Source organism: Microtus pennsylvanicus, chromosome 1, assembly GCF_037038515.1.
Source record: "Microtus pennsylvanicus isolate mMicPen1 chromosome 1, mMicPen1.hap1, whole genome shotgun sequence".
Classification (NCBI taxonomy): Eukaryota; Metazoa; Chordata; class Mammalia; order Rodentia; family Cricetidae; genus Microtus; species Microtus pennsylvanicus.
In genome coordinates, this window is record NC_134579.1 from 102,660,924 (window position 1) to 102,718,666 (window position 57,743).

Consider the following 57,743-nt stretch of genomic DNA (forward strand, 5'->3'; position numbering starts at 1 on the left):
CCTTGTGGGTTCCAGGATTGAACTCAGGTCCTTGGGATTAACAGCAAGCCCCTTTACCCACTGAGCCATAGTACCAGCTCTGAGTTTCTTTTATCTTATGGAGCTACTAGGAGATTTAAAATCAGAGGAAGGCCGGGCGGTGGTGGTGCATGCCTTTAATCCCAGCACTCGGGAGGCAGAGGCAGGCAGATCTCTGTGAGTTCAAGGCCAGTCTGGTCTAGTTCCAGGACAGGAACCAAAATTCTACGGAGAAACCCTGTCTCGAAAATCAAAAAAAAATAATAATAATAACAAAATAAAATCAGAGGAAGAGGCTGGCCTTAATGGTACAAGCCTAGAGTCCCACACTCAGAAGGCTGGGAGAGCACTCAGACTCAAGGCCGGCACAGGCTACATAGTTTAAATGAGTGTAGGGGAGTGGAGAGGGTAGCTCAGTTGCTAGTATTTGCATGAAGCTCTGGATCCCATCCCTAATACCATAAAAAAAATTTAAGAATAAATATTCATTAGCAATTAAAATAAAACCAGAGGAGAATGGGTATCTGTGTGCAGTAAGAAGCTGGGGGAAGCATATTCTGCCCTTGGGTTTCCGTCTCTGCTCATACGTATTCCCTTCCCAAGCCTCTGTTCCGTGCATACGAAAATTCATGTTCTACTAATGTAACCTACTAACTCTGTTTCCTCTGGGATTAGCTTGAGGCAGGGCACTTGCTCACACTAAAGTATGAACGACTGCCAGCCAGTCTTTAGTTTCCCAAGGACAAAACAGAACAAGGGTGCTACCTGAATTCAGTTCTGCTCGGGCTAGCCCCCAATGTGTGTCTGTCCCTCACACGATCTTGACAATGCCCTCTGTGGACAAGGAAGGACACCCAAGCATTCCCCAGGGATTGGAGAGGTCTGTCTACACCAGCGGCCTCTACCTGCATTTTCTGGAAGTCTCACTGGTGCTCTTGGTTCAACACTCTGAAACCAGTGGGTCCTTCTGTCTGCCAGCCATGACAGCAAGCCACTGTTGAGATGAGAAAAGAAAATGGACCCCAAAGGACTATGTTCTATGGATCTCCAAAGTGGTTCAGGAAATAGGGTGGAAGGAGATATTATAGGACCCGGGAACTTACCAATTGTGTAGTACCCCAACCTAGGTAGCAGCTTGGGAGCTGGGGAGCCCAGGCCAGTCAGGGAAGGAGGCTACGAGAGTGGGTTAAGTCAGTCATACAGGGCCTGGGAGGCCAGACTCAGAAGCCTGGATACTGAACTGGAGATGGTAATGCATGCCTGTCGTCCTAGCCATTTAAGAGACTGGGGTGGGAGAATCACAAGTTCCGAGGCCAGCCTGTGCTACATAGTAAGCAAGTTCAGAGCTATCATGTGCCACTTAGCAAGACGCTAGCTTGAAACAGAAGCTAAAGAGGGCTAGGAGTGTAGGTCAGTGGTGAAGGGTCAGCCTAGAATCTGCCAATAAGTCAGGGGCTGGGGGTGTGGCTCAGTGGTAGAGCACCTGCCTAGAATCCCCCAGTGATGGGCTGGGGTGTCGCTCAGTGGTAGAGCACCTGCCTAGAATCCCCCAGTGAGGGGCTGGGCTCAGTGGTAGAGTGTTTACCTAACCAATGCAAAGCCCCAGATGTTATCCCCAGGTCTGTAGAAGGAAGGAAGGAAGGAAGGAAGGAGGGAGGGAGGGAGGGAGGGAGGGAGGGAGGGAGGGAGGGAGGGAAGGAAAGAAGGAAGGAAGGAAGGAAGGAAGGAAGGAAGGAAGGAAGGAAGGAAGGAAGGAAGGAAGGAAGGAAGGAAGGAAGGAAGGGCTTACAGTTACCTGAATGGCTACTGAGGGTCTCTGCACAAATTGCTGGTGTTCTTAGAGCCAATGGAAGCTAGATTTTGGGTCCCTCCAGAACAGAGCCCTGGAGGAGCAGGAGCCCATCACAGACTTTGCCCAAATGACTCTCCTAGACACCCCTCAGCCCACGGCGAGCTGGGCACCCTGCAGGCATTGGAATTTGTCAATGATCTTGGTCAAGGGCACCCAGCCACGCTCTGAGAGTCAGAGCCATTTGGTAAATGAGCTCATTGCATCTGTCGGCTATCCAGGGAGGTGGCACTGAGCATTTGAGGACTGCTGGATTGCTGGAATGTTCCAACAACTGGCTAATGAATGGATATGTCAGTCCATGACTGGCATTCTTAGCCTTTGCCTGGTCACTGCCACATTAGCTTGCATGGATGAGGCATGCAGAGGATCCGCCCCACCCCTCGTTGCAGGTACATGGAGCCTTTTGCAGCAATATATGAAGCCAGCTGGAGCACTGAGTTCAAGAGATCAAAAACTGGGGCACAAAGCAGGGCCCTGGCCCGACAGCTCGAAGCCTATCCTAGCAAGTCCTCCCTCTGTACCTCTCCTGGATCCCCACAGAAAGCCTCTCCTGCTGGCTCCAACCCCTCTCCCAGTCCTGGAATTAATAAAACTCCAAGCAGACTGTGGTTTGCAAGTCTGCAAGCCAGTTCCTGCCCGCGTCAGTACTCCAAGAGGAGTGGGGCCCAGCTCCCCACCAGCCCCGCTGCTCTCCTCATGCAGGGCTTGGAGCCTCAGGCCCTGCCCATGGTGTAGTCCCTTTTCCCAGCAAAGGATGGACTGGGGACTTCGGGCTCTTGAATCTTCTGTACACTCAGGAACGCCCCCCCCCCCGAACACACACACTACAAAAGAGCTACACACATGCTGTGCAGTTTCTAGACGATTCCCATGTTCTCACTCACTTGAATTTCTCTCTCTCTCTCTCTCTCTCTCTCTCTCTCTCTCTCTCTCTCTCTCTCTCTCTCTATCTCATATTTTGGTTTGATTTTTAGGGTTTTTTTTTGTTTGTTTGTTTTTAAGAGTCTCATGTACCCCAGGCTGGCCTCAAATTCACTAACAAGGATGACTTTGGACTCCTGGTCTTCCTGCCTCTACCTCCCAAGTGCTGAGATTCCAGGAACGTACCAACTATACCTATCCAGCCCAGGCTAACCTAGAGCTTGCTATATAGCCCAGGCTGGTAATAAACACTCTATCCTCATGTTGCAGCCTCCAAGGTGCCATGCCCAGCTTTGAGAGGACTCTCCCATCACGTCCCCCCACTTTCCAAAATGCTGGTGATTCCGTAGCATAGCTGGTAGACCACGGAAAAGGGAAAGACTGCCCAGGATCTCAAGACTCAATCAAGCCATACAGCTACCCCACAAACAGGGACAGAGCTTGCAGGATTAGCTTCAGCCACGGCGCTGTCGGCACCGAATGGATACAGCACACGTCTAGGCACAGGACAGAGACATGCACCCACACTTTCTTCGCCTTCACCATCGTCTCCAAGTTAAGGGTAACTGACATCAGCTAACACACGAGGCAAGTGAACTCTAGGGAGTTGTCCCCTAGAAAGTGCTAGAACTAGCTGTGTTCAGTGGTGAACACCAGTCATCCCAATGCTCAGGAGGCTGAGGCAGGAGGATCAAGGCCAGCCTGGGTTATATAGTGAGACAATGACCATGTTGGAGGAAGGGATGAAGAGAAGGAAGGGGAGGAGGAGGGGGAAGGAAGAGAGGGGGAGGGAGGAAAGAGAGAAGAAGAAATTATGGAGGAAGGAATGGAAGGAAGGAAGGAAGGAAGGAAGGAAAGAAGGAAGGAAAGAAGGAAGGAAAGAAGGAAGGAAAGAAGGAAGGAAGGAGAGAGGGAGACAAAAGAAAAGGGGAAAAGGAAAGAAAAACAGAGACCCAAAAATGAGCCCAGATCCACCTAAGCCACCTGTCTTTGGTCGCTTCCCTCCTGGCCATTACTATCAGAGCGGCAGACTCCTCTATGCTCTGTGCTAGACAGATATCTTTAACTTAGCCCTCTGAGCCACTTATTGCACGAGAAAGACCCCAGGACAAACGGTGGACTTTTTCCTCCGACCAAATATGACCTAGAGCAGGTAATGATCATGGTCTCCTATCCTGTAGCACCCACATTTCCTTCATACATGCAGGGGTCTTGGAGTGACATAACTTCCCCTTGACCCACCCCTTCACCTCCCCAAAACCTCCCAGGGTCCCCATTTGCTCAAGGATCGGGTGGCCAGGGCACTATACTTTCCTGACGGGACAGTTCTGTTGGTTCAGTAAAGGCTGCCCCCTTCTGGTCAACAGAGGAATAGCATCCTCAAGCCTTCCCAGAGGCGCCAAAAGAATAGTTTCAGATCCAGGCTAGAGCTAGTGGTGCTCAGCTTAGGACAGGTGGTGACCAAGCAATGAGAATGCTGAGCTGATCATCATCTGCACGGAGCTCCCGCCTCCATGTTCCCCACCAGGCACTGGCACTTAGGATCCAGTTTGACCTCTGTTGGACACTGATTTGCTCAGGGATGGTGCAAAACTATGTTCGTGGCCCATACAAAACCAACCAACACCTTATGCAAGGAGCATCTTGGAGTCCTTGGGAGACACTAAATATATGACTTTCACTCCCAAGCCGTTCACCTGACCTCAGCCCCTTGGTTTCTGCAACCATAGATCCTAGACTTATCCAACACCCTTTCCTTGGCTTCAAACAGATGACTTAAGACCTTGTCTCACCACAATGTCAGCATCCCCATTCTGTCCCCAAAATGCCCCACGGTGCCATACCCTCTGGTTTTCTCTCCCAGGCAATTCCGCCTACAGATTCTTTAGACCCATCAACCTTCCCAGCCCAGTTTTGGGTAAGGTCTGTCTTTAGCTAGACTTGGGGGTGTCAGGGTGTCTGCGGGGCCAGGGTGGGAGCTGAGGCGCGGGACAGCTGGCCTGTGTCCCCACACTGGGCCTGGGGCCCAGTCAGAGGGGCGGGGGCCTGGCTACTCCAGCCTTGGCTAGGGCTGGGATTTTTTGGCTGGGCTGCCTGGGCCCTCCCTCCTGCTTCCTCTCCAGAGGACTGTCCTGGCAAAGGCCCCCTCGCACTTTCTGGCGGGAACAGGGCCAGGAGCAAGCAAACAGCTACAGAGGGAAAAGCCGCGCACGCGTGTGTGTGTGTGTGTGTGTGTGTGTGTGTGTGTGTGTGTGCAGGAAAATCGACCCATGGTCCAGGCAGATTCAGCCTAGGAGGCTTGCGAGCGTGGCCTTTCGTAATTGCCCCCTCCCCCGCGACCCCCTCTCCCAGCTCCCCCTCCTCCCGCCCTCCTCCCACCCGCCCTCTATCCCTCCCTCCCTCCCTCACAGCAGCCTACCAGGCAGCAATTACGCTTTGGGGATAAAACGAGGCGCAGAGAGCAGGCTGGGGCAGTCCTCCCCGAGATGGCGAGTCTGACAGCGGCAGTCCCGCAGCCTGGCGTTTTGCTGATCTTCTTGCTCAACCTCCTCCATCCCGCGCAGCCTGGAGGTAAGGGGCCCCTCGCCGGTCCCATACTGCCCCTCGCTGGTCCCATGCTGCCCCTCGCCGGTCCCATCCTGCCTACATCTGCGGGACCCAGCCGGCCAGGAGACAAGACTGATGGGGGATCCCGGAGATGGATGAGCCCTTCGCCTCCAGATCCTCCCCCCCCCCCCCCCCCCGTCCCTCTTCCAGGCAGGGTCCTGGGAACTGTCTCCTCTAGAGAGCTAGCTCCGTGGAGGGGGATCCTGTCAAACATGCATTCCACAAATCAGGATGGTCCCTAGCCTCTGTCCAAGCTCGAGAGGGGGGCGGTCCTCGGAGCCACCTGGGTGCTTGTCCAGTGGAGGCAGTTTGCACACCTGTACACATACCAGCCTGGGGAGAGACTATCCTGGTTGCTTAGGGGATACTGGGAGTGTGTGTGTGTGTGTGGTGTTTCACACTGTGTTGCACAGGTGTCAATGTGAGGATCTGGCCGATCATGTCCCTGAAGAAGTATCTGGGAAAGGTATGATCTGTTGAGGAGTCCATCCCTAGACAGGTGGAGGTGGAGGGAGGCAGCCATGAAGTTGTCTGGTGGGACCTGCCAAAGTCCAACACACAATTGGGCGCGGTGAGCCACACCTGTGTTCCCAGCATGTAAGTTCAAAGCCAACTAGACACCATCTCAAAAAAAAAAAAAACATGAATGAGGGTTAAGGATGTCTCTGTTGGTAGAGCGCTTGCTAAATACTTAGCACAAAGCCCTGGGTAAACCAGATTGGCATGGTGATGCACACCTGTGTGGTGGCCCCACGATCAGGAATTCAGTGTGTAGTTGGCTACGTAGTGAGTTCAAGGCCATATGGGCTACGTGACACCTGACACCGTCTCGAAAAACCAACATCCTGAAGAAGTCTGGTGCCCAGGTGTAGGTTGTCACTGTGTGTGCGAGTCCTTGCCGTAGGAGGGTTTCCTGGGGTGGAGTACAGGCCAGGGGGTGAGCTGGGAAAGGTGCCCATCTCCCGACAGACAGGGCACAGCTGGTGTCAGAGGCTACACTGAGCTGCCAGTTATCATTCTGGTCCTCTGCTACGTGTCCGGACCAGGCACATTGGGTTATGGGGGAGGAAGGAGACGGCTTACAGAGGGAAGGTGCATCCGGCCATGGGGAAAGAGGTGCAAGCCCATGGGCCATCTGCTGAGGTCATCTAGGTGGAATCTGGTTTCCGTAAGAGCCCTCCTTGTCGTGGGAACCTGAACTTGAACTGGGGACAGGGGGCTTCAGGGCAGGGTGGGGCAGGGCAGGGCAGGGCTGGGCTATGGTCAGAGGCTGGGTGGGAGCCGCAGCAGTTCCGTGAGACTGATCTGCTCAGGGTGGGAGCCCACTGGAGGACAAGAGTTCCTAGACTGGGACAAGACTGAGGGTTATAGGTACCAACAGGAGAACCCTGCAGCTTCAGCCAGCCAGTGGTTAAGAGCCGTGACTCTGGATCACCTGCCCCTCCTGCTCCAGATGTGGTCACCTAACATCTGCCCACCCTCCTCCCTCGATGGTTGTATAAGTAGTTGTAAACTAGTATTAGTTCATCATAAAGAAACTATTATCTGAACACACCTGAGGCAGGAGGCTATCTAGTTGGAGGGCAACCTGAACTAGACAGTGAGATCGTCTCTCAAAAGAATCTAAAAGAAGGCACGAGATGGAACTCAGCTAATAGAGCACTTGCCTCGCATGCTAGAAGGCCTGGGTTTTACCCCCAGCACCTCACAAACCAGGTGTGGTGGTGGCTCCCACCTGTGGTCCCAATTCTCAGGTGGTGGAGGCGGAGGCAGAAGGATCAGGAGTTCAAGGTCACACTTAGCTATAGAGGGAGTTCAAGGCTAGCCTGGGCTACACAAGACCCTTTCTTGAAAGGTACAGAAATAGAGCCTGAGGCAGGCTAAGGCCACCGCTGGAAGTTAATATCAGCCAGCTTTCTGCCCTGAGTCAAAAAAAGAAAAAGAAAAAGGAAGGGGGTGGGGGAAGTGCCAGGGAATACTGGGGAGAGACAGCCCTGGGGCGGAGTCTTCCTATAAGGGCAGAACAAACCCTCCCCCTTGTAGTCTGGGTGACATCACTCAGTACTCCGCTGGCATCATTCCCCTGTGAAGATAAATCTCAACTCTGTCCCAGGTGGCCGGAGTCACTAGGTTCAAGCAAGAGGCATGTGGATTGATGAGGCCTTTCAAGATTTGTTCTGAGTCCACTGAACTCCTAAGAGGTCAGAGATCTGCGCGGGGATGGACATTGGTCACATCTACCTAGTCTCCCACCTGTCTGGTCCCGGGAGGGGGAGCCTGGTCTCCCCAAGAGAAAGATGTCATGGGCACCAGTTCCTCGTCGCTGATGGGGGTGATAGTAACATTTCCTCTGACTAATGGCTTGCGTCAGCCCCTGTGTTAGAGGGGATATATAAACCAGGTGTGGCTCAGGAGCTCCCGAGAATAGGACAGCGGGATCACCGTGGATGTGAGTACTGTGCCACAGAGGGAATTCCAAGCCAGCCTGTGCTAGATGGTGAGACTCTATCCCCCCAAAACAAAATTAAAATAAAAGGTCACCAAAAGGAGAAAAAAAAATCAAGCATGGTAGCACCCTTGCCTATAGCCTTGCACTTTGGAAAGATGGAGACAGGAGGATCAGGGGTTCGATATCATCATCTATAGAGTGAGTTCTAGGCTAGCCTGGGCTACAAGAAACTCTTCCTTCAAAAAAGTACATGTTATAGTATTGGACATAAAACGAAGTTCAGTGATCTTCCTGACCCCAGAAATGTTTTCCATACCCCCCACACACACACACTTACACGCTGAAGGTTTATCTCAGGATAAACCTGATGGGCATGATGGTTGCCTGGACCTATGCCGTGACCTAAGAATTCTTCCTCTATTTGATCTGTGGAGGCTCTTGTTCAAGGGATTTGAGGGTTGACAGCTCCCCAGGTGCCTCTGATAAGCTGCCAAAGATTTAGTGCCTTGATCCCGCTCTGGGCGTCTGGTTGGAGCAAGGGATAGCTCACCCAAACGCAGGAGCATGGACAACTTTTGCAAAGGGTCTGGCAAATACACACAACAAGCATCTTGGCGAGGTTTTCTCTGCTCGATCCAGGCTGCCCCACTGGATTTGGGCTTGGCAGAGCTCCCTGCCAGGACCCGTTAGCCCCGCTAACCTCCTAGTGGCAAGGTCAAATGTACATAGATACCAGGCCAAGGTGCTGCGTCTGGTTGACTCTCAGTTTCCCTGGCTGCAGAAGGGGAAAAAATCCCTATTTTTAGCACCCAGCCCCTAAGCATCCCTGGGGTTTGGGTGCAAGGGTAACAGTAGCGACTTGACAGCTGCCAAAAATATATCCACTGGACGATCATGGGACAGCAAAGCTGTGGAGTGACTTTCTCTTACAATTTGCTCAGGATCTGGTGAGCCATGAAATTAGCTCCTATCCTTACTTTTCTAGGTTTTTTAAAATTATTTATTTGTTATTAACGTTTGTTATTTTGGGTTTTTGTTTGGTTTTTATTGTTCTGTTGTTGTTGTTGTTTGTTCTTTTTGTTTGTTTGCTTGTTTGTTTAGGGAGGGGTTGTGCTGGGGACTGAACCCAAAGCTTTGTGTAGGCTGGGCAAGTGTGCTACCTCTGAGCTAAAAGCCCAACCTCTAAGATGGGTTTTTTTGTTTTGTCTTGTTTTGTTTTTTGTTTGTGTGTTTGTTTTTGTTTTATTGAGACAAGGTCATATGTTGGCCAAGATGACCTTGAACTCCTGATCTTCCCACTTCCACTTCCCGAAAGCTGGAATTACTTCTGTGAGCCACTGAGCCTGGATCCAATTTCCTAAGGTTAAAGAATACTTTTGTTTCTCGAATATGTAACTCTGGCTGGCCTGGAACTTGGTAGGTAGGACATATTGTCCTCTCCAGTTTACAGCAATCCTCCTGCCTCTGCCTGCCAAGTACCAGGATTATCAGTGCCCATCACTGCCCCTGACCTACCCAGCCCAGTTTCTAAGGCTTAATTCTCCCTGGTGATTGGTATATAAACAGGTAACCAAAATGGAGAGGACTCAGGGAGGGTTCTCCAGAGAATCTGAGGGGACTCTTGAGAGAAAAATTTAACTGAATATGGGAACCCAGGCCTTTAATCCCCCAGGATTTAGGATGCTGAGACAGGATTGTAAACCCAAATCCAGCCTAAGCTATATACAGAGTTCAAGCTAGCCTGGGCTACAAAGAAGCCCTGTGTTAGAAAAGAGAAGAGAAGAGGAGACAGAAGAAAAGAGAAAAGGAGGGGAGGGAAAAGGAGGAGAGGAGAGGAGAATTAGGCAAAGGGAGGGGAGGGAGGAAGAGAGGAAGGCAAAACCAAAAACAATCTGAGGCGCTGAGGAGCAGGCTGCCGCCCAGGAGCAAGCCAAGTGCAGACCACACAGATGAAAGGGTTGAAAATCTCCCTTCTCGGAGAGTTTACAGGCAGAGGACTAAAGGGTGTTTTCGGGGCTTCTAGTCCAGGTCAGAGGACTGTTCGGATCCCTGGGAGTCTAGGGTCATGATTCACACATGTGAGAGATGAGATTCGCCCCAAGGCTAGCAGGAGGAATGAGCCAAACTCACATAAAACAAGACACAAGTGTGTTCCAAGCCAGCTGCTTGTGGCCGACCGAGCATTGAAGGCAGGAGAAACTGTGGCGGGCTAGGAGAAGGAGCGGTGAAGACTTCCAGCAGGGTTAGAGGAGAAGAGAACTTGGAGGGAGGTGAGGATGTTCTCGGTATGAAACCCTGCTGGCACAAAGGAGAGATGGTGGGAATGAAGACCATGGGGGGCAGGGAGACCTCCATAAGCAGTGTATGATTTTTGAGACAAGGGGTTTGCTATGTTGCACAGGCTAGCCTGAACCTCGCTGTGTAGCCCAGGAAAGCCTCCAGTTCTCTAGGAAGTGCAACGTGATCTCAGACTCACACTCCTCCTGTCTCCACCTCTGAGTACGGGAATTACAGGTGTGCACCCACATGTCCTATCTACAGAGTCCTTTATTCTTATTATATTTATTGTGTGTATATGCACATATCACTGTGGGGGGTGGTCAGAAAACAATGATGGGGAGTCAACTCTTCCCCTCCGCCATGCGGGTTCTGGGGATTGAACTCAAGCCATGAGGCTTGGCAGCCAAGATAAGAGAAGGCAGCTACTCAGCCTTCTCTGTTTTCTCAGTGAAAAACAGGAATCAAAAACTCTAGCCAGGCCTGGTGGCACACGCCTGCCCTCTCAGCGCTCTAGTGGCTGAGACTGGAGAATCTCATGTTTGAAACCAGCTTATGCTACACAATGAGATCCGGTCTCAAAACAACATTCCAACTATCTGGGGTGTCCCGGGTTGGGTGTGACACTGGACCAATGTGATTGGGCTATGAAACACGGTTGTGGAAAACAGAGAGGAGCTGGAGAGAGGGGAAGTAACAGCGCCCTCAAGAGGGAACCTGGTTATAGACAGTGTTGGAGAACAGAACGCTAAGAGAGAAGACATAGGGTTTAGTCAAGTCAGGGGCTCAGCAAGACCACCCCCAGGGACCTTATGGGGGAGTGAGGAAACAAATCAGACACAACCCAATCTCTCTGCCTCCCTCCCTCATCATTTATTGAGTACCTATTGTATACCTGGGCCTAGCCATGCACTAAGAGAAAACAGGGGACCCAAGATCACCAGCACCTTCTTTTATCAATTATTTCTGTGGGGGGGGGGTCTGACTAGGAACTGTCCTTTCATTTGAATGCTTGCAACCATACGAAGCAACAAACCTCACACCTACATTGTGAGGAAGAAAAAAAAGTGAGGCTTGGCTAAGGAGGTGGTTCCGTTGGCAGGGTGAGTGCCTAGCGAGCATGTTGCCCTGGGTTCTATTCCCAGGCCTGGAACAAACCAGGTGGGGTGGCATAGGTCTGTCACCCCAGCACTGGGGAGATGCAGTTACTTGCCTGAGGTCACACACCAAATGAGGAGCTAGGAGAGAAGCCAGAGGGCCTTACCCTGGGTCCCCTTGCGGTTCCCACCACATTGTTCCCTTGTTCCTGTTGTTCCCACAGGCAGCTCTGGGGCTGGAGACCAGAAAGAACAGGAAGAGAAGGAGAGAAAGTGCAGGAGAGAGGCAGAGACTGGAACTCCCCGCTTGGGGCTCAGAGCTGGAGGCCAGAGCCTGGGAGGGTATCAAAAGCTTGGGGGGGGGCATGTGTGTTTGGCAGCTCAGGACAATGCTAAAAGTCTGTTTCCTGCAGACTCAGATTCCTGGGGCCACCCTCCCTGAGCCCCTAGGCTCTGAGCAGATCACTAGAGACCATCCAGGCCTGTCTCTCAGTCTCTCAAGGGTTGCGAGGGGAGGGGCACAGACCCCAGGAGGTGGTGGCGCCAGGACTTTAGCACAGTCTGCCCGTGGTGGCCAGACATTCCTAACTCTGCTTAGGATGACAAGGTCCAGGGACCAGGCAGGCCCAGCTGTGTATTGTCACCGAGTGTCTGAGACCAGACACACAGACATCTGGCTGAGAGGTCTCCCTGAACCCACTGAAAAGCTACATGACTGGCTGGCACTCACCTTGCATCCCTCACCATATGACTCTCAGGGTCCCTTCAGCAAAGTAGAATTTGGGCCCTGGTGACAAGGTGACTTATCAAGATTAGAGGTCATGGCTCAGTATAGGAGTCTCCATTTGTTGCCATGACAACTCCAGGGCCAGCATCTCCAATGAAAGCTTTGGCTGGTCCCTGGGGACTAAATTCGTGACCTTGGCTTGGAATTAACTGTTCCTTAGGAAACTATTTGATTGGCTCATTCATGATGTTCCCACCCCCTCCAGTCCCTGGCGCCTCCCAAAACAGCCCTGGGTCGGTGGCCAGAACCCCACCCAAAGAGAGTTGCCTAGGGGCCAAGGACACTGACCTAGCACTATCCTACCAGAGTAGGAATGGCTGAAGCCAGACAGCAGCTAACTCCTAACTGATGTCACCACCCAGCCTGCCCTCTTACATTTGACTCCAGCCTTGCCGCCCAGCTCTGAGCAAAGTCATGGGTAAAGCAAGTAGGCAGAGTCCCTTGCCCAACGTCCAGTCACAACCACAGGCAGGTCCCTTCTCGTCAACAGTGTTAAGCCTCCTGCTCAGAGAAGTGGCCTGGGTTTGCTCCAGGCTTCATGTTTACCCAGCTGTGTGGCCCCAACCACTTCCCTTAACCTCTCTGGGCCTGATTTCAAGTCTACTGCAACTACAATTCAGAACTTCTGCCCCTCCGGCTTCATTGAGACATTTTGGGAAGAATGAGAAAATACAAAGTCAGATGTGGTAGTTCATGCTTATAATCTTGGCTTCTCAGGAGGCTGGGGATGGGGGAAGGAGGTGTAAGATCAAGACAAGTCTGAACCACGTAGTGAGGACCTGTCTCAATAAATAAAACAAGAACTGGGGTCAAGTCGGTGGTAGAGCTCCTTCCTAGAATCCCCCAGTTGGGCTGGGGTGTGGCTCAGTGGTAGAGTGCTTGCTAAGCACACATACACAAAAGGAACCAATATAATATAATATCATATATATATGTGTGTGTGTGTGTGTGTGTGTGTGTTTACCCTCAGACATTGATTTATAGACAAACAATACCATAATCACTATATCTTCATTAAAACACGGTTGGTGACAGGCAGTAGTGGTGGATGTCTTTAACCCCAGCCCTCAGGGGGCAGTGGCAGGCGGGTGTCTGTGAGTTTGAGGACAGCCTGGTTTACAGAACAAGCTCCAGGGCAGCCAGGGCTACACAACATAGTGAAACCCTGTCCCAAAAACAATCAAACAAAAAGCCTGAGTGCCTGGCTAATCAGAGTCTACCCTCTTCCTTCTAGGGGTTCCAGGAGCTGTGCCCGGTGGAGTTCCTGGCGGAGTCTATTATCCAGGTAACTACATGAAGTTTCCACACGCCTGTTTATGACAGATGGGGATGGATTGCTCATGAGAGATAGAATATTTTTAAATATTTTTATTACACTTATTTTTAGGGCTTGCACGTGGAGGTCAGAGAACAACTCTTTTTGTTTGGGTGTTTCTTTTGGTTTGTTTGTTTTGTTTTTTGAGACAGAGTCCCACTGTGTATCCCTGACTGGACTGGAACTCACAGAGATCCTCTGGGGGGGGGGGGCTGGGATTAAAAGCATGTGACACCATGCCCAGTTCCATAAGACAACGTTTGGGAATCGGATCTTTGCTACCACTGTGTGGGTCCCAGGGCTGAAACTCGATATGTTAGGCTTGGCAGCAAATGAGCTTTACCCACTGAGCTAGTTCATATGCCAGTGAATTTATCACATTTCCATTCCTGCCACTGAGGACAGGCCAATCAGGCCCATTTTCTGAAGAAGTTAACCAGGCTGGGGATGTGGCTCAGTTAGCAGAGTGTTTGCCTAGCATGTGCGAAACCCCGAGTACCACCCCCTGCACTGCTTAAACCAGGTATAGTGGCTGCATACCTGTAAATCCCAGTATGGAAGGACAGGCATTCAAGGACATCCCTTGGCTATAGAAGGAGCTCAGGCCAGCCTGGGCTGTGAGAGACCCTGCCTCAAAAAAAAAAGCAATCCAATCAGTAGAGCGAGATGTGAAGGCACCCATCTGTAACAGTAGCATCCCAGACATAGAGAGTCAAGAGTTCAAAGCCAGCTTGAGCTGCGTAGTCTCCACCCTAAGAAAAGCTGCTAATGGAACATCTATTAAGAGCATAAATATTGTACAAGATGGAGCATAATCCCTGCTGTCAGGAGGCTGGCGCCTTTACACATTCCTGTCATTGGAAGGGTTCGCAGTCCTCAAAGCTTTAATCCCACTCTTGGCAATCCCCCAGAGGCGAATAACAGAGAAGATAAATAGAGCGACTAAACTGGGGATGCAGCTTGATGGGTAGAGCATCTGCCTAGTGTGTGTGAAACCCCAGCATCTCAAAAACCATGGGTCATGGCGAATGCCTGTAATTGTGGAGCGAGCTAGCTATCCACACTGGTGAACTTGGGGTTTGATTGGCACACCCTGCACCAATGAATAAGGTACAAGAGTGATGGTGGATGACTCTAGGCATTAACTTTGGGCCTCCATAGGAATGCACACACACACACACACACACATGCATATACACACGCATACCAGACACACATACATGAAAAAATGGAAAGAAAATAACTGATATGAAGTCAAAAGTTCCTCTAGTTCCATCCTAGGACAAACTGACACAAGGCTATTGAGTCAGTAAGACAGAAAAAGAAACTTTGGGTGACTTGCCCAAAGTTCTACAGCTAGAATTTGATGGTGATGGGGTGTGGCTTGTCTGGATACTAACCTCTGATGTTTCTCTCTCTCAATGCACACAATAGGGGCTGGTATCGGAGGACTGGGAGGAGCAGGAGGTAAGCTCAGAAACTAGCCTTAGGCTCCTCAATGAAAGCATCTTGGTGTCATCATGACCCCCTCCCCCCAACACATATTAGACCTCAGGTCTTCAAGAGATCCCAGCAACTAATGTTGTACAGGTTGAGCATCCCCTGGGAAAGAGACCTACTTAAAAACAAAACCCTGATGGCCCTTTTAGGATCCTCATGGCCCCTACCTACTTTTATATTTTCTTTGATCTCCTCTCTCAACAATCCTGCCAGGTGGAGATTAACTCCTCTTGAGGGAAAAAAAAAACCTGAGAAATTGCTGGAAATGTTGGTGCATGCCTATAACCCCAGCACTGAGGAGGTAGAAACTATGGATCAGGAATTCAGAGTCATTCTTGTCTATATAGCAAGTTCAAGACCAGCCTGAATGACACGAGACATAATCTCAAAACAAGCCGGGAAGCAGTCACTCAACAAACTCCAGAGGGAAAGATGGGCTCCCAGGGACTCCATGACTAAGCAAGAGAACTTTCTAGGCATCACCTCTAGCACTTGAGGAAGAGACCCACATACAGCCTCACCCTCTACTGTGGGGCAGGCATAAGCAATGGATAAGTACTAAGAGATGGGAGGAGGTACATGCTTGTAATACCAGAACTTGGGAGTTAGGGGTAGGAGATTCAGGAGTTCAAAGTCATGCTTGGCTATATCATGGATTTGAGGCCAGCCTGGGCTCTCATGAGTCCCTGTCTCAGACAGACAGACAGACAGACAGAGACAGAGAGAGAAAGACAGACAGAGAAAGGGAAATGAGTCACTTCTTCCCTGCCATTCATCATCATCTTTTCCTCTGCAGCTCTGGGACCTGGAGGAAAACCACCTAAACCAGGTAAGATCTAAGCAAGGCCCCTGAAATGGGGAAGGTAGGACTCACAGAGCCATGCCTGGCAAGGGATCCAAAAGGAGGGAGCTGTAGGCAGCAACTATCAGGTATCAACAGGCTAGAGTCAGGCCACAAGTTGGCCGGACACAAGAGGTTGAGGGCAGTTCAGTGGCCTATGTCCAGCATGGGCCCAATGTGCCGGCTTCCTGGAGAATGTCCTCTGCTCCCAGTCCCAGAAAAAAAAAAACCCTGATGTCTCAGGCAAAGCAGCATCTGAGGTCCCCATGGTCTCCTGTAAGGCAGCACTTAGAATGGAAGACCCCAGACGTTATATCTAGACATTTGACTTCTGAGCCAGATGTGAGCTCAACTTTAAGCTAAACCTGACCCCTGGCCCCAGATAACCTCCCTGCCTCCTTCCAGCTGTGTCTAGATCATGGAATTTTCTAGTAAGGAAAAAAAATCATAGCTCTGCTTCATCAGCAGTGCTGGGATCTTCCAACAGTGGTCACTCTCAGCTTTGAGGTGGCAAAGTGGCGGGGTGTCTTTCAATGGAAAGCTGTGGAATAAGAAGCAGGTGGAGGCCATGGTCTGGTGGCACACACCTGTGATCTTAGCTCCTTAGAAGGTTGAGACAGGAGGGTTCTGAGTTAGAGAGGTCAGCCTCAGATAGATATCAAGACCTGTTTCAGAATAAAAGGTAGAAAGAATACTGAAGATATATAGGTCAATGGTAGAGCACCTGCCTAGAATCCCCCAGTGAGCAGCTGGGGTGTGGCTCAGTGGTAGAGCCCCTGCCTAGAATCCCCCAGTGAGGGGCTAGGAGTATCACACAGGGGTAAGCAAGTTGGAAACCCTGTGTTGCATCCCTCTTAATACATAACATACACACACACACACACACACACACACACACACACACACACACGGCATCCTAGTCATATTGATGCCCCTCCCCCGTGTGTGATGCTCTCTATGTGGCATAGGCATCCCCACCCAGTGCCTGCCATCCTGGCTCCAAAGTCACATGCTCCTGGACAGTTGGAGGTCCAACTGCTCTTACAAAACCCTGATGACAGATGACCCAACTACTAATGAATGTGCGAGAAGCTGATTCTCCTTCCCTAAACTCTATGGGAGTTGTGAAACTTCAGGACTGGGGCCAGCAAGGGAGGAAAAGAACGGGGCATCTGGACAAGCTAGGTTCTAGGGACTGAGAATTTGTAAAGCCAGGAGATTCCATGGCTCATTAATTCTCTTTGTGGTACCAAAGATGGAACTCAGAGTCTGTTATATGAAAGGCAAGCACTCGACCACTGAGCTACATCCCTGGACCTCTTTTTACATTTCTTCAAAAACTACATTCATTTATTGGTTTGTATATTTATTTATTATGGGTATAGTATGCATGTACCCCAGTGTGCCTGTAGAGGTCAGAAGGCAACTTTTGAGCATTGATTCTCTTCTTCCACCTTGTAGGTTCCAATAATAGAACTCATGTTGTCAAGCTTAGTGACAAGGGCCTTCACCCACTGAGCCTTATTTTTATTTTGATACAGGCTCTCCCTAAGTTGTCCAGGCTGACCTTGAACTATATAACCCAGACAGGCCTTGATATATAGATCCTGCTGCCTCAGCCTCCTGAGTAGCTGAAATGATAGGCATGTGCTACCAGGTCCAGTTCCTATGGTCATCTTTTAGCCTCAGGATACATAGACTGAAGTCTGTAACAGGCTTGGCCAGGCCACCATGAATAACCCAATGAAGGTCCCCACGTCCTGGCTAGAGGGATGTCCGGGCCTGCCCAGGCAGGATGGGATGGGGTGTAGGGATTGTGCAGATCGTGTTTGGGAACAATTAATCCCCTGGGAGCAGGGGTGGGTGACTTGGCAGCTGCTCCTCCATGTGGGTGCTGTAGGCTGGCCCCTCCCTGCCTGAGCTCTCAGTGGGGGACCAGGCAGCTGGGAGCCAGCCCTGCCCACACCCAGAGCACCAGCTGGAGGCCAGCAGGCTGGCCAGCCACTACAAACAAGGGGTACGGGCAACGATGAGAAGGAGCCAGGATGAGTATCCACAGGACACCCATGTAGGCTGCACATAGTAGGTGCTTCCTACTCACAAAGTCAGTGGCCCTAAGAAAGTAGGGATCATGGAAGCCACAAGTAGATGGGCATATGAGCCGAGCACAGGGGGAGAAGCCTGTCGTTCCGACATTCAAGAGGCAGAGGCCAGAGGACCTTGAGTTCAAGGCTACAGAGTGAGTTTAAGTGTTGTGGAAACTGAAGCAGGAAAATCACAAGTTCAAGGCCAGTCTGGGCTATATGCAAGTTCAAAATCAGCCTGAATTATACAGTGAGACCCTAAGTCAAGAAAGCAGAAGATGAGAGATAGATAAATAGATAGATAGGTAGGTAGGTAGGTAGGTAGGTAGGTAGGTAGGTAGGTAGGTAGGTAGATAGATAGATAGATGATAGATAGATAGATAGACAGCTAGATAGACAGATAGATAGACAGATAGATAAAAAAACAGACATAGTAACACACGACTTAAACCCTAGCACTTGAGAAGTAGAGACAGGCAGATATCTACAAATTTGAGGCCAGCCTGGTCTACATAGCAAGTTCCAAGCCAGCCAGCCAGGGCTACACAGTGAGACCCTTTCTTAAAAAAAAAAAAAAAGGCTGGGTTTGTGGTGGCTCTGTTGGTTGGTAGAACACTTGCCTAACATGCAGAAATCCTGGTTTCCATCCCTAACGCTGCATTATAGAACATGGAGGCATGTGCCTGTAATCTCAGCAACCAGGATATACAGACCAGGGGATCAGGAGTTCAAGGTCATATTGGCTGCCTATTGAGTTTAAAGTCAGCCAGAAGTATATGAAACCCTGTCTCGAAAAGGAAAGTAGGGAGCCGGGCGGTGGTGGCGCACACCTTTAATCCCAGCACCCGGGAGGCAGAGGCAGGTGGATCTCTGGGAGTTCGAGGCCAGCCTGGTCTATAAGAGCTAGTTCCGGGACAGGCACCAAAGCTACAGAGAAGCCCTGTCTCGAAAAACCAAAAAAAGAAAAAAAAAGAAAAGAAAGAAAAGAAAAGGAAAGGAAAGTAGGGGAGACTAGTGAGATGGCTTAGCAATTACGGGCACTTGATGATCTTGCAGAGGACCAGGGTTCAGTTCCCGGCATGCACATATAACATAGCTCACATGTAACTCTGGTTCCTGGGAATTAGACTCTCTTTACTGACCCCCACCCCCACCAGCACCAGACACACACATGTGATGCACACACATACAAGCAGCCTAAACACTCATACATATAATAGAAATAGACCGGCTGGAGAGATGGCTCAGTGTTTAAGAGCATTGCCTGCTCTTCCAAAGGTCCTGAGTTCAATTCCCGGCAACCACATGGTGGCTCACAACCATCTGTAATGAGGTCTGGTGCCCTCTTCTGGCCTGCAGACATACACACAGACAGACTATTGTATACATAATAAATAAATAAATATTAAAAAAAAGAAATAGACCTTTTAAAGATTATCATTTAAGGGACTAGAGAGGTGGCTCAGTGATCAAGAACATACGCTGCTCTTACAGAGGACCCAGGTTCATCTCCCAGCACTCACATCAGGCATCCCACAGGGGTCTGTTATCTCAGCTTTGGGGGATCGAATGGCTGTGACATCCATGAGCACCTGCACCCATTTGCACATACCCACACACATGACACATACAAATACACATCATTTAAAAAGATAAAATACATCTTTTTAAAAATTATCATTTTAAAAGTAATCATAAAGATGGGGAAACTGAGGCTCAAGAAATGGTCATCTACAAAGACCATGGGAAGGGGCCCAGGACCTGAGTCTAGAACTTTCTGACCCAGAAAAGAAGGGGACATGCCCAGAAGGCCCTGGGCTCCCAGCTGTGATCCGACTGTAACTTTTTCTCCGTCTCTCCAGGTGCCGGGCTTCTGGGGGCCTTTGGAGCAGGTGAGTCCGAAAGAGAGGGAGAACAGAGGGTTGCCGGTGATGAGGATAAACTGCGCAAGACTGCTGATAAAGAGGGGCAACCGCAGAGACCACAGGCCACCCCCAAACTTCACCCCAATCTTTCTTACTTCCCATCCAGTCTTGTCTTCTCAGCCCCCCCATCAGACAGGAAAGATCTGAGTGTGCCCCCCATCCTCTACAAGCGTAGGAAACAGGGCTAGCTTCAGGGGAGCTGTTGACAGAACTGAGAGAGACTGGGAGGTGAGACCAGGAAATGATTGAGCCGGGCAGCCCCAGTCCCTGCCCACCACCATACCATACTACATTACAGACCCACCTTACAGATGTCTGCAATATACACACACTTAGAGGACTTTTGCTACATGCTTGGCAATCACTCTACTAAGTTATATGCTCTTACAGTCAGAGGATAAGTGGGAAAAGCTGGTCATAGGAAAGATACTATCCAGTGAGAGCCAGGTAGACCCCTCCTTAGCAGCAGACCCTATGCGTTGGGGGGGGGATCCCTTAGAGGACTTTGCCCTACAACTCTAGACCCCACAACCAGAGCTGGTGCTGGCAAGAGAGATTTTTCCCATAATTGGAAACAAACCTGCCAAGGCAAACCTCCAAAACTCCAACCTAACTGGGCCCATCGGTCAAGGCCAAGGCCGTGGAATGTCTCCTGGAGGAGGAGAAGGAATGATCGGGCCCAGATGTGGAAAGGAGAGAGCCAGAGGAACCCATTTGGCTTCTCATGAATCTTAGCAAGGAGGATTCTGGATAGAAGGATGTCTAGATGCTGTACAGGAGGACCCCCAGGACAGGGGATGTGGTTCAGGTCACACAGCCCTAACCTAGCGTGCATAAAGCCCAGGACCACATAAACTGGACTTTCCTATTAACTGCCTAAAATCCCAGCATTTGGGAGGTAGAGCCAGGAGAATCAGAAGTTCAAGGTCACCCTTAAGATACGTAGCGAGTTTGAGTCAAGCCTGGGCTACATTAGACCGACTCAAAAGCAGGAAGTGGTGGAGACACATTTACAGATCCAGGGTGAGGGGAGGGGTCTATGTCAGGATGTACAATCAAGGAAGCAGAGAAGATGCCTGGCGTGACAGCTACTAATGGGAGCAAGGCTGGTCTTGGAGGGGTGAGGGTTTGCTTACAGACCACTTCCGCCTTCATAGAAAACCAGCTGGATCCTGCCAGCGGTCAGGCATCCTAGGAGACGCACGAGCTGGTCACACTTGTTAGAGATAATCAGTCACCTCCACACAGAGCATTTGATTACTATCTGATGGCTGCAGATTTATCAGGACCATTGCCCTCCACCACCACAGAACCAAAGACATAGGGACCAGCCTAGACACCCACCCCACTCACTCCGTGACGGCACTCGTCTTACAAGGAGCCCAGGTGTGAAACCCACATCCTTAACTTCTCTTCCTCTCTCTTCTTCACAGGCCCTGGAGGAATCGCCGGTGCTGGCCCTGGGGCAGGTTAGTGTGAACCCCTGAGCAAGATGCCAGTCTCTCTCCCCAGCCTGGGGCACCTGCCTGGGATAAACAGCAGTCAGGGCACAGAGTGGGAGGCAGGTGTTGATGAGATGAAGCATGACACTAGTCACCTGCTCCTAAGAAGCCACCCAGGGGGACAATTATAATAGAGAGATGAGACTAGAAGGAGGCATCTCCTTGCTGGCCCAGCAGATCTGCCCACCAGAAAAGGCATCGGAGCAAACTGGGGACCGGAGATGGTGTGGTGCAATGCTCAGAGTACCAGCGCTTGGGGGACAAAGGCATAACGACATGGGTTCAAGGCCAGCCTGGGCTACATAGCAAGTTCAAGGCCAGCCTAGCTATATCGACCTTGTCTCAAATATATATATATATATTGAGGCTGGGCATGGCAGCAGACACCTTTAATCTCAGCACTCAGAAGGCAGAGGCAGAAAGATCTCTGTGAGTTCAAGGCCCTCCTGGTCTGCATAGGGAATTCCAGTACAGCTAGAGTTCCATAGTGAGACCTTTTCTCAAATGCATATTTATATATGCATTTGTATATGTATACATGCACATGTATATGTATACATACATGTTAAGACTGGGCTTGCCTGCTCTGGCTTCCATCTCCAGCATTGCATAAACCAGAGGTAGTGAAGTGCCTGTGACCCCAGCACATGGGAGGTGGAGGATCAAGGAGTTCTCGGTTATCCTCGGCCACATAACGATGTCCAGGCCAGCCTGGACTACATACATAAGCCAGACTTTGACTCAAGGACTAAGCGATTCACACAGCTTTGTCTGGCCGAGCTGAGCAGCTAGACATAAGAATCCTCTAACACAGTGGTCCTCGACCTTCCTAATGCCAGGACCCTTTGATACAGCTCCTCATGTTGCAGTGACCCCCAGCCATATTATTTCTCATTGTTATTTCATAGCTGTATTGTTGCCGATTATGAATCATAAAGTAAAATCTGTGTTTTCCGACGGTCTTGTACCACTGCTGTGAAAGGGTTATTCCACCCCCAAATGGTCACAACCCACAGGCTGAGAACCGTTGCTCTAACACATGCTCCCATCCTGGTGAGCAGGGCCAACCATGTTGAAGGCCTTCAGAGGACACGGAACCTTGAATACTCTCCTGAGTGGAAGGGCCCAGGCTGGGCTGAGGTTTGGCCGCTCCCACTGAGCAGGGCACTTCCGGACCTCATTTATGCTCTCCTCCACAGGTCTCGGGGCCTTTCCAGGGGCAGGAGGTGTGGTGCCTGGTGCAGGAGCCGCAGGAGCTCTGTTGCCCGGAGCGGGGGCAGCTGCAGCTTACAAAGCTGCTGCCAAAGCTGGTGAGTGGAATATTTTTGGGATAGTTCTATCTGCCCCGTGACTTTCCCAGACACTGAAATTCTCAGAGAATGCTCCCTCACCCAGACCCAGGAGACAAGAGTTGTGGGGTGGGGAGATCCTACTTCCCTGGGGAGATGATGTGGGCCGCTAGTTGTACCCAGTCTTTGCTTTTTGGCGGGGGGGGGGGGGGGGGGGGGGGGGGGGGGGGGGGATCAAGGCAGGGTTTCTCTGTAGCTTTGGAGCCTGTCCTGGAACTCTCTCTGTAGACCAGTCTGGCCTCGAACTCACAGAGATCTTCCTGCCTCTGCCTCCCAAGTGCTGGGATTAAAGGTGTGCACCGCCACCACCAACCGGCTTGTACCTAATCTTAAAGTGGTTTGGTGACAGGAGAGACCTTAAGGCACGGTCCCTGTCTGATCCCTGAACTCTCCTGTTTCTGGCTATGCAGGGGTCGGGCTTGGTGGAGTCGGTGGCGTTCCTGGTGCTGGAGTTGGTGGAGTTGGTGGAGTTGGTGGAGTCCCTGGTGTCGGAATTGGCGGCGTCCCTGGTGGTGTTGCTGGTCTTGGTGGCATTGGTGGCTTAGGAGTATCAACAGGTATGGTGACCAGACTTGAGTGACTCAAGGTGGTGCCTGCAGACCTGGGTGGAGTCAGCTCTGCAATTCCCTCCATTCAGGTGCCGTGGTGCCACAAGTCGGAGCTGGAGCTGCTGGCGTCGGAGTGGGAGCAAAGCCTGGAAAAGTTCCAGGTCAGTGCAGAATCTATCGGGGGGGGGGGGGGTGGAGGTCAGAGGTCAGAGGTCTAGGAGTCCGCTGAGGTCAGAGCCCTCTCCTGCTCCAACAAGCTGGAAGATGAAGGGAGCAGTACAAACTGGATCCGGCAGCAGACCTGTTTGGGCAATGCGGCTGAGTGACTTGATCCTGGCTTCTAAAAATCTCTATGATCTTGGAGCAAATAGAGACCTCACAGACAGGCTCTGGATCACAGATGGGGAAACTGAGGTTTTAAATGTTGAGTCAGAACAGAAGGGCCTACAGCTGTTCCCGGTAGAGCTGGAGGGGAGCCCAGCATCCTGCGGCACCCCCATCTGGTGCTCATTTGGCCCCATGCTCTTTAGGAAGTGACTTCAGGTTAAATAAAAGGCGAACATCTGGAAGCCTTTAGACTTGAGGTGGGCTGGCGGGGCTGCGTCAACAGGCTGTGGGCTCCAGAAGACAGTTAAATCGGGCCTTGGAGGATGTGCAGGCTCTGACATGGAGCAGGGAGTGCTGTGGTCACGCTCTATCTGGCCCAAGCTATCCCAGTGCGCACACTGGCTTGCAAGGCCTGGACCGCTTGTTGCCGCTGTCTGAAGGGACACGGCAGAACCTCTACTAAGGTTTCTTGTTCTTTTGCCTCCAGGTGTTGGTCTTCCAGGTGTGTACCCAGGCGGAGTGCTCCCGGGCACAGGTGAGAACAAGAAGGATGGACTGGGGATGTAGCTCAGCTGATACAGCGCTTGCTTAGCATGGGTTCCATCCTCAGCATCCCATAAACTAGGTGTGGTGGTACATGCGTTTAACTCCAGCACTTTGAAGGATGAGGCATAAGGATCTTAAGTTTGAGGTCAGCCAGGGCTACATAATGTGACCTGATTTCAAAAAACAAAAAGTGGGGCTAAGGAGATGGCTCAGAGCTTAAGAGCACAGGCTGCTCTTCCAGAGGACCCTGGGTTCAATTACTAGCACACTTATGGTTGCTCACAATGGTCTGTTGACTCTTCTGTTCTCCAAGGGCATCAGGCATGCGTGCAGTGTACAGACATGCACCCAGGCTAAACACCATACACATAAAATAAAGGTAATTTTTAAAGAGAGTAGGTTGGGGATGATTCCGTGGGTAGAGTACTTGCCTAACATACACAAAGCCCTGGGTTCCACCCCCGGCACCTCCTAAACCAGATAGGGTGACACACTCTTGTACTGCCAGCACGTGGAAGGTGGAGACAGAGTTCAAGGTCATCCCTGAACAAGTGTTGGGCCAGCTTGAACTCTATCAGAAAGAAAGAGGAGGGGGGGAGGAAGGAAGGAAGGAAGGAAGGAAGGAAGGAAGGAAGGAAGGAAGGAAGGAAGGAAGAAGTTGGGATCTACCCTCTTGCTCTCCCTCCTAAAACTGAGACAAGCTGAGCCCAGTGGCTGTTTCCCTAAGTGTCCAAGTTCAACTTAATGAACATTGGGTCCTTGGCAACCGAGGTCAGCTTCCCCAGCCCCACCCAGTCCCTCACCCCTGGCCAACACCCTCATCACAGTCTTAAAACCGTCCTCAGAGGACAGATGGACTCCCTAGTGTAGCCAGCTTCTTCCCAAAAGTCCTGAGTCACCAGGCATTGGCACGCCCAGGAAATGTGCCCTCCAGGAGACCCCCTAAGAACTGTCCCTCACTTCTTTCCCTGCCAGGACGTACCTCCCCACCCAGCAAGGCCTCCTGAAATCCCCCAAAAGCCCAGATTCAGGGATTTGCTGACAGAGCACCCCTTCCTTCCTGGTTGAGGTAGCCAAGCCCCAGGGGAGGCAGGAGAGGAGGGAAAAATCGGGCAGATTCCAATCCATTGTGAGGTAGCCACCAGGAGACATGGCACACTGGCTGGGCCTCTCTGCGCTTTCTCCCATCCAAGTACTAAGTAGCTCCACCCTACTTAGTTTAGCTTCTGCAATCAGACACATTCAGGGTGGTGTGGCTATAGATCTCTCTGTCCCTTTCCTCTTGGTCACGATGGATCTCTAACTTACAGCTGAGGTCCACCGAGGCTGAAATCAGGCACAGATGAGTTGGGATTAAGAGTCGAATCTTCCAGCCAGGCCTAGTGGCACAGGCCTGCTACCCCAGCCATTTAGAAGGCTGAGATAGGTGAATCAGAAGTTCAAGTCTGGCCTGGACAGCTTAACCAGTCTGTTTCCAAAAGAAGAGCACTAGGGGTGGGTGCATGGCTTGGCATTAGAGTACCAACCTAGACTCTCCTAGTGTGGGGCTGGGGTGTGGCTCAGTGGTAAAGCTCCTGCCTAGAATACCCCAGTGAGGGGCTGGAGGTGTGGTTCAGTGGTAGAGCACCTGCCTAAAATCCCCCAGTGAGGGGCTAGGGTGTGGCTCAGTGGTAGAGCCTCTGCCTAGAATCCCCCAGTGAGGGGCTGGAGGTGTGGTTCAGTGGTAGAGCACCTGCCTAAAATCCCCCAGTGAGGGGCTGGGGTGTGGCTCAGTGGTAGAGCACCTGCCTAGAATCCCCCAGTGAGGAACTGGGGCATGACTTGGCGATAGAACAACTGCCTAGAATCCCCAGTGAGGGGTTAGTGCATGTTTGTGACCCTGGATTCAATTCACAGCAATATCAAAAAATAATTAATTAATTAATTAATTAATAAAAAATTCTCTGAGCTTGAGCCACACAGGGGAAGGAAGTCCCCACCAGCTGGTCCTTGCTTTACTTGCCCTGTGAGCCAGTCATGCCTGTAATTGGCCATCAGTACAGAAACAGATTAGTTAATAGACCTAAGGTGGGCAGGGTTGCCAAGCAGAGTTTCCCTTCTCTTACTGTCACCCATGTGTTTGCCCATCAGGAGCTCGGTTCCCAGGTGTGGGGGTACTCCCTGGAGTTCCCACTGGCACAGGAGTCAAGGCCAAAGGTCCAGGTATGGACAGCCAACTGTGCTGGGGGTCAGGGTAGGATCCTCTGTCAGCCGACAAGCCGTGCTGATCTGGGGTGTAAGGGATACCTTGGGATTCTAGGCTTATTTGGGGACTTCTGTGGGGACAGGGAGGCACTTCTTATGTCCCAGCCCTGCTTCTACTGGCTAGGAAGAGCAGAATGCTGTTCAGAAAGCCCGAAGAGTAACCCTGACTTAATCCCAAGAAGGCTGAGGCAAGAGGTTTGAAAGTTCAAGGCCAGACTGGGCAACCTAGTGGACTGGGCCACTGTTTCAAATTCAAAGTAAAAAGAGGGCTGAGGGGTAAGGCTCAGTAGTAGAGCACTTGCTTGAAAAGCCCTATTGAGTCAGGTAGTGATAGTGTACACCTTTAATCCCAGCACTTGGGAGGCAGAGGCAGGTGGATCTCCAATTAACAGGACAATCAGGGCTACTCAGAGAAACCCTGTCTAGAAAACAAAGAACAAAAAAAAAAAACTAGTGAATGAATGGGGCAGGATAAGCTTAGTTTAGTCATGGAGGTCTTGCCTAGAATCCCCCAGTGAGGGGCTTGGGCCGTTGCTCAATGATAGAGCTCCTATCTAGAATCCTCCAGTGAGGGGCTTGGGCCGTTGCTCAGTGGTAGAGCATCTGCCTAGAATCCCCCAGTGAGGGGCTTGGGCCGTTGCTCAGTGGTAGCTCTCTTGTCCAGCATAAACAAAGGAATGGAGCCAGGGCTCTGTGCCCTGCACCCTCAGCACTGGGTTGCAGTGATAGCTCTTTATCTTTGCAGGTGGAGGTGGTGCTTTTGCTGGAATCCCAGGTGAGTTGAAGCTGTTCTCCCTAGGTAAGCTAGACACCCAGAAACCTAGCCATGCCTGCCCCATCTCCCTCATGTCTCTCGCTGCAAGGCTTGATAAAGAGTTTAGCACACAGCCGGGCGGTGGTGGCGCACGCCTTTAATCCCAGCACTCGGGAGGCAGAGGCAGGCGGATCTCTGTGAGTTCAAGACCAGCCTGGTCTACAAGAGCTAGTTCCAGGACAGGCTCCAAAACCACAGAGAAACCCTGTCTCGAAAAACCAAAAAAAAAAAAAAAAAAAAAGAGTTTAGCACACAAGTATGTGGACCTAAACTCCATCCCAGAACCCACATTCTAAAAATTAATATATATATATATATATATGAGATATATAAATATATAAGGGATAGATAGATAGATAGATAGATAGATAGATAGATAGATAGATAGATAGATAGATAGATAGCCAGGATTCAACCCAAAGTGTCATCAGTCCCAGGCCACCATGATCCCATAACTCAGTGGTTCTCAAACCTGTGGGCCACAACTCCTTTGGGGGTTGAGCGACACTTCCACAGGGGTCATTTATCAAATATCCTGTATATCAGATATTTGTGTTATGGTTCACAACAGCAGCAACATGACATTTATGAAGCAGCAATGAAAATATTTCTATGGCTGGGGGTCACACAATGTGAGAAACTGAATTAAAGAGTCACAGCGTTAGGAAGGCTGAGAACCACTGCTCTAAGCCAAACTCCATCGATGTGGATCCAAAATGAACCGAGATACCCAGCAGTGCCCTAAGGCAGCACAGAGGAGTGCAGGAGTGTGACTCTGGGCTCCTGCCAGTCCGTGGTTTACCACTGGGTAGTGCTTATCTGACCCGTGACAAAGGGACAGTGAGGCCCTCTGTGCAGGATGGTTCCTGAGTGCCATGGGGAATAATTTCCCTCCATCTGAATATCGTAGACTGACTGACAAGGGGTTGAGAAAAGGGCTGTTACCCCAAGGCCTGGGACTCTAATTTACTTTCTCTATTCTTGCAGGGGTTGGGCCCTTTGGGGGACAGCAGCCTGGTGTCCCACTGGGTTACCCCATCAAAGCACCAAAGCTGCCAGGTAAGCCAGAGTTGGTTTCAAGATGCTTGACCAGGATGGAGGGAGATGGTCCAGGGGGCAAGCACTTGCTGCACAAGTGTGTGTGTGTATATATATGTGTGTGTGTGTGTATGTGTGTGTGTGTATATATATATATGTGTGTGTGTGTGTGTATGTGTGTGTGTATATGTGTGTGTATATATATGTGTGTGTGTGTATGTATGTATGTATACATATATATAAATTTGTACACACACACATATATATACAAATTTGTACACACACAAACACATCATCCATATCATCACTCCTTCTCTTCACCCATTCCTCTACACCCATTACTTCTTCTACCCTTTTATCTCCCATTATCCTGCCTTCCTCCTACCTATCCCGTTCCATTCATCTATCCATCACTTCTTCCTTATCCCAATTCATCTCTCCATCCATCCCTCCTCTCCTGCATCACACATCCATCTCTCCATCCACCCACATACCTTACCTACCCCTTCCTCCCACCCCTGTGCCTACCCTAACTATCCATCCGTGCACTGATCTTTTATCCCATCCATCCCTTGCTCTGCTCATAGGTGGCTACGGACTGCCTTATACCAATGGGAAGTCACCCTATGGTAAGTAGGCCCTCATGGATTTGTGGCGTTCTGACCCTTTCCTGCTCTGTGTGCCTGGCAAGGGTACTGAGGCCCCAGCCGTGGGCCAAAAATACACCCAGCTAGCCTGGAGTAGGAGCAAGGTGCTAGAATAAAAGTTCTCAAGAACTGGCTCTGGGGACATGGGCTAGCATTCAGTCCTGGCCTTATTGCTAATCACAACACCCTAAGCAAGCCATTATTTTCCTTCTCTAAGCTTCAGTGTCTTTGTAAAATGGGATGGCAGCCCCTACGCATGCTTGTATCTGTATACACTTTGGTTGTGTTGGGGGAAAACCCCAGATGAATGGAACAGGGGAGGGCAGAGTGTGACGTTTGTGTGAGTGACAACCAAGGATCTTCTTCACAGGAGTGGCTGGTGCAGGGGGCAAGGCTGGCTACCCGACAGGGACAGGTAAGGAAGTAAAAAAATCTCACTTGCTTACAGCCAAAGGAATACCAGTGCCCCCCCCCCAAGCTCCAGGGACTATCCCAAACACAAGCTTGCCCATCTTGCATGAAGACCTTGGGCCAAGCCGAGACTCTGATCTGGGTCGGGGCAGCTCTTTGGCCTTTACTAGCTATGAAGTCCCCAGCTACATCTTGGTGTCTGTGGGGTGGGAGCATGGGACTCTGGAGATACCTAGACATCAGCACCATGTTTAGTGTCCCCCTCATCTCCCCTCTTCCAGGGGTTGGATCACAGGCGGCGGCAGCAGCAGCTAAAGCAGCCAAGTATGGTGAGTACACTGGAGTCCTTGCCAGCTTCCAGGCCCCCACCTCCCCCATCCTGCGATGGTCAGAAGAATAACAAGCCAAATGGTTTTTGTGTCCCCTTCTTATCCCCCTTTCAACAAGATTCATACATATGGCTCTCCCTTCCCCCCATCCATCTCTCTACCTGTCCCTCCATATCTCCCTCCCTTCCCTTGTCCATTCATACCCTACTCACCCATCAACCCCTCTGTTCTTCAATCACTCTTCTCCACCCATTCATCCATCCTTCTCTCTATCCACACCTCCCTCTTTTCTTTATCCCACCCTCCATCCATCCATACATCCCTTCACTTCTCTCTTCCAGCATCTCTCCTTATCCATCCTGTATTGTTCCTCCTCTCCCTCCATCCTTCAACCTCCCTCCATCCCCTATTCTTCCTCACTCTATTCATCCATCCACCCATCTAACCTTCTCTTCCTTTTCCCTCCATCCATCCATTCATCCATCCATCTCCTATTCATCTAGCTATCCTACCCATCTTCCTCCCACACCTCTCCCTTTCCTAATCACACACACACACACACACACACACACACACACACACACATTATACCCAGCCCTCCATCCAGCCATCTCTCTTATCCATTCACCTACCCATCCTCTACCCACTCTATGCCTCCTGTTATCCCTCCTCGAGCCTTCCTCTCTCCATCCCCGCATCCTTCCTTTCCTTCATCCATCACCCCTTTCTCCACCCGCCTATCTCAGGGGCTATGGACAAAGCCCCACAAGCCATTATTTCTCTGCAGGGAAACTGAGAGAAGGTTATTGGAGAAAGTGACCTGTCATTTAAGGCCCTAGCAGACAGGGAGAGTTTGCCGTGTGAGTCAGACAGAAAGAACCGAGGGTGAGGACTCAGCATTTAGAAGGGGGCGATAGGGACATTGGAAGTTTGAGGCCTTCCTTTGCTACATAGCAAGTTTGAGGCTATCCTGAGCTACATGAGGCCCTTCTCAAAACAAAAACAAGAGATGAAGAAGGCCGCAGAGCATAAAAGACGAGTGTCTTGGTGATTGGAGAGAGAGATAGCGGCAGTATCTGTAGAAGAATGTTTTAATGTTATACATCCATTTCACATACAAAAATGTAACTCCCCCCCATCCACACAATCCCTGGGACAGCCTAGCTGTGAATATGGCATGGTGGGAGTGTGGTGTGGTGGTGCCATGTCCTTGCAGTAGACAAAGCGGGCATCTTCTCCCTCTTCAGATAGAGGCCAGTCCACTAGGAAAGCCTTCTCTCCTGTCCCCAGCCCAGAAGGCCTTCCTGTTTCCAGGTCAGGGGCAGGAAGGTAGGACAGAGTTAGAGGAAGAACTGACCCTGCCTTGTGGAGGCCCCCAGGCTTTTCTCCAGGCACAGCGGCCCCTTGGTGGATCAGGCTTGGTGGGAATAGCTGGGATATGGGAGCTGGAGAGCCTGGAGAGAGGGGCTGCCAGAGCCGGGCAGCCAGACACTTGGATTATGAATTTGGCTGAGTCTTCGGAACACAGGGAAAGGAAGCCTTCAGCATTCCTTTGGGGGCCCCTCTGGCCCAAGGAACGGAGCTTGTGGTTTCTCAGTATGTAGCAGTGATTAGAGAGGGGTTTGTCTGTGAACATCGGACTCCCTTAATAGGCGTGTGGAAATGGACACTTCAGGGGCAAACCCAAGAACCCTGGGGTAGGAACCTTCCCAAGCAAGCCCATGTGGACATGCTGAGGCTTGTTCCTGGGTGAGCGAATGGTGGGTAAAAAGCCAGCACCCCGCCTGGAAGCCGTGGCAACAGGACTGAGAGTTCAAGGCCAGCCTGGGCTACCTAGTTGAGATCCTGTCTCATAAAAGAGCAGGCAGTAGGGGGCCTAGGGAGATAACCCAATTGGTACAGTGCTTGCCACACAAGCATGAGGACCCGAGTGCCGTACGCCATAATCCACATTAGAAAGGCAGGCGAGGTGGCACATATCCGTGATCGTAGCGCTGGAGTCACCATGGTTAAAGCGTGTGCTTTGTAAGCATGAGGACTGGAGTCCAGGTCCCCCAGAAACCCACATAGGTGACCCATCTATAATTCCGGCCTTGGAAGGCGAGCCATATTGATTGGGAGAGCCCACCTCAATAAATAAAGTGACGGAACACCGAGGATGAGTCCCGGAAATCAGCCTTGGGCCTCCGCATGCATGCACGGACAGATGCGTGAACACCCATGTGTATGTGCTCCCACATGCATGGAAAAACATGCATATCCACATACATGGGCGTGCATGTGACAAAGAGAAAAAGGAAAAAGTTCCTGAGACAGTGTCCTCAAAATTAACCTCCGGCCCTGACACTCGTGTACATACACAAGTACACACACACACACACACACACACACACACACACACACACACACAATATACTGGCACCCCTGGAGCCTTCCTTTCTGGCCTCAGAAGTCTGGGAAGCCACATGGTGCTATCCCTGTCCCAACAGGTGCTGGAGGAGCTGGAGTCCTTCCTGGTGTTGGAGGGGCTGGCATTCCTGGTGGTGCTGGCGCAATTCCTGGGATTGGAGGCATTGCAGGTAATGCTTCTCCCAGCTGGAGGGTGGAGGTGTCCTTGAGGAGCCACCAGGGCAGAACCTCACCCTCTGTGCCTGTCTTTTCAGGTGCTGGGACTCCCGCAGCAGCTGCTGCTGCAAAGGCTGCTGCTAAGGCTGCTAAGTATGGTGAGTGTCCCCCGAGAAGCAGCAGGTTAGGGCTCTGCATGAACACTGGAACTCCATGAGGAGGGGTAGACTTTGCCTCTGATCACGTCGGGCCACTCTGACCACCCCAGAGGGAGGCTTTTGCCCACCCTGGTTGCTTTACCTGGAAGGCAGCTCCTTTTCTTCATGGACTTGGCAGGAGAAGAGATACTACCATACATAACCTGCCTAGAATTCCCCAGTGAGGGGCTGGGGTGTGGCTCAGTGGTGGAGCCCCTGCCTAGAGTCCCCCAGTGAGGGGCTGGGGTGTGACTCAGGGGTAGAGCCCCTGTCTAGAACCCCCAGTGAGGGGCTGGGGTGTGGCTCAGTGGTAGAGCAGCTGCCTAGAATCCCTCAATGAGGGGCTGGGGTGTAGCTCAGTGGTAGAGCCCCTGCCTAGAATCCCCCAGTAAGGGGCTGGGGTGTAGCACAATGGTAGAGCAGCTGCCTAGAATCTCCAGAGAGGGGCTGAAGACATTACTCAGTAGTAGAGTGGTATTATATGCAAAATCCTGGTTTCAATTCCCAGTACTGCAAAATAAAACATAATAACAAAACAACAAAAACAAAACAAACAAACAAACAAAAACTCACAGCATAGGTGCCTACAACAGACATTTGATTTTGCCTTGGAATTGATCATGTTCTTCCCAGCTACATATCCAAACTAGAGGTCTCTCTGGGCTCCATCTTAGTACACTTCCAGCTCTCCAATGAGTTGGATCCTTGTAGAGAATCACCAACCCATCTGCATGTGATCCTGTACTCAGGATAGACTGTGTGGTCCCAAAGCTGACCTATATATCTGCCCTGGGAGGCCTACAGAGGTTCTCACAAGGCTTAGTCTGAGACAATCCTCTTTCCATCTACAGGAGCTGCTGGAGGCTTAGTACCTGGTGGACCAGGAGTTAGGGTCCCAGGTGTTGGAATCCCAGGTGTTGGGATCCCAGGTGTTGGTGGTATTCCAGGTGTTGGTGGCATCCCAGGTGTTGGTGGCATCCCAGGTGTTGGTGGCATCCCAGGTGTTGGTGGCATCCCAGGTGTTGGGGGCCCAGGCATTGTGGGTGGACCAGGTAAGTTGGGCTCTATGTGTGTGTGTGTGTGTGTGTGTGTGTGTGTGTGTGTGTGTGTGTATGCAATGTAAAGTATTGCCAAGACTTTGGCTGATCCCTAAGTCTTCTTCTTCATTCATATATACATATTCTTGACCAAGTCCAATCTCCTCCTCTTTGGACTATAACAACTTTCTAACTAGCTTCCAGCAACAGCAGCATCTCCAGCTTCCCTTTTAATTGACAGCAAGCTGCCGAGGCAGGAACCATGCCTTTCGTTAACATGGCCCCACCCTTAGCTAAGTAGGTGCTCAGTAAATGGTGTATAGATGAGAAAGTGGATAGATTGGTAAATGGTCAAGTGTGTGGCCATAGAAGTGATCAAGTAGATGAGCAGCTAAACTAACCAATGTGAGCACAGCATGAATAGATGCGAGAATCAGTAAATACAGGGACTAATAGTTGGAAAGATGAATTAGTAGATTGAAAAAAAACAGATGGATATGCAGGTAGGAAGCTACATAAGTGCTTAGAAGAACGGGTGTGTGGATACATGGGTGCATGGGTAAGTGCGTGGCTGAGATCGATGAATAGACAGATTGGCAGATCGCTAGACAAGTTGATGGGTAGATGGATAGGTGGGCATGTAAGATATTGATAGATGGACAGTGGGATGGATCATCTGATGGACAGACAGGGTGGTGGGTAAGTAAGCCGATGGGTAGATGGGTGCATAATGGATAACTGAGTGATAGGTGTATGAGTTTCCATCCATTCATTTCCTCCATCCTTCCATCCAGCCACATATCCATGCATATATTCTCCCATCCATTTATCTGTCTTATCCACCAGTCTACAAACAGACAGAGAGCTAGTGGATGGGTGGATGGACAGCGATCTAAGGACAGAGAGCAAATGGAGAGACAGAGACAGGATAGAAGATGAATGGGTGAATGGACAAATAGCTCTACAGATAAAAAAAAAAAGATGGAGTAACAGACAGGTAGGCAGAGGGATATACAGCGACCATCTCTCCTCCATTCTCTCCTGAGAATTCTGTCCCCCTTGATCTCTCCCCAGGGGCTGTGTCACCAGCTGCTGCTGCTAAAGCTGCTGCCAAAGCTGCCAAATATGGTGAGTGTCCTGACCATCCCTGCTCTGGCTCCTGCTTGCCAGAGTGAAAGCCCTTCATCCTCTTGCTCAAAAGAGAGCAACTTGCTCAGGGAAAGCCCCAGACAGAGCTACTTGGAACCATTGGACCCCAGGATCAATTGTATCTCTCCAATTGTCTCCCACCATGAAGCCATACTGCTGAGTGATTGGCCCATTCCAGAATGACATTCCCAGTCTATACAGAGTCCCTAACTTCCCATGCTCTGGCCAAAGTCCTCTCAAAGGGCAGAAGTAAACCCACTCACTTCTCCATAACAAAGCAATGCTTTCCCATATATCCAGGAAAGAGAACCAGGGAAGACTCACACTTCATGAAGGAGACTGATCAGGGACCCCACGAATCCCAGTTTCTTGTCCTTAAGGACCAACTTAAAGGAAGCACGCATCGCATCCTTTTTCCCAGCCAATGAGCATTCTTCCAGAGTTTGCCCAGCCTCACAGGGGTCTCTTTTAATTGGATTCTTTCTCTTCTACAGGAGCCAGAGGTGGAGTTGGCATTCCAACATATGGAGTTGGTGCTGGGGGCTTTCCTGGCTATGGTGTTGGAGCCGGAGCCGGACTCGGAGGTATCCTTCCCCATGAGCTTATCTCTGAGTCTTGCAGAAAGTTGGGGAGTAGATGTGGGTTTTGGTGTGCTAGGGAAGAGAGAAGTAAGCATCATAGCTTTAGTGGATGGAAAAGCTGTGGTCCTTGCTCAGCAGCAATCCAGGCAAAGGACCACCCATCCATCCATTTCTCCATCCATCTATCAATTCATCCATTCATCTCTGTCTTGTCCAACTATCTAGCAACCCATTATCCATCCACTCATCTATTTATCCATCCATCTACCCATTAACCTATTGTATTTTCATCCATTAATCCATCTACCTAGTCATCTCATTTATCCACACATCTATGCATCATTCACCTCCTATTCATCCATATATATATCCAAGTGTATGCACATACATCTCTCCAGCCATCTATGTACCCATCCATTTATCTACCCATCTACTCATCTGTATATCCATCCACCAATATATACATCCATTCATCTATCCATTTACCTATCTGTCCATCAATCCATTCACACACCCATCCACTCCCCTGCCCCCCTGACCACCTGTCTTCCCACTGTCCTGTTCTTTTAACCCTTCTATCTATGTACCCACCTGTTCTTCTCTTTTCCTAGCAGGTGCAGGCCAAGCAGCTGCTGCTGCTGCCAAAGCTGCTAAATACGGTGAGTAAATTTGCCATGTCTGATGCCATTCTCTCTTGGAACCCAGGCTCTGAGCAAGGGCAGAGCAGCCTCACCCTTGGGCCTTTAGGGCAAAGATGCAAATCCACAGCCCCCATCTACCTTCTAAGCCATGCCCAACTCTTCTACCTTTTCCATTTGCCATTAAGATTATTGGTACCTTGTTTACCAGCTCACTCCAAAAGAGTGAGTTGGAGATGCTGGACAATCCTGCCTCCTACCTCCCGCTCCATTTATCCATGCACACAAACATATATATGTATATGTGTATATATATGCACATGTAATTGGGTGGATAGTGGTGGATAAATGGATGGATGGATGAATGGATATATGGATGGATATATGGATGGATATATGGATGGATGGATGGATGGATGGAGTGAACACAGGTGTTTATGCTTCTCTCCTCCAGGTGCTGGAGGAGCCGGAGGCCTGGGAGGCCTGGTGCCAGGTGTAGGAGCAGGTGGAGTACCAGGAGCAATACCAGGTGTACCAGGCACTGGTGGAGTGCCAGGTGAGCTGTGTTCCCCCATCCTGAGATGGGTTTGTATTGTTTTATGGAAGAGGTTTGGGGCTTGACATTTTACAGATAGGAAAACTGACCCCAAAGATGAGTGGGAGGAGGGGACAGTTTCCCCTAAAGCAGTTGAGTGAAGTGTAGGGACCCGGTTGCTCTCTGGAAAGCCTCTTCCTGCCTGGGGAGACTCAGCCAGCTCTGAAGATCCCCATGTAACCCAGAGTTGAGTGACCTGCCTTTTACTCTGAGGAATTTCTAGTTTCTTATCAACAGAGGACCCTTCATTCAGGTGACATTAGGTCCTTTCCCATCCACCAATCAGAGATAAGAGAAAGATGATTTTAAAAACTTGGCATTTAAAGACAGCCTTTTTAGTTGTTGTTTTCCCATTGGAAGATTTTGCTTCCGTATTCTTCCCGCCACACCCAGGAGAAAACTGTCCTTCTGTATTTTTTTACAGAAAGGAGCTAGGGCTGGGAGGTGCCTGAGTAATAGAGCACTTGCTGAACATGCAGAAGAACTTGGGTTCATTCCCAGTATTGCAAAGAAAGAAGGGGCACTCAGTGGGTAGAGGCGCTTGCAGCCAAGCCTGACAACCTGAGTTCAAATCCTAAAACCCCACATACTAAAATGAGAGAAATGACTCCCATAATTGCCTTCTAACTCCCAAATGTGTACTGGGGTGCACGCGAGCATGCACACATACAAATAAGTAAATGAACATGAAATTTTAAAAGGCACAAGAAAGGATGCTTGGGAGATGGTACAGGGATAGAAGCATCTGCATTGCAGTTAGTGTAGGGACCAGAGGTTGAATCCCCCAGAAACTACATAAAAGCCAGTGGACATGGCAGCCTGCCTGTAATCTTAGCATATGGGAGGGAGAGATGGGGACTCCCCAGAGCAAGATGGCTAGCTAGTAACAGCGTATTCGACCGGTATGCTTAAATAAACAGATCAGCTCAAAACAACAGATATAATTTAATAATTGAAAATGGGGAAACTCACAGGATCGGGGTCCAGTGAACACCTTGCACAGAGAAGAGAGCTAGCACACCCGGATTCCCAGGTTTTCTTCCCTGGCCCCAGGCTGCCACACCCTAGCCAAATGTGATTGGCTGAGCTTCCCCATCCAGCTAGAACAGCCGAAATAGTGAGCTCTGAGTTCAGTAGAAGATGTTGCCTCAAAGTACAATTTGGGATCAGAAAGAAGACAAGGGTAGCCAGGCAGGGTGGCACACACTTTCGACCCAGCACTCAGGAGGCAGAAGTAGGCAGATCTCTGAGTCTGAGGCTAGCCTAGTCTACAAAGCAAGTTCTAGGGTAGCTGGGCTGTTACACAGAGAAACCCTGTATTGAAAAACCACCAACAGAAGGAGGGAGAGAGGGAGGGAAGGAGGGAGGAAAGAAGAAGGACCTCTGTGAATGGTGTGATTCCTGTAGTATTTATAGAAAAAAAACCTGTTAGAAATCAAATTTTCCAAAACTGATCTGTATATTCAGTACTCCCTTAGTTAAATCCTACCCAAAAAAATTTGTAAATACGTGTGTGCACATGTGTTTAAAAATAAATAAAACATGAGGAAGGGGTCATTTCCTACAATAGCTTGGGATACAGGTTCTACTAGGAATTTTTTACTTAAGAGCATCCCAAACAGGGCTGGGATCCCATAGGCTCAGAGATGCCTCTCTGCTCTTCGCTGAAACCCAAGCAAAACAGGGGCATGCCCAGGTGCCCTGCAGAGGGCATCAGCAGCACTATGCCTGAAGCCCGGGTCACCCACCTCGGCACCCTTCCCTGTCTCCAGGGTGAGGCCGTGGTACCCAGAAAGGGATACCCATGGGCAGACTCTGGAAGGGATGGGTAACAATGGGGAGGGGTATTGGGTATCATCTTATACTCCATTTATCCAAATAGGAGCAGGTACCCCTGCAGCTGCAGCTGCTGCCGCTGCTGCCAAGGCAGCCGCCAAAGCAGGCCAGTATGGTAAGTTGTCCCTATCTGTATCTGATCTTTGACCCCAGACCATAGCCTTCTCACATCTCCTGCTGAGGAGCTAAGGGTGATCTTGAACTCCTATTCCTCCTGCCTCTCCATCTCATATGCTGGGATTCCAGGCATGTGCTTTTCCATGCTTTGTGTATGCAGTGCTGGGGGCTAGAACCCAGGGCTTCCTGCATGCTAGGTAGGCACTCTATCAACTGAGCCACACCCCAAACCCTGAGTATGGGCTTTTCTCATAGCTTTTAGCTTGCCTGCTCCCCTTTAGCAATATAGGTCTGCAACACCTCCATGGCCTTGCCCTATGCTGAAAGCTCCTGATACCCCAAGTCTAACTATGGCTGGTCCTCTTCTCAGTCTCAAGCTAGAGTCCAGCCTTATCCGCTTGAGGGGCTGCATTGCTCCTGCTTTCTCTTGATAGAGGTCAAGTTGACCCTTAGAGTCCCAAGAATGTATACATTTCCTGAATATGATTAACGGTGGATGCTCTACTTGTAGGAATTCAGCAGGGGTCCAGTCATATGCTGGGGCAGGGGCTTGGTAAAACTTGGCCTTGATGAATTTGGTAGCCAAGCCTAGTGGCACTGGTTTGTAATATCAGCTACTCAGAGAGCTGAGCAAGGACATTGAAAGTTCAAGGCCAGCCTGAGAAATCTAGTGAGACCCTGTCTCAAAGTAAATAGTAAAATAGTGATGAAAAATCTGGGACCTTTTCACCCTTAGTCATAGAGCCCCTGCCTAGAATCCCCCAGTGAGGGGCTGAGATGTGACTCAGTGGTAGAGCACCTGCCTAGAATCCCCCAGTGAGGGGCTGAGGTGTGACTCAGTGGTAGAGCACCTGCCTAGAATCCCCCAGTGAGGGGCTGGGGTGTGGCTCAGTGGTAGAGCCCCTGCCTAGAATCCCCCAGTGAGGGGCTGAGGTGTGACTCAGTGGTAGAGCACCTGCCTAGAATCCCCCAGTGAGGGGCTGGGGTGTGGCTCAGTGGTAGAGCCCCTGCCTAGAATCCCCCAGTGAGGGGCTGGGGTGTGGCTCAGTGGTAGAGCACCTGCCTAGAATCCCCCAGTGAGGGGCTGGGGTGTGGCTCAGTGGTAGAGCCCCTGCCTAGAATTCCCCAGTGAGGGGCTGGGATGTGGCTCAGTGGTAGAGCACCTGCCTAGAATCCCCCAGTGAGGAGTGGGGTCTGGCTCAGTGCTAGAACACTTAGATAGCATGTTCAAGGCCTCCCATTCATTCTCCAGTACTAAAAAAAGAAAAAGGAAAACTAACAAACAGCCAAAAAAAAAAAAAAAAAAAACCCTGCTTGTCCTCTGTCATCCTCAAGCCTCCAAGGTGCCCCTGTCCTTCAAAAGGTTACAAACTACTAAATTTACATCTGACTTTTATTACATAGGAGCAAAAAGAGGCCCTGCAAGGGATAGTTTCTGCCCCAAGATCACACAGCAAGTTTTTGCCAGGGCTGAGAAGAGAACCCACAGCTCCTAACTCCTAGCTGTGTGCTCTTTTTTCGGCTCCTGCCTTCTTTGTTTGGGCCTTGATTATAGCTAAACTACATGATTATAGAAACTACTCCTTCTCTTGTAGGTTTGGGCCCTGGCGTTGGTGGGGTTCCCGGCGGAGTTGGTGTTGGTGGGGTTCCCGGCGGAGTTGGTGTTGGTGGGGTTCCCGGCGGAGTTGGTGTTGGTGGGGTTCCCGGCGGAGTTGGCCCTGGTGGTGTTACTGGCATTGGAGCTGGTCCTGGCATCGGCCTTGTACCTGGTGGTATTGGAGGTGAGCTGTGGTGGGTGAGTGGGTCCAAGAGTTCCCTGGAACCTCCACGGGTACCACCTTGAATGTCCTTTCTCTCTCTTCAGGAGCAGGGACGCCAGCTGCCGCCAAGTCTGCTGCTAAGGCAGCCGCCAAAGCCCAGTACAGTAAGTACATCGTGACTGCCCTCTCCTGTCCCCACCCACCTGGCCAGGGCACACTGCCCAAGTGCTGCCACAGGAAACAACCTCGCAGATAAATCCTTACCATCTTTAGCTCCCCATGGTACCAAGAACAGGGCGCAGAAGCTACATAGTGAGAACCTGTCTCAAAAATAATAAATAATAATAATAAAAACACGTGGACTCTGGGGTGAGTTAGTAGAGGAGGACAAGGCTGGGTAGGAGGCTGCCACTGCCTCGGGGCCCCCTTTCTTTGGGGCCTGACTCAGCTCCTGAGTCTGAGCAGCACTACAGGGGCACAGGCCTACTATCTACAACCACTTCCTACCTCTTTTCTACAGGGGCTGCTGCCGGACTGGGCGCTGGTGTCCCTGGATTTGGGGCAGGTGCTGGTGTCCCTGGATTTGGGGCAGGTGCTGGTGTCCCTGGATTTGGGGCAGGTGCTGGTGTCCCTGGATTTGGGGCTGGAGCAGGTAAGGAAAATTCTAGAAATTGGATAGAAAGTGTCCTTAAGCTCAGAGAAAAAGGGCCTGCCTCCTCCCAGGACTCTGTCCTTGTGTCTCCACACAGCTTCCATTAGATTTTCCTAAGCAGGCAAAAGCAAATGGGTCCTAGGTAGATAAGGCAGGCCCGTGATCTAAGACACTCAGGAGACTGAGACTGAGGTTTACAAGTCCAAGGACAGCCTACTCTAGAGAAAGCCTGTATAACTTTGTGAGGCGCTATCTTTAAATTGATTGATTGATATAACCAGGGGCTAAAACTGCAGCTCAGTGGTAGAGCATCTTCCTAGAATGCCTCAATAAGAGGTTGGCCAGGTGGCTCAGGGGTAGAACACCGGCCTAGCACAGGTGAGGTCCTGGGTTTCGTTTCTAGTAACAAGAGGAGGTGGAGCAGGTGGGATAATAGGTGAGGGACAGACTAGCCAAGCAATGCCAGGGTATGAGATTCTAGAGGGAGGTGTAAGAAGGCTGCAGCCTGACCAAAAGCCCCCTAACACCCACAGACAAGAAGGTAGAAGTCTCTTCCTCTGGGCCAGATAGCCTTCCAGAAGGCCCCAGGACAGTGGTTCTCAAGCTGTGAGCCGCAACCCCTTTGGCAAATCTCTGTCTTCAAAACTATTTACATTGCGATTCCTAACAGTAGCAACGTTACAGTTATGAAGTAGCAATGAAATAGTCTTATGATTGCGGGGTGATCGCAACATGAGGAACTGTATTCAAGGATGGTTGGGAACCCCTGCTCTAGGTAAAGGGGACCGCTAGGAACCCCATCTGAGCCTCACTCTGTGCCCAGCCTCAGGCATGCAATGGTGGGCATGAAGCGGGGGACAAGAAGGGACAGATGAAGGGAAAAGGCACGAGTTACCCCTCCAGGAGTCCTAGATGAACAACGTCAAGGCTAAATACTAGAGCCCTGCACTTGCAAGTAGGGCCTCCTGACTAGAGTGCCATGGAGTTTCAGGGCTTGAGAAGAAACATGATCTAAGTAGAGGAAGTCAGGGCAGGCTTTCTGGAAGAGGCGGCAGCACCCCCAGGTTACAGAGCTCAGCAGCTGACCTCTCTTTCCCTTTTCCCGCAGTCCCTGGATCCCTGGCTGCATCCAAAGCTGCTAAATACGGTAAGTGTGGCATGCCACCTGGTCCCCTTGTCACCCCACCAGCCTTGACAGAATAGGACTGAGGTGCTCAGCACAGAGAAAGGCTAGCTAGGGGACATCTGAATGACGGTGGCAGACCTAGTGCCTGCCTATTGACCCCTGTGTCCATCAGCTGTCAGTGGCCAGCATGCCAGGAAACACCTATAATCCCTGCTCTTGGAAAGGGGAGGCAGGAGGTCACCCTTGGCTACACGGAGAGTTCAAGGCCAACCTAATCTATAGGAAACCCTGTGTCACTCATAACAACTTTCATATCTCCAAACCTCACTATGACACTGACAGTTTTCTTGGTGCAAGGGGAGGCTTATAGCTGTTGGTCCCACAAGGCTTGGCAGCGTCAGCCTCAGCTCCACCCTTTGGCCTGTGGAGTCGTGGATACTCGTTCCTTGCGCAGGCATCCCCAGGCCTCCTCCCTCCTTTCCTGCCAGCGTGACTTTGCCTAACACCCGCCAGCCTGGAAGACGTGGCAGACCTGCCTGCCTTGCCACTTGGCACTCTGGCTAGACCCACACTGTCTGTGACCCCCACATTCCTGGCCTCCTCAAGAGCCAGGCAGGGGGGCCTCTACCAGGGATGCGCCAACTGGCTACAGTTTGTCCACTTGAGGCCAGTTTCCACCTCGGAAAATCCCATTCCTCAGCTACACATGCACACACACACACCACACACACACACACACACATACACACACACACACCACACACACACACACACACATACACACACACACACACATACACACACACACACACACACACAGCCCCTGGTCACTCACAGCTTTCTCTCAAGTTCCTTGCTGGCTGCTCTTGGCCCTAGTCAACAGACATTGCCAGGGAAATACACCAAGGACTCCCTGGAAGAACAGCCACCGGGTCATCTGCCTTAGGACCTTGAACACAGCATTCTTGTGTATATTCAAAACCTCTCCTTTGCCTCAACCTTCTCATCTGCAAAACTGGTGTGACTGCCAGGCATGGTGGTTCATACCTGTGAGGCCAGCATTTTGAAGGCTGAGGCAGGAGCATCTCAAGTTCAAAGACAGCATGGGCTAAATGGGGAGAGCCTGTCTCAGAAAATCAATAGAGAGATGAGCGCATGGCTCAGAGGTAGAACACCTGCCTAGAATCCCCCAGTGAAGGACTGGGGTGTGGGTCAGTGGTAGAACCCCTGCCTAGAATCCCCCAGTGAGGGGCTGGGGTGTGGCTCAGTGGTAGAGCACCTGCCTAGAATCCCCCAGTGAAGGACTGGGGTGTGGGTCAGTGGTAGAACCCCTGCCTAGAATCCCCCAGTGAGGGGCTGGGGTGTGGCTCAGTGGTAGAGCCCCTGCCTAGAATTCCCCAGTGAGGGGCTGGGGTGTGGCTCAGAGGTAGAGCACCTGCCTAGAATCCCCCAACAAAGGGCAGAAGACATGTCTCAGTGGGAGAGTGCTTGCCTAGACTCCTCTAGTGAGGGCCCAGAGTTCTGACTCAGGGGTAGAGGGCTGGCCTAATCCCACAGGCCTCTGTTATGCCTTATGGCCCTAAGGCATGAACATATCTTTCAGGCAGAGGGGACTGAAGGCAGGCATGTTGGCACAGACCTGTCACCCCTGCAGTCACGAGGCTGAGATGGGACAGGGAGAGCATGAGTGCAAGGCCAGTCTCTGCCACTTGGTGAGATCCTGTCTCACTAGGAAAAAAGAAAAAAAAGATAAAAAGGATCCAGGCAGTGGTTGCACACACCTTTAATCCCAGAACTCGAAAGGAGAACACAGGTAGATCTCTGTGAGTCTGTGGCCAGTCTGGTCTACAGAATGAGTTGCAGGAAGCCAGTGCTATGTATGTTTGTATGTGTACACACACACACACACACACACACACACACACCTGTCTGGAAAGACAAAAACAAACAAATAAAGCAAGGCCAAAAGGAAAAAGTTCCAGGCATCAGAGCTCATGCCTCGAAATCCCAGCACTTGGAAGGTGGAGGCAGGGAAATCAGTTCAAAGTCAATCTTCAGCCACAGAGAAGCCCAAAGCCAACCTGAGCTCTAAGTAACCTGGTCTCAAATCAACAAACAAAGATATGGGCACTGACCCTCAGTTCTCTCTCCACAGGAGCAGCAGGAGCTGGTGGCCTTGGAGGTGCTGGAGGTCTTGGAGGTGCTGGTGGCCTCGGAGGGCCTGGGGGTCTCGGTGGGGCTGGTGTTCCAGGTGGTGTAGCAGGTATGTTTTTGCTCTCCCGACAATAAACTGGCTGGGGATGGAGACTGAGACCCCTGAAGCAGTCCCTCCTTGAGTCCCTCTGTGTCCCCAGGAGCTGCACCTGCTGCTGCTGCTGCTGCCGCCAAGGCTGCAGCCAAGGCTGCCCAGTATGGTGAGTAAGAATTCAGCCTCCCTGGCCTATCCTTGAACCCCTAGGGCCCGGCCATTTCCTGGTCATTAGGTACCCCAGAAGTGACCTGGGAGCTCAGGGATTCCCTTGGCAACAGGGCCTAATTATAAGCTTCTGACCAGTGTGTGTAATGCATGGGTCTCTCCCCAGGCCTTGGTGGAGCTGGTGGACTGGGAGCTGGTGGACTGGGAGCCGGTGGACTGGGGGCCGGTGGACTGGGGGCCGGTGGACTGGGAGCCGGTGGACTGGGGGCTGGTGGAGCAATCCCCGGTGCTGCAGGCCTTGGAGGTAAGGAGTGAATGAGGTATCTGAGCGGGAGAAAGATATACATACTAAAGACAAGTGAGGACAAACACCTGTCATCCCAGCACTAGGGAGGCTAGGGCGGGAGGATCATTAGTTGGAGGCTAACCTGGGCTACACAGTGAGTTCAAGGTCAGCCTAGGCTATATTAGACCCTACTTGAAACAAAGGGGTAGAAAGCTTAAGCAGGGAAGAGCCAGGTCTGCCCATTGACATAGAGGTACCAAAACCCATCTTCTCTATCGTTCAATCCACGAACTACCACAGGTGAGGGCTCATTAGCATAATGATGGTCAGACCCATTTCTCAGACAAGAAAAGTCAAAGGCTGGAGAGGAATGACATCCCCAAAATCTCTACTACCATGGTGGATCTCTCTCTCTCTCTTTGCATGTATCTCCTACCTAAACAAGCCTTATGCTTAATATAAACTACTGGAGGTCTGGGGAGATAGTCCAGTGGTAGAGCCCCTGCCTAGAATCCCCCAGTGAGGGGCTGGGGTGTGGTTCAGAGGTTGAGAGCCCCTGCCTAGAATCCCTCAGTGAGGGGCTGGGGTGTGGCTCAGTGGTAAAGTGCTTGCCTAGACTCCCCTACTAGTAAGTGGCCAGAAGCATTGTTCAATAGTGGAACACTTGCATAGCATGTGTGAGACCCTGGATTCCATCTCTAGCGTGAGCACACACACACACATGAGGCTATTAGAATGATGGGTATGTGAAGGAGGAGAGATGATGGAATAGTGAGATACGGGAGGCCATGTCATGGGCAGATGCTGATGAATAGATTAGCTAAGACGGCCTGAGTGGCAGGGAGAGGTGGCTTTCCTGAGCCCTCCTGTATCTGTTTCCCCTAGGTGTATCCCCAGCTGCAGCTGCTAAAGCAGCCAAATACGGTGAGTTTCCTCCATGCCCGCCCCCTCCCCAACACAGGTTTTTACCCCCATCACCATCACCATCACCCACACCTGCCCAGCTCATGGTACTCCCAAAAGGTCTCGTCCAAGATGTCATCCCCACCACCCTGACACCCCTCTGTCCTTTCCTCAGGTGCTGCTGGCCTCGGAGGCGTCCTAGGAGCCAGGCCATTCCCAGGTGGAGGTATGACCAGCTCTACTGTTGTTCTTAGCTCTGCCTGGCTCTAGGAAACAAACAACAGGGTCCCAGACATTGAATTCACATGAGGACCCAGGGTCGGAGATGGACAAATCACTCTAGGTCAGGAAACCAATGGGGCAGAGGGAGTGCCTTCCTCATGAGCTGAGGATAGTGCAACCAAGCTCATAACAAAGGCACAAGACACCACACAGGCAGATAAGACAAGGACAAGTTTAACCAAGAAAGTGACTTCCAGGCTCAGTAAAGCACTCACCCTCTCACTGAGTAGGCATGAAGACCTGAGTTCAATCCCCCATCACGGACATAAAATTTGCGAGCAGGGAAGGCAGTGACTGGAGGATCCCTGGGACTTGCCGGTCCAGCTAGTTTTGCCAAACTGGTGAACCGAAAGAAGGGTTAGTGAGAGACCCTGCCTCAGAGTGAAAGGTAGAGAGCAAACACACACGCACACGCACATACATACTCACATGCATGCATGCACCACAAAGAATGTGGCTTCAGTAGGGCACAGCAATGGGAAGGAGCTGGTTCCAGGCATCAAGGCCAGGTGGCAAGGCCAGAACGTGGCCTGCCACTATTCATCACCAACCCCAAATCTCTCCTGCAGGAGTGGCAGCAAGACCTGGCTTTGGACTTTCTCCTATTTACCCAGGTATGCCCAAGCGTCCTGCCCTGGGGCCCTGTCCTGGCTCTGCCAGGCCCTTCGCTCTCCTCTGCTCCATTCGCTTAGGAGAGTTGAGCTAATGTCTGCAGGAGACCCCAAGAGGAGGCCAGACCCCATTCTAACCTAAGGACACTTCTCAGGACAGGGGACACTACACTAGCTTTTCTAAAGCATCTTTCACTTCTCTTGAGGTCCCTGGGAGTCGAGTATTTTCCCTATCATACTTCTCCTGAGGTAAACTGAGGCTCCAAGACCGCTAAACACTGTTCCAAGGTCACACAGTGAGCAGAGATAGAGCTGAAGACTCCTGCTACCCAAGCCCAGGACTTACATGCCCTGCTCCAATCAGGGAAGGCATGAGGGGGTCCCAGAAGTGTGCCCACACTGACAGCTCTTCTTCTTACTCCATAGGTGGTGGTGCTGGGGGCCTGGGAGTTGGTGGTGAGTCTGCAGTAAAAAGATATAAACTAGCCATGTTGGTGGAAGGAATCTTAGCTCTGGTGGGGAGGGGGAAGTGCAGATGGGAGTGAAACAGAAGGATCAAAGTTCAAGACTAGCCTGGGATACAGAGAGAGTTGCAGACAACTTGATCAACTTAGAAAAACTTTGTCTCAAAGTTTTTTATAAACAATTTTTTTTTTCGTTTTTCGAGACAGGGTTTCTCTGTAGCCTGTCCTGGAACTATCTCTTGTAGACCAGGATGACCTCGAACTCATAAACACTTTTTAAAGGGCTGGTGATGTAAATCAATAATAGAGTAGGTGCTTAGAATCGCCTCATAAGAGGCTGGGACCATTACTTAGTGATAGAGCACCAGCCTAGAATCTCCCAATGAGGAGACAGGGCATGGCTCCATGGTAGAGCACCTGCCTAGAATCTCCCAGTGAGGATCTGGGGTGTGGCTCAGTGGTACAGCCCCTGCCTAGAATTCCCCAGTGAGGGGCTGGGGTGTGACTCAGTGGTAGAGCCCCTGCCTAGAATCCCCCAGTGAGGGGCTGAGGTGGGCTCTTCTGTAGAGCATTTTCCTAGAATGCACTAGGCCCAGATTCCATCCCTAGTACTATTTAGTTTGGTTCTGGGGAGTAAGAACCCACCAGGGTGGGTGCGCTGATTGGCAGGGAGGTCTTGGGAGCCTACAAAAACAGGCCAGAGCTAGCACACGGCGAGGATGCTGGGAGAGGTAGGGGAGCCCAAGATCTATTCTATCTCATCCCCTGCTACCAACCCCCACAGGAAAACCCCCGAAGCCCTATGGAGGAGCCCTTGGAGCCCTGGGATACCAAGGTAAGTAGAGAATTTGTCCATAGGGAAGAAAGAGGCGAAATCAGAGATCAATTCGCATCCCACCAGCCTGGGCTAGAGTAGAGGCGCCTTCATGCAGATCGTCAGAGCTCGGATCAAGTCTAGGGCCCTCCATGCTCACCTCCAGTGTGACCTGAACATTTTTATCCATATCCCTTTGCTCTGCCTACACCTGCACAGAGGAGTCTAGGACTTACAAGCGACAGTGAGGACTTCCAGGATGGGCCATCTGCTTGGCGCCACCAGGTGGCGCTAAGAGGCCACATCTAGCAGAAACTGCGTGATGGCTGTGCACCAACCTGTGGTACCTCCCTACCCCAGGTCATCTATGGCCAGGTTTGTTGAACAGGGCACTCAGGAGGCTGAGGCAGCAGAATTTTGAGTTAGAGGCCAGCATGAACTCCGTAAGGAGACAATATCAACAGCTCCATCGCCATACAAAAAGAAAGAGAGAGAGAGAGAGAGAGAGAGAGAGAGAGAGAGAGAGAGAAAGAGAGAGAGAGTTGGCTGAGGATACAGCCCTGTTGATAGAACGCTTGCCTAGCATGAGCTAGGTTTCCTCCTCAGCACAGCATAAAACCAAGCAAGATGGTGGGTGCCTGTAATTTCAGGACTCAGGAGGTAGAGACGTGAGGATCGTGAGTTCAAGGCCATCCTCAGCTCCATACTGAATTCATGGCCAGCTTGAGCTATGAGCCTCTGGAAGCAGAGGAGACAGGGACTCAAAGTAGCCCAAAGGGACCAAACTGACCATAACTGTTTACACCTCCTTCCAACCCAGGTGGGGGCTGCTTTGGGAAATCTTGTGGCCGGAAGAGGAAGTGATCTTCTGGAGACCCCTGACTCGCGACCTCATCAACGTTGGTGCTACTGCTTGGTGGAGAATGTAAACCTTCCATGACCGCCCCCTACTCCATCCCTCTGACCCCCACCTGGGAGGGGACAACAGGCCAGTGGCCTTAGAAACCCACAGGACAAGGAAACCAGACAGCAGCGGCCACGTACCCCTAACCAGAAATATCCCCCCCTCCATCAGAGGCCAGGGCGGGTGCCCCATCTCTTTCCACCCAGGAGCCCTCCACACAGTCTCCATCTCCAAGAGAAATTGGTGCTACATGTTGGTGCTTCTTTTTCGTGGGGGGAGGGAGGAGGGAAGGGGGTCCCAGAGGGACCCTCCCTTCCTTGAAACCCCTCTGTTAAGATGGTGCACACGTTTGTTGGGCAGTCCCACCTCCCCTGCCCATCAGGAGCCATCCCTGGATTCATCCCACTGGTACCCAAGTGCCGAAAGCCTTGACGCTGGATCTGATGACACAATCCCTCTCTCTCTGGGTCCCTTGGCCCTGTCCCCCTCTACCAGTAGCTATTTCCCACATCTGGGACATCTTGGAGTCGGAAGGCTCCCCACACTGGGAATAGCTCCCTTGTTCTAATGGAATCCACCTACCCCACCCATCCGTCCATCCGTCCATCCGTCCATCCCGACTGCCTAGGGCCACTAGCTGGCTGGGCACACCTACTATCAACCTGGTTCACCTGTCATGGCAGCCTGTACCCTGTTCCCACGCCCGCCACACACCCCAAATGCTGGCCTGGGGTGCGAGGGGTTGTGTGGGCTGGGGCAGGACGATCCTCCCCACATGCAGTACTGTATCCCCCAGTCCCTTCCCGGAGCCACTCCATCACCGAGCATGTCCCACCGCCCCCACCTCTTTGTGTTTCGCTGTGATAGATCAATAAATATTTTATTTTTTGTCCTGGATATTTGGGGATGATGTTTGATTGTTGGTGTGCTTTTGGGTTTTATTTTTATGGTTAATTGGGGGAAAAGAAAAAACTTTTCTAATCTGAGGAGCTGTATCCTCAGGAGAAAATTCATTTTAATCGCTTTGGTATAACTCTGGATGAAACACACATTTTTTTTTAAAAAACAACAAAAACAAAATAAGAAAAGAGAATTAACTGCTTTAGAAAAGACTAATAAATGAAAACCTTTTAAAGGAAATTGTCTTGGGTTTCTTTGCTTTATGTGTATGTGTTGGTGCGCGTGCAAGTACACACAGGTGTGCGTAGAAGCCAGAGGACAACCCTGAGTGTTACCCTCCAGGGGCTGTCCACTCACCAAGCAGGCTAGTTTGTGTTTGCTTCCCCCACACACACACCCGCCCCGCCGCTTCCCAAGAGCCCAGTTCCGGGGATCGAACTCAGGTCATCATGCAAGCATTCTTTTTTTTTTTTTTTTTTTTGAGACAGGGTTTCTCTGTAGCTTTTTGGTTCCTGTCCTGGAACTAGCTCTTGTAGACCAGGCTGGCCTCGAACTCACAGAGATCTGCCTGCCTCTGCCTCCCGAGGATTAAAGGCGTGCGCCACCACTGCCCGGCAACAGCAAGCATTCTATCAAGTGAGCCATCTCCTCAGCCACCTTTGTGTTTTATCATCTGCTTTCAACTTCTGGCCCAGTGATAAATTGGTTCTAATGTGAGGAATATCTACTGCCCAGGATAATAGTGAGGAGGCTGTTGACCCAATTCAGCTGTTGTCACCTGGGGATATAAGTAAGCTAAGCAGTTGAGCTCCTACCTAGAATCCCCCAGTGAGGGGCTGGGGTGTGGCTCAGTGGTAGAGCACCTGCCTAGAATCCCCCAGTGAGGGGCTGGGGTATGGCTCAGTGGTAGAGCCCCTGCCTAGAATCCCCCAGTGAGGGGATCTGAGTGTCTGCCTGCAGTTTTGCAGTGAGGGGCTGGGACTGGGAAATCAGAGGTGGAGACTCATTCTCAACACTGGGGATAGGGTGGAGGAAGAGCTAACTCAAGAACCCTCAGAAGGCCCCTGAAGTTCAATGGATACCTTTCAGGAGAGCTGCAGTGAAGGCAACCCAGCTTCTCCAAGAAAGTGGAAAAGGAGATCCATCCATCCATGCATCTTTTCAGTACTTCAATCCGAAGGAAAAAAAATCACTGGCTGGTTTGACATCCTCTGCCCCCAGATTGGCAAGCCGTGACCTCGAGACCTAGGATTCCCTGCCTTGGTTCCTCACAAGTTGTTTGCTAGTTTGTTTCATGGTCCTGGGGGTTAAACCTTGGACATCATACGTACTAGGCAATGCCCCACCACTGAGCTACAACCTCAGACCAGCTCATGACTTTAAATACCACAGAGGGGCCAGCCAGCTGTCTCACCAGCTTAATGAACTTGCTGTCAAGCCTGACAACACGAGTTCAAATTCCTGAACCCCCACCGTGGAAGGCGGGAACTGACTCTCACGTGTGTGTCTCTGACCCTCAAATTAGTGTGTTACTAAATAGATGCTACATAAATAAATAAGTGTGATAAAAAAATTAATACCAGCTGGGCTGCGGTCACTCATACCTGTAATCCCAGCACTCGGGAGGAGAGGCAGGTGGATCTCTGTGAGTTTGAGACCAACCTGATCTACAAAGCAAGTTTCAGGTCAGCCAGAGCTGTTACTCAGGGAACCCCTGTCTTAAAGGAAAAGAAAAAGAAAAAGAAAAAAGAAATAGGAAAGGAATACCGTGTATCTTAATGATTAACTGCCAAGTTGTTAAGTTTAGCATAAGCCCAGGACTTGTATACCCAGGTCAGTTCTGTATTTACTTATTCGGGATGAGGTCTCCCTCCATAACCCAAGCTGGCCTCAAGCTCACAATCCTATTGTCTCAACTCCAGAGATTATAATCATGTGTGACCATTCCTGGTTTCAAGGCCAGCTCTAACATCCCCATCAGAAATCACATAGACATGACCTAGCCTACAGTTATTTCCTCTAATTTGAAACATTCCCTCCTAGGAGGAGAAGGGAGTGTTGGGAGAATTCCTTCCCTCCCCCAGGAGATTTAAATGTCTACTCCCTCCTCCCAAAATCCCAATGACAATCCAAAGTGCAATTTCACCAAAATTCACCCTGGGGAACCAATGGGTTTATGGGACTTACTTACAGAGCGTCGACGGGAGTGGGGCTAATCCCAAAGCTGCCATACTGGGAAGTCTTCCCCCTAAAAACAAATGATGGTTTCCACATCACCACACATAGGTGGAGCCCCTGTCAATCCACTTCCCCTAGTCTGTGCACCCTCCCACTTCTAGAGACCCCAATGTCTTGGGAAATGTGGGCAGAAAATCGTATACACATTCTGGGAAGAGTTGCTGGACTGTCAGGTGAGGGTCCACAGGCTCCGCAGGGATGGATGCCAACAGGCAGACAGAGCTGATCTCATGAAGATAGTGGCTGCTTTGCTAGGAGAGGAGACTGTGGTGGGGCACCTGCAAGTCGTCTAGGAATTCCAGTCACATAGCTGTCATGAGTGGTCACCCACGTCAGGGTTGGCTAATCAGTGGTACAGCTGCCTGAGTCATCTATGTTCCTATAAGTGACCCCCATGGATTCTCTAGTTCAAGCCAGTCTTGACTGGAACCATTTCTCTGATCTGTCATCAATGCCCTGTCTCAGGAGTAAAGGGATATCTGTGCAGATCTATCAAGAAGAAAGCACACAACACAATTAGCACCCCAACGGGGACAGGCTCACAGTGCCAAAGATGCATTAGCTGTATGGTCCCTGCTATGGGTGGGTGATAAGCCAGGCAACTGAGGTAGAGTCAACCAAGAGCGGAGGAGCTGTGGGGGCAACCACGGTAGCTTCCCCTGTAGGAGGTGTACCTCCTTGCTGCACCCGGAAATGAGTGATAAGACCAGAGCCAGGACTGACTTGTCTAAAAGTGGCATATTTTTAGAAGGGCTCCAGGGAGTCCATCTTCCTCTGTATGATATGGGTTAGACACCTCCTTGGTGACTGGGTCTGCCATGTGGTAATGTATATGCTATCAGTAAAGTGCTGTGTGTATTTGAGTTCAAAACTAAACTGGTTCTGAAAGCATGCTTATGTCAAGTGTTCTCTATGACCCCATACCCCCCCATCTCTGTGACAGGAAGGGAAGAGAACACGAAAACCACCCAAGAGTAAAAATACCATGTGCTTGAGAAAAGCCGGAAGGTGACCCATTCCCAACAGAAGTCCCTAGTGCTCACCCCATGATACAAAATTCTCCACAGTGGGAGAGAGGAGCTGGACGCTCGGCCATGAGAAACTCAGCCTTGGGATGTTAAGGGTCAATGCGGATTCCTTCCCGGTCACCGCTGCAGCTTCACCCGACGGTTCCTGCTGGATGCCATGACTCGTGGCTTGATTATTTTTATCTTTAGCTGTTGTTATTTGTTCTTTTCCTTGGAAGTGTCACCCAAAGGGACACTCTGCTCTGCCCAGGACTCTCTTTATTGGGAACTCCAGCTGGCTGCTTCCCCATGACTTCCCTAGCTGATTCGTGCTGGGTATTTTGAGTACACAGTTCAATTGTTTTGCTATCTATCTATCTGTCTTATCTGTCACTTGGTATTTATTCTTTTGCTTTGACTTCCTATGTACTTAATAAACTCATTCAAAACTGAAAACATGACTGTCTGAGGTCCCTCTCCAGGCGATAACATTGATTAACACAGGCATGGCCTCTGAACAGTTGAGGAACTACAGGGTACATGGCAGTCTCTAGCAGTGGCACAGATGGGAAGGGGCGGTAGGCACCCATAGTGTGGCCATTGCTGTGGGAGATGAGACACGACACTGAGTCTCGGCTGTTTTCCCAGATCAAATTTCCCCGTATAAGGGAAGAATTACAACAGGAGAGAGGCAGGTGGGTGTCCTCCTCTGCATTAGCCTCGGATTTGGCAAGAAACGTGAGGAGAAGGGAAGAGTGAGACGAAGGTGTTGTCTTGCCATTTCCCACAGCTGACAGGATCCAAGGGAAAGAGAATTCAGTCTGTGCTGAGGAGTTCTTATCCGGATCTAAAAGCTTGGAACCCATGGGAGGAATCAGTGAGGATTAAGAGATAGCAAGTTAGGAGTGAAGGAAGATACCCATCAGGCCAGGTCTTTAACTCCCAAGAAGGGAAAACCCTTAATTCAGCATGCCAATGGAGGGGTTCTTAATGGCCAGTACAGGAACCATGATAATTAAGAACTCGGTGTGATCGTTTTGTTGTCTTGACCCAGGGGAGAATCACCAGGAACAGGAGTCCCAAAGAGAGCTTATCTCGACCAGGTTGGTCTACAGGCATGACTGCAGGGGTTGTCTTGATTGAACTGATGGGGAAAGACCCAGCCCCCTATGGGCAGCAGCATTCCCTAGGCAGGGGGTCCTAAACTATAAAACTACAGAGCGTGAGCTGAGCACCAGTGAGCAGATATGCACTCATTTCATGTGGTACGACTGGCTGCTTCAAGTTCCCGCTGCCTTGACATCCCCACAGTAATGGGCTATCACCCGTGAACTGACATAAACCTTTTATCCCCAAAGTTTCTTTGGTCATATTTGATCACAGCAACAGAAAGGAAACTAAAATACCCTGTATCTGAACTACTTGAATTAGAAAAGATTTTTAAAGAGTAATTTAACTCTTTGTGAGTGAGGAGCAGAGCAGGAGGGAGAGACAGAGGTGGTGGTGGGGGGTGTCCAGAATTATCTTTGATTAGTTTTCAACTTTCTACCCTGAAGCAGGGTCTCTCAATCAAGCCCACAGATTGCCAATGTGACTACTCTTACTAGCCAACTAGCTCTAACATGATAGCTCAAAGAGCAAAGGCTCTTGCCGCCAAGCCCAAGGACCCGAGTTCAATTCCGGGGACCCGTGAAAGGAGAGAATTGATCCCCACTGAGTTGTTCTCTGACCTTCATACACTTGGTCTGTCATGTCATGTGAGCACACACACAACACATAGCTAAATAAATGTAACAAAATGTTCAAAGAAAGGAAAATAATACTCCCGGAGTGCTATGCTTCCAATGTAAAATGTCTCCTATAAGCTCATGAGTTTCAACACTTGGTCTTCAGCTGGTGGCAGACTCAGAAGGCTGTAGAACTGCTTGGGAATGTTGCTAGAGGAATTTGGTGACTTGGAGGCAAGTTTTTTAGTAGCCACTTTCTGTGTCCTGGTCCACCAAGGTTGTGCAGGGAGTCCCAGGGGTGCAATGTTTATGCATCACCACCCTTGTCAGAGTGGGCTTTTGGGGGAGGTCTCTGCAACCGCCATGGCAAACAGAGTAATGATCTGCGGGAGGCAAGAAGGCTTAGGTGTTTGCACACCTGATCCCCGGTGGCAGCACTATTTTGGGTGGTTGTAGAATCTCTGAAAACTGGGGCCTAGCTGGTAGGCACACGCCACTAGAGGACTGTCTCAGGGGCTATACCCTGGCCCTGCTTCCAGTCTCCTATCTGTTTTCTGTCCATTGTCATCATGTGACCAGCTTCCTTATATTCCAGCCACCGTGCAGTAAGTCAGTGCAGCCACCCTGGCCTTCCCTGTCATGATGAACCATATCCCCACAAACCACGAGCCAAAAGACATCCTTCCCCGCTTAAATTGCTCCTGACAGGCAGTCCAGCAGAGTGAAGAAAAACTAACTAATACTCCTAGCTTTCTCAGGGCCCCAAGTTTCATCTCTAATGTGACCAGCCATAGAAGAAGAAGAGCATAGAAGGAGAACATTTGTTGTAAGGAAGCAGAAAAACTGTAGGCCAACAAATGGGAAAAAATCTAGATAACATACGTGCATCTCTACAAACACACAACCTACTAAGAACTACAGGCAATCTGAACAAATCAATGGTGAGTAAGGAGTTGAGTCAGCCCCAAAGAGTCCAACCAAGAAAAGCCCAGGCGCAGATGGCTTCAATGGAGAACTCTGCCAAACATGTGAAGACTTTAACACACATACGCCTGAGGCTCTTCCAAAATAAAATTAAAGAAGAGGGAATATCTCCAAACCCATTTGGAGAAGCTGGCGTTGCCCTAATACCCAAACTAGACAAGGCCACGAGGAAAGATTTACAGTGGCGGGACACAGGTGAGCCACACCTTAGAATCCTGACAGTCAGGAGGCAGAGGCCACAGATTCAGAAGCTCAAGATCACCCTTAGTTATACAACAAGCTTGAGCCCAGCCTGGGATACATGAGATCCTGTTTCAATAAAATAAAACAGGGCCAGTGAGAGGTTTGGATGAGAAAAGGGTGTTTGATTTCAAGCCCAGCAACCTGAGTTCAATCCCCAGGACCCATGTAAAAAGGTGGAAGACAAGACCTGACCTTAAGGTTGTCCTCTGACCTCCACAGGTGTGCGGTTGCACAGCTACCCACGGAGACGCACCATGCATACATATACACAATAATAAATAAATATTTCATCATAACAGAATCATTTTTTTAATTACACAAGTTACTACCCCACAAAAAGTACACTTTTGTGTACTGCAAGGGCATGATTTGTTGTTATTGTTGTTGTGTGTATTACTGTGTGTTTCAGGGAGGCTGTTTGTTCGTCCTGGCTGCCAAGAACCAAAATAATCACACAGAAACTATATTAATTAAATCACTGCTTGGGCCATTAGCGCTTGCTTCTTATTGGCTAACTCTTGCATATTAATTTAACCCATCTCTATTCATCTGTGTATCACCACGTGGCAGTGGCTTACTGGCAAAGTTCCGGCATGTCTGACTCTGGCAGTGGCTCCATGGTGTCTCTCTGACTCCACCCTTCTTCCTCCCAGCATACAGCCTAGCTTTGTTCCCCTATAGCTTTGCTATAGGCCCAAAGCAATTCCTTTATTCATTAACCAATAAAAGCAACACATAGACAGAAGGAACTCCCACACCACCTGTGTGTCCATATGTGTGGGCATGTGCACTCAGGTGCCCCTGGAGACCAGAAGAGGATGTCAGATCCCCTGAGGTTGAGTTATAGGCTATTGGGCGTCACCTATTTTGGGTGCTGGGAACCAGCACTAAGCTACCTCTCCTGACACTAGGATCTAATATCACACCCTGCAGGAAAGTGACACACAAACCAAAGGTCAGTGTGGGTATACATGTGTGTGTGTGTGTCTGTGTGTTCGTGTGCACACGCATGAACACAGAGGTCAGAGGTTGATGTCAGGTGTCTTTGTCTCCACCTTTTAAATTTTAATTTATTTATTTATTAGTTAGTTACTCATTTATTTTTGCAGCAGGGCCTCTCATTGAACCTAGAGTTCATCAATTTCGCTGAACTGGCTGGCCAGCAAGCCCCAGGTGAGTCCTGGAGATCCGATCAGGCCCTGGTATTTACAGCATTCACTTTTCTGGCTGAGCCTTCTCTGCATCAGCCCCTCTCAAAGGTGGCTGTCCTGCCTCTTAGACCCTCATGCCTCCTTGGGACACGTCACTAGGAGACAGGGTTGCCCCTGCCTCGGTCTAGCATTCTAAAATTTTCCACATCTCTGCAGAGGGTGGGTTCCTGGGTTCTATAAAAAAGAAGGCTGAGTTGGACAGTGGTGGCACACGCCTTTAATCCTAGCACTCAGGAGGCAGAGTTCGAGGCCAGCCTGGTCTACAGAGTGGGTTCGAGGAGAGGCTCCAAAGCTACAGAGAAATCCTGTCTTGAAAAAAAAAAGAAGAAAGAGAGAAAGGGAGGAAGGAGGGAGAAAAAGAGGGAGAGAGGGACGGAGGGAGAAAGGAAGGAAGAAGGCTGAGCAAGTCATGGGGAGCAAGTCAGTAAGCAGCACCCATCCATGGCCTCTGCATCAGCTCCTGCCTCCAGGTTCCTGCCCTGCTTAAGTACCTGCCCTGACTTCCTCCAATAATGAACCGTGATGTGGAAATTTAAGTCAAATAAACCCTTTCCTCCTAATTTGCTTTTGGTTTCATTACAGCAATAATAAACCTAAGACAAGGGTTGAGAGAAAGAGAGCCGCTCCGGTGAGGATTAAAGACATCTGGAGTGCAGCCGTCTTCAAGAGGCTTCTCAGGTGGTGGCAATTGTCTTAGCAGTGGGAATGTGTAGCGCTTGGGGTCTCCCATTATATATCAAAGACCAGCTAAGAAAACTTCTTCATTTTCTCTATTATTTGTAGTTTCTTGAGACATAGTTTCTTATAGCCCAGGTTGACTCAAACTTGTTATGTCGCTGAAGGAGTCCTTGAAGGCTCAATTCTCTAACTCACAAATGTTGGGATTGTAGGAATGCCTCATCAGCCAGACTGTTGTTTTGTTTCTTCTGTTTTTGAGACGGGGTGTCTCTATGTATCTCTGGGCTGTCCTGGAACTCCCTATGAAGACTAGACTGGCCTCCAATTCATGGCCATCTATCCACCTGTGCCACTCAAGGGATCAAAAAGTCCTTCACCACCAAACCCTGTCAGA

The 57,743-nt window shown here is 50.5% G+C and overlaps 1 protein-coding gene across 2 annotated transcripts; it reads left to right on the top strand.

Annotated features, from left to right (window-relative positions):
- Positions 1 to 4,940: 4,940 nt before the first annotated feature.
- Eln (elastin) lies at positions 4,941 to 49,258 on the top strand. Of its 2 annotated transcripts, none has more exons than XM_075977147.1 (37): positions 4,941 to 5,362; positions 13,243 to 13,293; positions 14,758 to 14,790; positions 15,620 to 15,652; positions 19,611 to 19,640; positions 21,107 to 21,142; positions 22,375 to 22,485; positions 22,935 to 23,081; positions 23,162 to 23,233; positions 23,887 to 23,934; positions 26,076 to 26,147; positions 26,935 to 26,964; positions 27,991 to 28,062; positions 28,629 to 28,670; positions 29,059 to 29,103; positions 29,381 to 29,428; positions 31,918 to 32,007; positions 32,092 to 32,151; positions 33,042 to 33,242; positions 34,302 to 34,355; positions 34,871 to 34,960; positions 35,569 to 35,616; positions 36,050 to 36,151; positions 38,073 to 38,141; positions 39,739 to 39,924; positions 40,008 to 40,067; positions 40,424 to 40,555; positions 41,664 to 41,702; positions 43,837 to 43,944; positions 44,036 to 44,095; positions 44,264 to 44,401; positions 45,269 to 45,307; positions 45,462 to 45,512; positions 46,138 to 46,182; positions 46,606 to 46,635; positions 47,428 to 47,478; positions 48,278 to 49,258. In XM_075977147.1, exons 1-37 carry the CDS (start codon positions 5,278 to 5,280, stop codon positions 48,319 to 48,321), a joined length of 2,652 nt encoding a protein of 883 aa, XP_075833262.1. In that variant the 5' UTR covers positions 4,941 to 5,277; the 3' UTR covers positions 48,322 to 49,258. The 2 variants fall into 2 exon arrangements, with proteins under 2 accessions (XP_075833262.1, XP_075833272.1); XM_075977157.1 differs by having other exon boundaries at positions 5,178 to 5,362; positions 35,572 to 35,616; positions 48,278 to 48,469.
- Positions 49,259 to 57,743: the final 8,485 nt, after the last annotated feature.

Bases quoted from the DNA above. Each gene is read 5' to 3' on its own strand.
- Eln (XM_075977147.1), top strand. From the start codon at position 5,278: ATGGCGAGTCTGACAGCGGCAGTCCCGCAGCCTGGCGTTTTGCTGATC. The intron at 36,152-38,072 runs GTGAGCTGTGTT...TTATCCAAATAG, and splicing joins AGGCACTGGTGGAGTGCCAG to GAGCAGGTACCCCTGCAGCT. The intron at 40,556-41,663 runs GTAAGGAAAATT...CTTTTCCCGCAG, and splicing joins TGGATTTGGGGCTGGAGCAG to TCCCTGGATCCCTGGCTGCA.